At 31.2% G+C, this 72,089-nt stretch overlaps 1 protein-coding gene and 2 long non-coding RNA genes across 5 annotated transcripts; all 3 read right to left on the bottom strand.

Annotated features, from left to right (window-relative positions):
- Positions 1-5,493: 5,493 nt before the first annotated feature.
- Positions 5,494-9,707, bottom strand: LOC130803140 (cytochrome P450 76AD1-like). Its single transcript, XM_057667324.1, has 2 exons — positions 8,291-9,707; positions 5,494-6,284 (listed from the first exon to the last, which is right to left on the bottom strand). Exons 1-2 carry the CDS (start codon positions 9,167-9,169, stop codon positions 5,676-5,678), a joined length of 1,488 nt encoding a protein of 495 aa, XP_057523307.1. The 5' UTR covers positions 9,170-9,707; the 3' UTR covers positions 5,494-5,675.
- An 11,165-nt stretch (positions 9,708-20,872) lies between these two features.
- LOC130803139 (uncharacterized) lies at positions 20,873-45,121 on the bottom strand. 3 transcript variants are annotated; one of them, XR_009039855.1, is made up of 4 exons: positions 45,001-45,121; positions 34,494-34,582; positions 33,094-33,616; positions 20,873-25,978 (listed from the first exon to the last, which is right to left on the bottom strand). It is a non-coding gene; the product is annotated as an uncharacterized LOC130803139 (long non-coding RNA). The 3 variants fall into 3 exon arrangements; XR_009039856.1 differs by lacking the exon at positions 45,001-45,121 and adding an exon at positions 34,663-35,043; XR_009039857.1 differs by lacking the exon at positions 34,494-34,582 and having other exon boundaries at positions 45,001-45,118.
- Positions 27,747-33,084, bottom strand: LOC130803138 (uncharacterized). Its single transcript, XR_009039854.1, has 2 exons — positions 30,197-33,084; positions 27,747-28,334 (listed from the first exon to the last, which is right to left on the bottom strand). It is a non-coding gene; the product is annotated as an uncharacterized LOC130803138 (long non-coding RNA).
- Positions 45,122-72,089: the final 26,968 nt, after the last annotated feature.

Raw genomic sequence — 72,089 nt, 5'->3', positions numbered from 1 at the left:
TACAAGGAGGCTATGGCCTCAAATGACTCAAGCAAGTGGTTGATTGCTATGAAACAAGAGATGGAGTCTCTTGCGAAGAATGGAACTTGGGATATCGTTGTTGCACCAAAGAAAAAGAAGATTGTGGGGTGCAAGTGGATATTCAAGAGGAAGGAGGGTCCTTCAAGTGATATTCCTCCCATCTACAAAGCAAGGGTTGTTGCTAAGGGATATTCTCAAATTGAGGGTATTGATTTTCACGAAGTTTTCTCTCCGGTCGTGAAGCACTCTTCTATTAGAGCATTGCTTGCTTTGGTGGCGATGGAGGATTTGGAGTTACATCAATTGGATGTAAAGACGGCTTTTCTTCACGGTGAGCTTGAAGAAGAAATATTCATGAAGCAACCGGAAGGTTTTGAGGTAGCCGGTAAGGAGAATCATGTGTGTAGATTGAAGAGGTCATTGTATGGGTTGAAGCAATCTCCAAGGCAATGGTACAAAAGGTTTGATTCCTTTATGATTTCACATGATTTTATTAGAAGTTCTTATGATAGCTGTGTGTATCTTAAGAAGTTTGAAGATGGTTCTTTACTATATTTGCTCTTATATGTTGATGATATGCTAGTAGCATGTAGCTCTTTGATTAAGGTGGAGAACTTGAAAGAGTTGCTTTCAAGTGAGTTTGATATGAAAGATCTTGGTGAAGCCAAGAAGATTCTTGGGATGGAGATTTTGAGAGATCGGACTAAGGGTGTCTTATACCTTAGTCAAAGAAAGTACATAGAGAAAGTTGTTCAACGTTTCTCCATGGATGATGCTAAAGGTGTGTCTACTCCTCTTGCTTCTCATTTTAAATTGTCCAAGAATTTGTGTCCACAAACTAAAGAGGAAGAAGAGCAAATGGTAAGAATTCCATATACTAGTGCCGTTGGTAGCGTTATGTATGCTATGGTGTGTTCTAGGCCCGACATTGCTCATGCGGTGAGTTTGGTGAGTAGATATATGTCTAATCCGGGTAAGGGACATTGGGAGGCACTAAAATGGCTTTTGAGGTATTTAAAAGGTACTTCAAATGTTTGTCTCATGTATGGGAAAAATTCAAGTGAGCTAACCGGGTTTTTGTGACTCGGATTATGGTGGTGATCTAGATAATAGAAAGTCCACAAGTGGGTTCGTGTTTACTTTGGGTGGTTCGGCGATTAGTTGGCAATCATCTTTGCAAGATGTGGTTGCTCTTTCTACAACCGAAGCGGAGTACATAGCCGTGGCCGAGTCATTCAAAGAGGCAAAATGGCTTAAAGGTCTTGTTGGTGAAATGTGCAATAAAGTGTGTGAGGTAAGTGTACATTGTGATAGTCAAAGTGCAATTCATTTGGCTAGAAATCAAAATACATTTCATAGAAGGTCCAAGCACATTGATATTAAATATAATTTCATCCGGGATAAAGTTGCGCACAAAAGGGTGTTATTGAAGAAGATTGACACTACGGAAAATCCGGCCGACATGATGACAAAGTCATTACCTACTACCAAGTTTGAATTATGTGTTGACTTGGTAGGTTTAGCTCCTTGCTTGAGGTAATGCCCTCTTGGGCATTTTTGAGGTGTGTATGTTTTTATTATGAAGTGAATTGTTGTTGTGACTTGGGTGAACTCAAGTCAAGGTGGAGATTGTTATGAATGGAGTATACTTATGATCATGAATGGAGTATACTAATGTGTGACTTGAGTGCACTTAATGGGATGAATTCATGAGTGTGACTCTTGATTATTTGATAACTAAATGGGTGCAATTATGTGTGGAGTATTGATGAAGAATTATGGGTGTTAATATGGGTTAATGAAGAATATGTAAGGGTTGATTTATGAGATGCTCGAACAATGTTGCTGACAGAGGTTCTGAAGGGTCGCTCGACCCACTCGCTCGACCGAGCGAGCCAATTTTGGTGGGTCGAGCGGTCAGACAGAATAACCCCAATTTTGCTGCTTCTCGCTCGACCGAGCCGCTCGACCCGAGCGAGCTCTCTGTTCCGGTCGAGCGAAGTCTCTGATGTGCATGGGATGCTTGTTTTTCGACCTTTCAACTCCTTAGACTTAATTCTTAGTATTCATTACTCAATATTAACTATGTAATTATGTGAGCCATTCAACTTCAAGTACCTAGTACTATAAATAGGGCTCTCATACCCACACTTCAAGTATGCAAACACATCAAACACAAACCCCTTAGCCAAACACATAGCCTATTGTTATTATCTCTTTCCAAATTGTAATTCTTCATAGTTTGAAGTGTTGTTTGTATTCATTTGATATAATATAAACATAAACTACACACCACGGAGGACGTAGCCATCATTGGGTGAACCTCCTTAAATCTTTGTGTCCTTGTTTGTTACTTTGTCAATCTTATTTTGTTCATTGTTGTTTGTTCTTATCATCGCAAAGGATTAGGCGATCGTTTTCAATCAATTTTTTATGGGTTGGGGTTTCTTACTGCAAATTCTCTCATTTTCATTCTCTGTAATCATTTTTTCTTCTCTCTGCTATAATTAATTGGGTACAAAACTCATCTAATTAAACAAATTTTTTTATCATAAACTTAAGATTTAATGTTGAGTTTTTTACAGTAAAATTACTTATTTTTTAGGAAATTGTTAATATGAGAGATAAGAAAATGCAAGGAAATGATCAAATCAAAAAACATCTGGTAAACTATCTTTCTTGTATTTTACTGGAAGTGTAAAGTTAATTTTTTTTATTCTTGATTTAACTATTTTTGTAATTTTTTGAGTATTTTTTTTATTTTTATAATTTTTTTGAACTTTTTGGTAATTTACAGAAGATTTTTTATAAAGCTTTTATTAATTTTGGAGTGACCTTTGAAGTTTTCATAAATTTTGGATTAATTTTTTTAGAATTATTATTGAATGTATTTTATGAATTTATTGGGTTGGAAATAGGTCAGAAATAGAAGAATGACACTTGAAAAGAGAGGAGCAAGGTGGAGAGTACAAAATAAGTGAATCCATTCATTGTTATACCAAACACTTAATCAAAAGTAACGGTAACTATTACCATTTCTCCCTTTTATCTGATTCCATTCCAATTCGTTTACGGTGTTGATATCAAACATGCTCTTAATGTTTGCTTAAGTTAATTTTTGTATAAAAATGGACAAAATACCCTTTGCAGATTATTATAAAAAAATTAACTTATGTGACAAACCAAACAATAAGTAAGGGAAACGTAAACAAGTGTTTCCCTTACATTGTTATACCAAACAACATATAACCATAACCCTTACCTTTACCCTTACCCCTCTTTATTAATTCCCTTTCCCTTACATTTTCTCTTTCCATACCAAACACCCCCTAAATGTTAGCAAATACTTCCTCCATTCCATATTAGTTGTAATATTGGCAAAAATAACACTATTCATCTATCACTCTTAATTTGTGATTAGTTTTTAATCTATAGGTTAAAATATAGTCAAGTGAGATTTTATTTGCTTCGTTTCGTTGTCAAGATTATTAATATTAAATTTTTATAATTTTTTATTATATATAATTAGAGACATTAAGAATTAAATTAGTGCATTAGACTGCGTAAAAAACCAAATATTATTATAAGTAAATTAGAACAGAGGAAGTATCATTTACGCAAACTTGTGGCATTTTTCAATCGCTCATTACTGCTGCATCTATCAGGTTTTAGGTGTTGGCCTAAAACCAAGCCCATTATTAGGATAATAAATCAAAAAGCCCAATACCTGGTAGCATTAAGTAGAAAGATCGAAAAAAAAGCTTATTATCAAAAGGAATTTTTAAATTAAGTTTCAGAAAATTTAAATTTTCAAAATAAACATCTTCGTGTCCGAACTTAAGGTCATGTATAATGGCTGTTATTAACAGTGAACAGAGAAACTTGTCAAAAAAGTTAAAATTGTTTGCTCGTTGTTAGTAACAGCGAACAAAAAGAAGACAATGTCATAACGTTAAAATGGAAAAAATTTGAACATGTTTAACAGCGAAATATGTTATACTATTTTTGTCTCTTATAATGCCATGACATTGTCTTCCTTTGTTTCACTGCTATTAACATCGTACAAAATAATTTTTTTTCTCTTGTTCCGCTGTTAGTAACAACGGACAAATCTAACCTTAGATTCGAACACGAAATTGCTTATTTTGGAAATTAAAAATTTCCAATATTTATTTTAGGAATTTCTTTTTTTTTAATAACAAAGCTTATTTATTCAATCTTTCCATTAAGTAATGCTTAGCTTGGATCGTCTAATTGGGCTTGCAAATTTGAAAATTTAGATAACATAAATTTTTATAATTGGAATTCTCATTTAAGATGATTTCATTGTGAGATAGTTTTAAATTATGTTAAATTAAATTAATTAAGATATTTACTTCAGTAATTGGACTTCTTGGATGGACTAGCTTTATCGTGAGAAGATCCTATAATTTTAGAGGCGACAAAAGATTATGGTTGAGCCCAAAAGGCAAATTAGAAGGCCTTTCCATATAAATATGAGTACAAAAACTAATTTTGAGAAATAGGGCGCATTTCATAATTAGACTGTCTTGAACAAGGATTTATATAGAATTATACAGTAAGCTCATAGTGGGCTTGAAGTACTTACGGGCTTTAATGTAAAAGCGAAACTTCAAAATTTAACCCACGGGCTAGTTTGGGTCAAGCTTTTTGATGTAAGAAGTTAACATAAAAAGAGAGGGAGTATTTTCACTTTATCATGACATAAACTCATAAAATTAGTCTATTTTTGATTAGTCATTTTAAAATTATAAGTAAATAATTATGTAGACAAAATGTAGATGGGCCAGTCTCATAGAAAGTCTTACCATATGACAACTTCATTTAAAAATTTGTATTTTAGGTATAACCATCAAGCTACGAGATGGGTAAATCACAAATTGTGATACAAGATAGTTTCACTGTTATGTATGCGTCATATATATATTACAAGGCCTAACTAATAAATATTATGAGGATATAATCGAGTATTCTATAGTTGTCAATTTCTGTCAAATAAGATCTTTTACATATAAAAAAAAGTATTATCAATACATCTTTTGCCTTTTAAATGATTATTACACGGCAAAACAATAGTTTTCTTTTGGATATTCAACTGTATTTTCATTACGTTCAAACTTTTTTTTTTCTGCATTTGACACTTTTGTCTTTTGCAGTAGAGAAAATTGTAAAAAAAATAAATCAACCTAATTTACTCAATCCGCAAAAATTAAACTTAACTATTGTTTATTCCTAATTCTTGACTTACAAAGAAGCTTTGAAGATTCTTATAAATAAAAGGTCGATTCATTTTTAGCAAATATATCTAATTGGTATGTTTATTTAAAATAAATAGTAAATAGATTTATTGGAGTAAATGAGTTTATTTTCAGCTAATCAAACATAAATTTTTTTTAATATTAACAATTTACCTTTACAATTTAATATTGTAAGAAAGCAACACAAAAGTAATTTACTAACAATTGACAATTTTTCATTCAACAATGGATGAATAAAAAACGATACATGAATCTTAATTAAATTAATAAAACAAACCTGAACGAATGTTGAAGTAAAAAAATAACATAAACAAATTACAAAATAAGGTGAGTGAATTAACAAGAAAAAAACATATGAATCCAATAAATTGAAATTCAATGCCTACGGGATGGAATGATTTCAAGAGGCTTGGTCTTTTGTAAAGCAATCCCAAATTTTTCATCCATGTCTAAATCTTGTGGATTCATACCTTCTTCAAGTTTCCAATCAAAAAATTGAAGTAAAGTAGCCAACATCAAAGTCAACATTCTAATAGCCAAATTCATTCCGGGACATATTCTTTTTCCGGCTCCAAAAGGTAAAAGTCCGAAATCTCGTCCTTTTACATCAACATCAGAACCTAAAAATCTCTCGGGTAAAAAAGCATTAGGTTTTTCCCATGCTTGAGGATCTCTTCCAATAGCCCACAAATTAACGAGTATTTGTGCATCTTTAGGCACAACATATCCATATAGTTCAACGTCCATATCAGCTTTACGGGGTAAGAGAAATACAGTTGGTGGATGTAATCGTAATGTTTCTTTAATAAGGGCTTGTAAGTAAGGCAACTTAATAATGTCCGATTCTTGAATTTGTCTATCTTTACCTAATACTTCTTGAATTTCTTGTTGAGCTTTTTCCATCATATTTGGATTTCTAATTAATTCTGTCATAACCCATTCAAAAGTGCTTGAAGTAGTATCTGTTCCAGCATCAAAAATATCCTATCATACAAAGAGTATGATTATTAGTTTCATGCAACTACTATAACTTAGTACAATATAATGTTTGCTAATATTGTTATATATATTGCTTAGAAAATTTTAAAATCTATATTCTCCGTACATTGTGTCATGGTGTACAATATAGCCTTTATATGAGATGTTTTTGAGGGAATTGTAACTTGTTGGATTAATGGTTACAAAAGTTGTTTAATATCCTATCATATAAAGAGTATGATAATGTAGTAGTTGTACTGTGATTTTCTTTCAGGTCAGTGTCTCCTATCGCGTCGTACCAAATCAATAATTTAGTCAAAGGAAAACTATGTTTCCCGCTAGATAAGAAACCTAAGTTTTTATACGTTAATCTGTTTGTTTAGTGGTATTAAATGTTAACGGTAGAAATGATATATGTTGTAAAATTTTATCAAAAGTTTCAGATCATTTCCATGATAATGAAATTTTAATCACAAAAAATTGTTTTGTTTACAGATTTTCATTACCACCTAATACCATCTCTTCTAATGATAGTGTATTGGAATGAATTTTATGAAGAAAATGAGATGACTGAAGTTGGACAAGTATGACCATTAACGTAGCTAAGAGAATTTTCAACCAAAATTACACTAATTTTTCATTTCATTATTACCGTTTTTTACCACCTACAAAACGGACAGTAAATGTCTTAATCCACTTTTTAGCGCATGTAAAATTTTTTGGTGCGAATATCAGGTTTATAAAATTCAACTCAGATTCACATGACAGTCCTGTTTTATACACAAATTTTTATGATAGACGGTTCTTTGAGAGACCATTTTTAATCGGGTCGACCCATTACATATTTTTAAAATATTATAAGTAAGCATTAAGAATGATGTAAGTAGACATTGACGATATTGAAAGTTGGCATTAAGAATACGGTAAGTAATCATTAAGAATAATGTAAGTAGTCATTAAGAATACGATAAGTAAACATTAATCTTTAATGGGTTGGACTTAAAATGCGTTTTTTAAAGAAAAAATCTCTCAAAATACTAACTGTGTTATATAAGTTGTACGTTATTTTGGGATGTCAGGAAAACAAGTCATTAAATTAGTACTCTCTCCGTTCTACTGAAAATGTCTCATTTACTTTTTGACACTATTTACTTATTATTCTTAATTTATATTTTATTATTAATCAATAAATTAAAACATAGTCAAGTGAGATCTTGTTTGATTCATCTCAATACAAAGATTATTAATATTTAATTTTTATATATTTCGTTATGTATAGTAAGAGATATTAAGCATTGAATAAGTACATTAAATAGTATGAAAAAGTAAATGAGACATTTACGGAGGAATGAAAGTAGTATTATATATGATCATTGACGAGATTTTTTATTCAATAAAATTAGTTTAATTTTATAAAAATAAGTTAGAGTACTGTCAACTTAAATCTATGTTGAACTTAACAAGGCCTTGAAGTAAGTACTCATCTATTCCACTTAACTTGCTAAAATTTTATTTGTTGAATATATAAACAAAAATAAGAAAATAAATACATATGAAGCAATAAATAAAATAAAACTATAATGAAATTAAAATAAAATCATTAAAATAATTAAAAATTAAAATTATAATAAATTTAATAAGACCGACTATTATTTCTCTAAAATTAAAGAATGAATTAAAGTGAGGGGAGGGAAATAAATTTTTATATCAACATTACAGAAAAAAAAAAAATTAGCTAAGTAAAATAAGATCGGTATTTGAGCAGTTTCATTATATTGATATGATGTTAGAAAATCCGATAGGTCAAATAACTATCTATTTCGCGCACCAGTAGCTCCGCCCGGCCATTAGGTGAAGGGACTAATGTTAGAAAGTTCGACAAATCCAAGCCCCACATGATCACATCTTATCATTGAAATAGTGAAAATGTTATTTTCAACATTTAAATCTAATGTGTCCAAAATAAATAAAAAATAATAAAATAATTATAAAATAATAATAATTTAACATACCACGAGTAGATGATTAATTTCACCCATACTCAGCTCCTTTTGTTTGTACAATTGCAGCAGAACATCAAGCACATCATTAGTTGCATTTGCGTTTTTATTATTCTCAAGCCTTTCAGATATTATAGTTTGAAAAACAGCAATTAATTTATCAAAATTAGCTGCTAATCTTCTTCTAATCCCTAATGGATCAATACATCCTAATATTGGAAAATAATCTGCATAATTAGGTTTACCAATATCTTCCATTATATTCCAAATTAATTGTTTAAATTCTTGAGATTCATGAGATTTATGGCAAGCTAATTCCTTTGAAAAAAATAGTTTTGATAAAAGATTTAACGATGTTGTAAATGCAGCTTTACCGATATCAATTGATTGTCCTTTTTGAGCACATTCTTGTACGTATTGATAAAGTTGTTGCACCTTGGCTTGTCTAAGAGATTGACATGCATCAAGTCTTAGAGGTGAAAGTAAATGAACGGCTGTGATTTTACGGAAATTTCTCCATTTGGGTGATACGGGTAACCATGACATGGTTAGTTTGTGGTGATCACCAGCAGTGACGGAGTTGGGAACATTACGGTTTGAGAGAGGCTGGTCTTTTTTTAAGAACATTTCTTTGGCAACTTCTGCTGATGATACGACAATTGTTGTAACACTTCCTAAACGTAAGGAAATTAAAGGGCCGTGGATTTTGGCTAGGTTTGCGAATGAACGATGAGGTTTTTTCCCAACTTCGAGAATGTTGCCAATAATTGGTAATGGTTTTGGACCCGGAGGAAGAATAAGTTTTGTGTTTTGGTGAGTAAAAAACATTTTTATGAAATTAATTGAAATGAGCCATATTGTAAGTATCATTGCTAGGGTTGCATTATCCATGAAGAAGTGATTAAACAAACACTTAAAATCTTTTTTTTTTCAAAAATAAATAGTACTACAATTTAAATAAGAAGGAAAAAGTAAAGCATTTAAATAATATATAAGGTAGAAGTTATGAGGCGATATATATAGAAAAAAGAACTGTTGCTGTGTGCTTATTTAGGCTCATCTACTCTTTTTATATAGGAGTAGTGCATGGACAATGTATGACTATGTGTTGATTGTAGAGTGTTAAATGAAGTTAAAAAATTTGGAGCACACTGCAGTGTGTAGATACCGGATATTTTTGATAAGTTGATTATAGAAAATCTATAGTGGGGTCCATCAAAGCTACAAGTCAAGTAAGAGGAAAAAGAGCAAAATGATGAAATGTTACGTCACCATTTTAATCCTGTGATTATGTTAGAACTGTAAAATGTAATTATTTTAAGACAGTAAAAATATATTATGTCAGTTTAAGAGATGGTCTCACAACTATTTTTAAAATATATTCTCTCTTAGCTATATTTAAAACTGTCAAATTATGATCCATTTCAAAATTGTGTTTTAGTGGGTCATAACTAATAAATATTAGAGAAAATTATAATAAACTACCTATTCTATATCCCTCTTTGCAAAAAACTACCTTATCTAAAATTTTTTGCAAAAAACTACCTTATATAATACATTTCTTTGCAAAAGACTACCTATTTTCAGTTCTACATCAAAATTTTCAATTCCACCTTATATTTTTGATTGGAATCCACAATATTATTTAATTTTTTTTATTTTGATTAAACATATATATTTATTGTAGCGCTATAATGTCTTTTTATATTTGAATGATTGTTGGGAATGATGAATAAATTTTTCAAGCTACAAGCATGTGAGAGGTGTTCAAAAGAGATCTTATAATCTGAAATTTACCTAAGCTTGTAATCGGACCTGATTTAACCCGATTTCAAATATGATTCACGATTATATAAAAACAATATAAATATAAAATCCGATTTCAAACTGACTCGAAACATCTAATTCGAAATCAATTTAATGACTCGAATAAACAATTTAACCATGTCACAACTCACAATTACAAATATGAAAAGCAGGTCGATCAAACTCGAAGTTCTTAGACATGACCTGTCAAGCATGCCATTTTCAAGTGATTAAAATTGAAAAATAGAAGGATAATATTCAGTTGCAACCCCAAATATAGCTCGGCTCAAGATGACCTGTTAGTCATGACGCATTGTATCACGTAGCAACACCATTGATTTTGGCCACGTTATTTGCTATTATACATTTTGTCTAATTTTTTCTTTGATAGCCTAAAACAAGCTATTTCCACATTATAATCATTAATCATCAATAGTGTCAATCATTCTTTGTACATAAGTATATAAGTATAGTTCATCCTATTGAATTTGTTCTTTTTTTTATTTTTGCAATGACATACACTTAAAGATGATCATGGGTCTAAGACTCTATTAGACGCCCATCTCTATTTTTAGGCTCTGGGTCTAAGGTCTTCAAACGCAAACCCGCCCCAGACTCTCTGTTGGGTACCATTTAAAATCCAGACCCAAATCTGATCTAGACCCAACTTACACAACCCAAAATCAATTATAAATTCGTTCTTAACCTATTTGAATATTTATTTGGACATAATTTAGGCTTATATACAACCTATTAATTCATTTTAGTGCCAATGAAACCTCTAAAAAAAAAAAGTCTAGTTTGAATAATTAACTTAAGATTATTTGGAACTCTAAATCTAAAAAGGTCTAAATTTGGTCTAAAATTTTATATCCAACGAGTTCGAATCCGAATATGGATCCACTAAAATTCATAGGTCTAGTTAGACTCGACGCAGACTTGATCTATGACGATCACTATCCACACTCTATCTTAACTCACGCTTTCAACTTACATTTTTATTTCATCTTTCTCCCATTTTTAGTAAAATATACATTTATTACTAATACTCACTCTTCTTAGAATTCCCATTTATGTTAAAAATTTGGGCATTGATTCTTCCGAGGAAGATTTACTATTCTTCCACAAAAATAAACATTTAACTGCTAATAAATAAAGTAGATGAGATACTAATTCATCCTCTTAAACTAATAGCAAAGATAAATAAATTGTATTTTTAAATGGATACTTGGTAATAAATAATAAAAAGAGAAAGTAAAATGTGTAGATGAAATTAAAAAAAGATAAAATGTATGAATGAAATTAAAAGAATTTGATATGTCATTGTCAAAATTCAAAAAATAAAAATGATGAAAAATTAGCACGATTGATGAGTTTTGTTTCTATCGTGGAAGTAGTGAAATGTGATTTATATAAGGAAATAGAAATGCCTAGATGAAATGAAGAAATAATTTAAATATATGAATAAGAATTGAAGCGAATGTAGATTATAGTCAAAATTAAAAATGTAGCAAAATGTAAAAGTCTAATTAAAAAGGAAAATGTATGAAAATCGGTGGGATGGAGTAGATTAGTATATGTCTTCATTTGGGTCATCAGTCAGATTTTGTATCAAACGTTCTGAGTCAGTTCAAAATCGACTCTTAGCTTGTATTTATTTGGATTTTACATAATTTTAAACTCATTTTAAAGTCAAAATAAATTTATATTTAGTTACAAGGTTGATTAAATATTAAATCGTTTTTAACATTTTTAGGTGGGAGGGAGAATATAGCATATAGAAAAAGAAGGTGATCATTGCTTGATTTTAAATGAGGTCATTTGGAAAGCTAGTGTTGGGAGTGGACGAGTGGTCTGTACGTTGTTTTTACACATAGGGAAAAAACCTTACAAAATAGCTAGAGTCCATCTATTCTCATCTGGACGTGCTTCACAACAACCAAAAATAGAAATTTCTAAACAGTAATAATTATTTTTAAATAATTACAAAAAGATAAAATATTTCTATAGTATTAAAATAAAAAAAAATTAAGTAAAAGATAAAATAAAAATCACAAAAGACCTCTTATAAAATAAAGACGCATAAGCGTGATTTACTACTTTCTTAAATAACCGTTATTTATCTATATATCCTCCAACCAAAATCAAGTTAGATTTTAAAAAAATAAAAAAAATGAAAGAATAAATTGAAATATGGTGGGTGTTATCATACCAGCACTAATGCATCAAGTTCCATCAGAACTTTCCGATTAAGCTTGTTTGGTCGAGAAAAACAGTAGATTGGATGACCTCCTAGAAGTCCTGGTGTTATTAAAATAATTCACCACTATATATAATACTTTCATATATGTAACAATCAGGTGCGAGTATTTTAGAAATTAGAATTTATAGTAGAATTTAAGAAATGAGTCTTAACAAAATAAATAAGAAGGAGAAATAGGAACCCAATTTGCAATTGTTGCAATAAAAGTTAAGTTTATAAAGTGATATTTCTTTCGTTCTGAAATACTTGCTACAACTATTTATCGTTTAAGTTTATTTTATACGTTATAGCTAATTTGTAAAATAAATATAGTCAAGTGGGATCTGGTTTGAATCGTCTAATCACATACTTTGATATAATTAATTTTTTATAACTTTTAGATGTAATATTTCAATAAATAACGCAAAAAAAGTCAAATATAACAAATATAATGAAACGGAAACGCGACACAAACTCAATGAGTATGATGAATAAATTATATCCATTGTATGAGCTTGAGTCGACCACGTCATTAAAATATGGCAGTTGGGAGATCTTATGATGATTTCAAGCTAATAGTCCCAAATGTGAGTATCAAACAAAAACTGGAAAAAAACAAGAACAAATTGATGATAAGCTATGTCATGGACCAAATACAGTAATCAACACAGTGGCATTTCAAATTTGCTAATTAAAATACACAAATTCGATGCATCGTTAAGTGGTCTTGCTCTTGCCCCACTTATTTTTTTAATATATAAAAGGTCAAAAAACATGTTTTGTTTTATGTGCAACATGAATATTTTTTTTTAAACACGTAACTTTCGCTTCTTGTGATGTACCCTGAATTAAATTACAGACATTTCAACGCTCTCTCCAAAATTTGATTATTTGAGTGTCCACTACGTTACAAATCTAAAATCACATTGAAAATGAACATCCGATTAAATAATTCTTAGTTCTTAATTATCTATGGTTGAATATAACATTAAATCAGGCTCCAATACTTTATATTAGGAGTAGAATTTAAGAAATAAGTATGGACAATTCACACAAGTAAGAGAAAAGAATAGACAATCCAATTACTAGCACGTAAAAATTAATTGGTAATAGTAGAAAATAGAAATTATACTCTTCAAATTTATAAAAGTGATACTCTTTTTTCTTTTTTCTTTTAGTGATGTAGGAAAACTCACCTGTAGAAAACAGTGAATATTTTAACAAATTAAACCTTAAAATAGGTAAAATAAGATCACTCGATGGAAAGTTGACGATAAATGTTAACTAAAATAATCAGGAGATCAAGATAAGGTTCGGATCTGCGTAGGTCATTTTACGAGTTGATTGATCAAAAACGCTATTAATATTAAATTCTAGAACATACAACTCTGAAAATAACAATAAAATTAATTGTATACACATATAGAGATAAGGTTCAATTTATTATATATTAATATTTTGAATTCGCTCTTATGTGAAAATGAAATATTACAATTTATTTATTTATCTTAATTATAACTCGATTCTCTTAGCTTGCAGTCTTTAAATTAACTCACTAGTGATAACATATCAAGAGGTTATCTAGTGGTTACGCAATACTCATAAATTGTACTCACTATATTACATTTAATTTGCATTAAATTATCGCATTTACTCTTTTTTTTATTTCACTTGTTTTATTGTATTTTCTAATAATAAATTAATATTTACACTACAACAGAGTAAAATATTTGATGGTTTGGTAGACAAGAAGTTCTAAATATTTGAGTAATGAAAATACATAAAGAATATTAAATATCCACATAACAAAGGAAATGACTCGCCCTAGGAATGTTTAATGATTGAAGACAAATGAATTCTTTTTGGTAAAAATTAGTATCTAATTCATCTAACATAATTTGATGTTATAAAAGTTCCAAACAAAATAATGGATATATAAATATTTATATAATAAGGTTTCTTAAGTTGTTGAAATACATGAAAAGACAACCAAACACATCATATAATTCATAAAACATAAATTCCTTTAAAAAAATAACCAACCACATTTTATCAGTTACTATATATATAATATTTATAAGAAAATCAAATTTTCATATATTATAATATTTATAAGTGAACCTTTTCCCATAATATTGCCAAAGGAAAAATTATTTCCCACTTTGCATGAAATGGGAAAGTATTTCTCACAATACCGTCCACGTAGGATAGGTGTGAGAAAATTTTTTTTTCTTTTTTTTTTTAATATAACCGCTACATCAATTAGCGGTTTTGTTTAGGAATTTGTACTAAACCGCTATATGAAATGACGGTTTTCATTAGTTTAATTTTTTTTTAAAAAAAAATTAAAGCTGGGTAAACCGCCACTTGAGATGGCGGTTTTATAACTGTACAAAACACACCCAGTTTGCTGTTTTTATCATTTCATTTCACTCCTTGTTCTTCTGCCGCTGCTGCTTCAAAAAAAAATTTCTTCACTCATTTACTTCATATTTACAATTCCTCTCATTCAATTAAACTAATCAACTTCATTCCCATCTTCTCCTTCTTTACTTGTTCATTTTCATCCTCATTTAAGGTATGAATATAACCCTAATTTTTTTCAATTTGTAAATTGTTTTTCTGTTCATTATTGTTGTCATTTGAAGTTATAAATACATTGATTATTTGTTACATTCTCTTGATTTCATGATTTAAGTTTATATTTTACACATTTATAATTGAATTTTATGATTTGGTTTTTATGCATATAAAGTGTTTGATGAAATGCTTCAATGAAAGTTTACTACTTTGTAGGGTTAGTTTAATGGTTTTAGGATATATTCATGGTATTTTTAGCTTTATAAATGAATTGAACATTCTAATAAGTGTTCTAATACCTTAATAATACACATTCTTGTATTCATATTTACACTTCACTTACTCACAATCAACAATAAAGTGTATGTGAAATCACATGAAAAACATGCTTGTGTTTGCAGAATATGGATCATTATCCCGTTATAGCGTATTGGGGTAGGGAAGTAAGTTATACTGGATTCGATGTTGTGTATAGTGATGTTTATCCATCGTCGGAATACTAATTTTGAGGTGTTTCATAGCAAAGTCTGTGATGTAATTGGTTGTGATCTTAACTCTTTTATGTTAAAAATAGAGATGAAATATGCGGTGACAGGGAAAAATGTGTTAGTCCCGATTAAGAATGATGAAAGCATAAGTGCTCTTGCTTATGCGGCATCACAAGCCCCTGGAACGGCAATGGAGGTTTATGTTGAATTGGTTGCAAATTTGGGTAATGCGAGGGAAGTCATGACTAGCATGGAACTTCCAAAATCAGGTCCTAGTGTACGCCATGATACATTCACAAAAATGTACCGTAACCCAAATTACGATATTACGGTGAAGTTGACTTGGCTCAGTGAGCATTTTAGCGCGCTAGAGGATGACGCAAATGATATTACGGTGGATAGACATGTGCGAGCGTACATTTTGTACCTGTTTGGATGCATCTTATTTTCAAACAAGAGCGGTGACTCGGTGCAGTTGATCTATCTCGCTCTACTAGGAGACTTGGAGTGGGTAGATGAGTATAGTTAGGGAAGTGCTACCCTAGCGTATCTGTATCGTAATTTATGTCGAGCATCTCGTAAGGGTGCCAAGGACATTGGAGGCTGCTTGATGTTGTTACGGATATGGTCGTGGGAGCATATTCATATAGAGAGGCCTATAATTCAGACGATTCGACCCGCTGGGCAACATGATCAGGAAAATGACGCGGAGGATTTTGAACCGTTGTTAGGTTCACAGCATCGTCGTGGGATGGATCCTTTAGAAGTAAGGTAGCAACACTCAATTCACTATTTAAATTCAAAATTTCACTATTTTATGATATATGAAAATATTAAACAATGTTCATTTTTTTGCAGCTGGCTTCGTGTATATCTTTCGAGGTCCCACTCCCCACCTACTCTCGTCTACTACAAAGACGCACTTGATCGAAAACGGGACGAACAGATTATTAACATTTACTATTTGTATTAGTTATGAATAAATTGTATATATTACTGAGTATATTGATTTCTATTACAGATGACATGGTAGCCTTACACAGTGGCTAAGATGGACTCTCTGTCACACATATGTACATCGGGCCACGAGATTTGGAGATCGCGTTGTCCACTTATTTGCTTTGACATTGTCGAGCTACATCTCCTGGATCGTGTCATGCGTCAATTCGGTTTGGAGCAGGTTATTCCGCATGCCTGTGACACCCAACCTCAACTACATGCGATTGATCGGAGGACTGGGGACAAGAACTACGTTGTACGACATAGATCACAGGTAGATGCGTGGAATGACCGAGCATCTCGATTGGTTCGAGGAGATAATTACACCGGTCATAGCTCTGGTACGTACATGAATTGGTACAGGCGTATCTTCATATTACGCCTAACAAATTGCGCAGCCAGGATCACATTACCATCCGACATCTACGTTACCGGTACGTCTTCTTTTAACACTCATAACATATAGTAATTGTAACACCCCTGAATTTCCGACCCCTTAACGAAACCAAAACCGTAAAGGACGGGAGGAAATTCGGGTGTTACATAAAAGAAAAAAGGAAAAGAGTTTTTATATAAACGTTAAATATTAATTTTAAAAGGTGAGTGAGTGGAAATTTTGGCAGCATCTGCCTTAAAATTGTGCGTCTTTGTAGAAAACAAAAGTTAATTCAAAAACTAATAAAGTAAAGGCACCAATGGCCTATCAAAGCTATGTCACGGCGGAATAATTCGTCGCCGGCTTCTCAAATCAACATGCCAAGCATGGATCGTGGTTCCAGTGTCGACGTTTGCGTTTTAAAAAGACTTAACTCCTCAAAACCATACAGAGTTATAAACTACGCAGCGGAAATACAAATGCACGTGGGAGGGCACAAGGCCTCATAACAAAACATATACAATCAAAATTTACAAAGGATAACAAGAGATACAAAATCGAAAGATAGGGGTAATGACACAAGTTATGCTTCGCGCTCATCACTCTTCCCAAATGCAATGCAATACATAAAAAGCTCCAGTACCTGCTAAGCCAGTCTATAATCCTCCTGCTGCTCGACATTAGACCAAAGGCCAATGCGTCATAGCAGGACAATCATAGAAAGTCATCAACAATTAAACATAAACACAAACACGTACACGTCAGTATCCAGCAACAAGTTATATATATGCAACCAACAATCAATTCAACAAACGAGGGAAGAAGGACACTCCAATGTATAAAAATCTACTCCAACCATTCCTCATTTCTGTGCACTTCTCAATGCCTTCACCATTTTCTATTCCTTCCTTAATTCCACGTATCTTCTTTTGTGACTAGAGGCCACCATATTGGGGTTTGCAAGACCCACATGGCAACACCTCAGCCAAGGACGGTGACGGCCATGCCGGCGCCCAATGGCAAAGTATGATCATACCCCCGTACAGCGACCATATATAGATGATCCATGCCTCCGGGAACTAAACCAACTGGGGTACCAATCCAGTGGAGTCACAGTAATATCCAACTTAATATCTCATCAATAAGGGACTCATTCCCATTCCATCTCATATAATCCAACATTCTACTCTTGCGATATCAGAACTCAATCTCTACCATCTTTACAACTGATTTTCACTTGTAGCACAAACTTAACAGTATTTAAATAGCAAATCATATTCAACCTAGCTCGCATAATATTATCACGCAAGGAAAATATATTGAAGATGCATGCAAGAATCAGTTACTGCGTGTACTTACTAATACTTCACAGTTTCAAGACAATGCATATTATCAAAATAAACAATAATGTCTTAAAGAAAATTGCATATAAGGGTTATTACTGCGTGTACGTACCTGTAAGCGTCACTGCACGATCAAGAATCACAAAATCACCCAACTAAGACTCTACTTTCTCTTAAGAATGGGCACCTATATAAGTTATGAGTAGAACTAATGAATTCCTTTAACTACTTTGCCATACCAAACTAAATACCAAAATAACCGCTATCACCCATTCAACATGAGTTTTCGATTACTCTAACACGCACACAACTCATTCAATACAAGTCAAAATCATTAACATAACACAACATAAGACTTTCCATCTATTTAAAGTAGAAGTATGTGTGAATAGTTTCTTTACATTAATCAACTTGAGTTATAGCGATCCACGTTACTTTAGGATAACATATCAATTCACACTTAAATCTTGCGATGTTCATGTAGTGCTAATATGACGACAATGACGAATCTTAAGTTTATCACATCGCAATATCATCCATTATTTTCTTCAAGGTTAGGAAGAACTACAATCACGACATCATAACTAGTAACTTTAGCAACTCTCAACAATAAGTTAGACACTATGCTCATGACTTATTGAAATTACGTATTTACAACATCAATAACAACCTAATAAGGTAGTAGTAATTCTTTACAATTTAAATCAATAACAATTAGCAACCATTATTTCCAATTTAACAACCAAAATCACTTCTATAATCAGCTACAATCATCACCATTACTAATTATCACAACAATAACCAATCGACTAAGTCTCAAAACAACTTTTAAGGTTATTAAATCATTCATCACACCACCAAAATATAGCATAAACCCACATTATTAGTAATTTCATCTCTAAATCCAAATCCTAGTCATTTTCTATTCAAAAAATAACACTTTTAACCATCATTCATATCAAGAATCACCAAAACTAATACACCACCAAAATGCACATAAAAGCCTACATCATTTCAAATTTCAAAGATAACACTTTTAATTGTTACTTATAGTAAGATTCAAAGGAACTAACACACAACCCACATACAACTCATAATTTCTAATCATATTTCAAACCCTAAATCATAAATATGTTCCATTCATCAATCACATTTTTACCCACAAAAAGATTTAATGAAAATAATACAAGTTCAACACCTTTCATTCACATTTCAAAATCCCAATTCATAAGTACATTAAATAATCAATCAAATTCTTGCCCATAACAAAATTCAATGACAATCATACAAAAATCAGCACCAAACTCATAAACTTTGTTAAAATTGCAATTAGAAACAAGTAAAAGAAAATCAAAACAATGGAAGAAGAAGTGGCTTACAATGGTGGGACAAGAACAAGAGGTGAAACTACAGTTAATTATCGTTGTGATGGTGTCGTATATGGAGCTCGGTGGCGGTGGGGATTCCGGAACAGGCGCTGCTTCTGTCAGGGGAAGCAATTGCAGCAGCTGCTGCCCTTGGAGGGAGGAATTGAGCCGGCTGCTGGTGGCTGTCGTGGGGAAGAGAAAACGCAGCCGGTTGCTGCTGCTAGGCGGCCTGCTGCGGTGGTTCTTGAGGGCTGCAGATGGGTCGTGAGGGAGAGGGGAGTGCGAGAAGAGAGAAGAGAAAAGAGGGAATGGGAGAAGGAGGAAGTGGACGGCGTGATTGAGTGAGGGAGGGAGTAATACCCCCTTAAACCCTAACTCATCCTATTTATTTAATTTACACACTTATTTATTTATTTGTTTACCTAGGTTCATCTTCTTGCGAGGCCCAACTAAGAAACTCACCTTCGTGTGCTCACACATTTCAATAAAATAATTATTTTGATTCAAACCTCTTTTTTTTAGAAGTCGTAATTGTATTTTTTTTTTTAATATAAATATATGTTAATATTTAAATTCATATACGAAAGAAATTTATTAAAACTACTTCAAAATTAATTTAATATAATTATAAAATACCCAAAAGTCATTAAAATATTAATTAATGACGTCAGAAAATCTCGGGGTGTTACAGACTACCCCCCTTAAAAGGAGTTTCGTCCCCGAAACTATCGCGACCAAGGTACTAATTGTGAAAATTTGTATTTCTAATAACTCGAGGAGGCGTCTTAACGATTTTAAGCCTAGGGAATTAACTCAAAGATCGCGACTTATTGATGCTATTATACTCGCTCTGTCCAAATATTCATAAATATTTCGTTTCGTGCATTCATAATCATTTAAATTAACTCAACACCCAATCAAAACATGTATATATCACACAATTTACCTAACACAATCAATCAAAAGCATGTAAAAATCACAAAATTGACTCAACACGGTCAATCAAAAGCATGCAAATATCACACCAATTGATTCACACAATCAATCAAAGCATGTAGATATCACATAGATAGGTTCAAATAATCAATCCAAAGCATGCAAGTTTGTAGCAGGTTGTTATCATAGAGACAAAAATGCGTGAAAACGCAGGAGAAAATGCGTGTAAACGCACGAAATTCTATCGCATTCTACCCCCCTTAAAACTTAGTTACGACCCCGTAACTCACTAACCTCGAAACATATGCAAGGATAGTGTGGTTAGACCATGAAACTTTAATTATTTCATCTCTTCGATCTCAGTGCTACATACCCTAGTATTTAGTTCTCAATATGTTCTCTTAGTAAGACAACTCTTCTCAATGTTTACAAAAATAACAGAACTAGCAGATGTGGCTTTTTAAAAAAAAAATATCACTTGAGTTCGTAACAACACGAAACGTCCTGTTATCTAATGTAATTCTCAAACAACTTTTTTTTTTTTTTTTTTTTTTTTTTTTTCAATTCTACGTGACCACCTAAGGTCGACTTTGCGATAATCTTGAAATGTACGGAAGGTTTAAATATTATAATTTGAACCATGAATGGGGGTAAAATATCAAAACAACAAAGTCCTAAAAGTAAAGTGCACGAAGTTACTCAACACTTAACTCGTATAACAATTAGACACCCTAGACCTGAGGATACTTGAATCTTACAAAACTGATTGGTTATCACCTCCCAAATCGATTCATCGCTAACTTTACTTATCATAACATAATCCTAACCTTTTACTTAACATGAAATACCCTTTTCATTAATCATATATGATCAAATCATTTTATAACATTTTAATTCATACATCAAGAATCGATTAGTAGATTAATAACTCAAATTAATAACTCATAACATAATACATGTTTCAAGTATATAATCCAATTATATATACCACATTTTTAGCAAGTTACCGTAGTTAATTATACGTTCACAACCATGATACTAATACATATATCGTAATTGTTCAACAATAACGTCCTATATCCATCATAATATCAAATTCTAATGACGACAATGTGAGGATGATTTACAATCATGAAGACATTTTTCAACTATTCACTTACCATACAACTAGGTATGTTGAAAGTATAGAATTTATATCAATTAAGATCATGAACTTATATATGACTAAAGTAATGCATCATGTACGTATATAACGACGGTGCTAATGGTACTAACAGGGTAATAATAATAGTGATGATCAACAAAGATGACATTTTATGTATACATAAAAAAAAAATGCAAGATGAAAAAAAATAACTGATGAACACACCTACATCATCGCAATTTCCAATATCAGTAGCAAAGCAACCATGTATCATACAGTTTGATAAAGTTGTGATATCAACACTAATTTCACAATATCCCACCTACATCACAACATTTCCATCACAATACTACGTCTAACTATAAGACCGTTATCGCAACCATATGACTGCAACATTAACAATCCTAACACTATACTAAATTACAACACAAAGTTAACAAAATAACGCAACGCTTGAGATTATGCATTACAATAATTATTCCTTCGTAACAAGTGGGATTCAATCACCCTTCGACCTAAGATGCGAAACTTAGAACTAACAACTATAACATAATCGTTTGTATTAAAACGCGTCAAAATTTCAAAACTCTTTTCATCGAATGCTTATTCCGATCCAACGATTTAGTAACATCAAATTAAAACTCTTCTTAACACAAATGCGAATATTATTTAACTCTCTTTATCGCATAATAATGATTGTGTATAATAATTGTTTAAGGCATAATTCATTATCTCGATTCATCTCTCAATTGTAATTATTCGCATACTCTTTGTCGTTTCTTCAATGTTTAGGTTTAAAACACCTCTTGACTTTTATTAGGACCACATTATCTTTAGTAACTCTCCAACTTAATTTACCACATATCACATCAATCATTATTAAAACAATAACTTGCGTAAAGTCAGCTTCATTTAGAATCTCATCAAAGTCTTATCATTTCAATACACTGGCAAGACTATTAAATTGGTGATCGATGAGATACTCTAAAATACTTAAAACATTTAACTGTATCTTACGTACACAAAGACGCTTAATCCACCTCATCATCGGGTTATTTTATCCTTATGTCTTATAACTGCCCAGAAGGCCATGAGAAAACAAATTGTAGTATCACTGATTCCTTTTTAATTTTAAATATCATTCTATCCAGCTACGTTTTAAAGCCGTCACGATTCTTCCTTGCAGTATCATCCAATTAAAACATTCATCGCTCTATATAAGCATTTAATGAGACAAAATGTCTTTAACTCAATAGTGCTCCTTCGAATCAATCCTTAGGCCCCTAACATGCAAATTTGTTTACGATGATTATTCTTTAACTATCCACTTTAATACAAAGCTATTAGCTTATGTATGAATGATATATCATGTCTCAACGAAATACAAAACACAAAGGACTTGTGAATGATATTTTTCTCCTTTGATACTCAAACTCATATGTCTTCAAGAAAAAAAAAAAAATCACCCTTATTTTATTCAAAGAACCACTTCAACTTTTTTTTTTTTTTTTTTTTTTTTTTTTTTTTTTTTTTGACAACAAATAGCGATTTAAAGGTCGTTATCACTCGGCAAACATGAAATACTATCTTCATTTTGATGCGAGTTGGATGCTTACAAAAATCAAAATCAATGACAGGGGACCCTTATAGTATATAATTCATCAAAATATATATAAAGTGATTACTAAGGCTAATATGTTAACTATCGTTTTCACTCTCAATTTGATTCTCAAGATCTCACTACAAGCATAGGATGTTGGGTTTAGAACTAACAAATATATATTACATTAACGAATTTAAAGCATCAGTATCAATCACCGTATGAGAGTGAAAACGTTTATTGGTAGACATGATTATACCACACTAAAACTCGACACCAATGTTGCCATAGCTAATTACACGAGTCAAGAGCCTCAACCTAGTAAGAATTATAACTTCAAATGAAAATATTAAGGCAATCCTAGTTTGAACAACAATACTAATGTGATAATTTAGTTCAACTGATATAGCATTATCTTTAAACACTTAGAGACGTTGAAAACAATCTCTGACTTCAACTCATTACTATATGAAGAATATATCAATAATACTCTTATAGATCATGGTTCGAAATTGGGGGTTGAATTTTTTTCAGATATGACTCTTAACATGCTCTTGAACTTCTCCTTAATATTTAGGTTTTAACGCATCTATACTTTAACTATGACCGCATTATTTTCATCAACTGGTGACTAAAACTTTATTTACAAGGTATTGCATACAAGACCCCTTTCTTTCGTTTACAGTATATCGAATTCTTATTACACTCTAGCTCTTATCCTTATTCTAGTTCAAACTACTTACGCTTGTACTTGCACAGTCATTAAACATATTAAAGAGAATTATGATCACCACTTCTATGTTTTGATGAACGAATGCACTTGACAAATGGAATGCTCAAGCAGATAAATAAACAGTGGGTTCATGTATAGAATCAATATCAAAACTCATAAGCTTTATGTTAACAATTAGCATGAACAAATATTCAGACACATAAGACTAAATTTCATAAAATCATCACAAGCAAGAGAAAGTTCCCGATGCAACCAACTTCTCTAGAATTTCATCATTCATACTTCATATCTCCATAATGACTACTTATAATACAACTCGACTTGAACCAAATACTCCAAAAATTTCAGTATTTCTTGATAATACATCATTCAATTCTACTAATTTGTTAAATCATGTCATCATTCAAACCACCATCATAACTTTTAATTATAATAATAACACGCATAAGAATGAATCTCATAACAAGCTAAACAAACTATATATAAATCTATGCACATGCAATGGTAATCATTATGCATGAATATGTAATGTATGCACCTATCCCATATCTACCCAAACTCTCACGAATGACTTCTAACTTCAGGCAATTTCTAAACGATTTTAAGGACACAAAGCGTCGAAAATAGGAACCACTGGCTCTGGTAACACCTGTAACACCCCTGAATTTCCGACCCCTTAACGAAACCAAAACCGTAAAGGACGGGAGGAAATTCGGGTGTTACATAAAAGAAAAAAGGAAAAGAGTTTTTATATAAACGTTAAATATTAATTTTAAAAGGTGAGTGAGTGGAAATTTTGGCAGCATCTGCCTTAAAATTGTGCGTCTTTGTAGAAAACAAAAGTTAATTCAAAAACTAATAAAGTAAAGGCACCAATGGCCTATCAAAGCTATGTCACGGCGGAATAATTCGTCGCCGGCTTCTCAAATCAACATGCCAAGCATGGATCGTGGTTCCAGTGTCGACGTTTGCGTTTTAAAAAGACTTAACTCCTCAAAACCATACAGAGTTATAAACTACGCAGCGGAAATACAAATGCACGTGGGAGGGCACAAGGCCTCATAACAAAACATATACAATCAAAATTTACAAAGGATAACAAGAGATACAAAATCGAAAGATAGGGGTAATGACACAAGTTATGCTTCGCGCTCATCACTCTTCCCAAATGCAATGCAATACATAAAAAGCTCCAGTACCTGCTAAGCCAGTCTATAATCCTCCTGCTGCTCGACATTAGACCAAAGGCCAATGCGTCATAGCAGGACAATCATAGAAAGTCATCAACAATTAAACATAAACACAAACACGTACACGTCAGTATCCAGCAACAAGTTATATATATGCAACCAACAATCAATTCAACAAACGAGGGAAGAAGGACACTCCAATGTATAAAAATCTACTCCAACCATTCCTCATTTCTGTGCACTTCTCAATGCCTTCACCATTTTCTATTCCTTCCTTAATTCCACGTATCTTCTTTTGTGACTAGAGGCCACCATATTGGGGTTTGCAAGACCCACATGGCAACACCTCAGCCAAGGACGGTGACGGCCATGCCGGCGCCCAATGGCAAAGTATGATCATACCCCCGTACAGCGACCATATATAGATGATCCATGCCTCCGGGAACTAAACCAACTGGGGTACCAATCCAGTGGAGTCACAGTAATATCCAACTTAATATCTCATCAATAAGGGACTCATTCCCATTCCATCTCATATAATCCAACATTCTACTCTTGCGATATCAGAACTCAATCTCTACCATCTTTACAACTGATTTTCACTTGTAGCACAAACTTAACAGTATTTAAATAGCAAATCATATTCAACCTAGCTCGCATAATATTATCACGCAAGGAAAATATATTGAAGATGCATGCAAGAATCAGTTACTGCGTGTACTTACTAATACTTCACAGTTTCAAGACAATGCATATTATCAAAATAAACAATAATGTCTTAAAGAAAATTGCATATAAGGGTTATTACTGCGTGTACGTACCTGTAAGCGTCACTGCACGATCAAGAATCACAAAATCACCCAACTAAGACTCTACTTTCTCTTAAGAATGGGCACCTATATAAGTTATGAGTAGAACTAATGAATTCCTTTAACTACTTTGCCATACCAAACTAAATACCAAAATAACCGCTATCACCCATTCAACATGAGTTTTCGATTACTCTAACACGCACACAACTCATTCAATACAAGTCAAAATCATTAACATAACACAACATAAGACTTTCCATCTATTTAAAGTAGAAGTATGTGTGAATAGTTTCTTTACATTAATCAACTTGAGTTATAGCGATCCACGTTACTTTAGGATAACATATCAATTCACACTTAAATCTTGCGATGTTCATGTAGTGCTAATATGACGACAATGACGAATCTTAAGTTTATCACATCGCAATATCATCCATTATTTTCTTCAAGGTTAGGAAGAACTACAATCACGACATCATAACTAGTAACTTTAGCAACTCTCAACAATAAGTTAGACACTATGCTCATGACTTATTGAAATTACGTATTTACAACATCAATAACAACCTAATAAGGTAGTAGTAATTCTTTACAATTTAAATCAATAACAATTAGCAACCATTATTTCCAATTTAACAACCAAAATCACTTCTATAATCAGCTACAATCATCACCATTACTAATTATCACAACAATAACCAATCGACTAAGTCTCAAAACAACTTTTAAGGTTATTAAATCATTCATCACACCACCAAAATATAGCATAAACCCACATTATTAGTAATTTCATCTCTAAATCCAAATCCTAGTCATTTTCTATTCAAAAAATAACACTTTTAACCATCATTCATATCAAGAATCACCAAAACTAATACACCACCAAAATGCACATAAAAGCCTACATCATTTCAAATTTCAAAGATAACACTTTTAATTGTTACTTATAGTAAGATTCAAAGGAACTAACACACAACCCACATACAACTCATAATTTCTAATCATATTTCAAACCCTAAATCATAAATATGTTCCATTCATCAATCACATTTTTACCCACAAAAAGATTTAATGAAAATAATACAAGTTCAACACCTTTCATTCACATTTCAAAATCCCAATTCATAAGTACATTAAATAATCAATCAAATTCTTGCCCATAACAAAATTCAATGACAATCATACAAAAATCAGCACCAAACTCATAAACTTTGTTAAAATTGCAATTAGAAACAAGTAAAAGAAAATCAAAACAATGGAAGAAGAAGTGGCTTACAATGGTGGGACAAGAACAAGAGGTGAAACTACAGTTAATTATCGTTGTGATGGTGTCGTATATGGAGCTCGGTGGCGGTGGGGATTCCGGAACAGGCGCTGCTTCTGTCAGGGGAAGCAATTGCAGCAGCTGCTGCCCTTGGAGGGAGGAATTGAGCCGGCTGCTGGTGGCTGTCGTGGGGAAGAGAAAACGCAGCCGGTTGCTGCTGCTAGGCGGCCTGCTGCGGTGGTTCTTGAGGGCTGCAGATGGGTCGTGAGGGAGAGGGGAGTGCGAGAAGAGAGAAGAGAAAAGAGGGAATGGGAGAAGGAGGAAGTGGACGGCGTGATTGAGTGAGGGAGGGAGTAATACCCCCTTAAACCCTAACTCATCCTATTTATTTAATTTACACACTTATTTATTTATTTGTTTACCTAGGTTCATCTTCTTGCGAGGCCCAACTAAGAAACTCACCTTCGTGTGCTCACACATTTCAATAAAATAATTATTTTGATTCAAACCTCTTTTTTTTAGAAGTCGTAATTGTATTTTTTTTTAATATAAATATATGTTAATATTTAAATTCATATACGAAAGAAATTTATTAAAACTACTTCAAAATTAATTTAATATAATTATAAAATACCCAAAAGTCATTAAAATATTAATTAATGACGTCAGAAAATCTCGGGGTGTTACAGTAATCCTTTTATGTGATTTTTTTAACAATATAATGATAACATACAGGCTGAGCGCATCCGATCGGTGCTCATATAATGCAATGACACGATTCACGGGGCCGCCACATCGCCAGTTGATGTGGGGTATCGGCTATGTTCTCAGACCCTTGGCTCCATTAACGCGTCATTGACCGATGCATTGAGTCAGGCGGGGTATGAGTACCTCATTCCGACTTCACCTATCATTGGCGAGGTAGATGACACATTCCACACTTCTTCTCCACGGATTTCGGCCCACCGAGGTAGCTCTTCCGGAGGATCAAGTACTCGGTCCACAAGAGGTCGCGAGTGTTCATCTACTCGAGGTCGGTCTTCCAGATCCCCATCGACATCCGGTGCTAGGTCGCTATTTGTTCCTCCAGCTTCCATGACCACTCCTCCTCCACATCCATCGCCTCCGCAAAGAATCATCACATATCAGCGTGCTAATCAACGACGAGCTCTTGTTCTTAATGTCATTGCAGAGGTTGACGAGTATACACCATCATCATCCATCGGTACGCACAACAAAAGGGGCCGGGGATTATAGTTTAAGAAACTTTGTATCAAATTATATGATTTGAACTTCTTGTATCACTTTCTATGATTGTAATATATCTTCGCATTATTTTCATAATTAATGTTTTCAAATCAAGCTGGTTCGTAGTTGATTATTATGGAATAGATGGTATTGAATTAGTTTAATGCAGGTTGCACTAACTATATGGGAGGTGAAAGAAAAAAGTAAAACGCTGGACGAGCACAGAGCAAACCGCCACATGAGATGGCGGTTTACCAGGATAAAACCGCCAAATAAGATGGCAGTTTGCCCTAACCAAACTGCTACTGCATGTGGCGGTTTACTGTTAATGCAAACCGCCATCTCATTTGGCAGTTTTGTCTGGAATATTTAAAAAAAAAAAAACAAATTTCCACGTGGATGGTATTGTGTGAAATACTTTTGCATTTCATGCAAAGTGAGAAATATTTTTCATTTTGCAATATTATGGGAAAAGATTCTTTATAAGTTAATGTCACATGTATATACAAAATAAAATATAACATTTGTATATGTCATGCAACAATTAATAATCATCATTATCATACCCATTAAATCTCATTTATAGAAACTATGATCAAATTGATTGCTAATTTAATTTGTTGTAGTGCTGATATTTGTGAATGACTTGTACTTATCAAATTTGTCTCTGTATAGTTTTCTACAAATGATTACACTGAAAAGACACGGTTTCTATGTTTACATTAATTAAATTATTGATTGGATAAACAAAATGATGAATCAATATCTCTTTATTCTATAAATAAGGGCATATAATTTTTTTAATACCATGTTTGGGAACGATAATTTCATTTGGAAATTTAAAATTGGCTCAAATTTATTGTTTGACAAATTAAAAATTTTCAAATTTAGATTTGAATCAAATTACACCATTGCTTTTGAAGTAGTTTAAGTTGAGAATTTGTAAATGACTAACCAAACCTTGTTATTTTCAAATTCTTCATTTATGATTTCATAATTGAAATCCATAATTTGAAATAAAATACTTGTTCCCAAACACTACATAAACTTTTTCTCTACATAAATTACAAACTTCCAAAGCAACATATGTGGGAAATATTATAACAGGAAAAGTTGATAAGATGACTTCAAAGGATATTCAAATAGCTATTGAATCTATTATTGTATTCAACGTCTGGTATCAAGATTCTAACCTTAAATGATACTTATTCACTGAATATTTAAAATTAAGTTTTCATGAAATTTGTGCTTTATATTTTTAATACATGGTATACATGCTATGTTTTTAATTGTAGATCACATCTAACAATCTTTAAAATAATCTAAGATCAAATTATGGAAAGGACGAAGAATTTGATTACAAATTTTCAAAGACAATATTGAAAATAACATTGATGGAAAAACATTGGTATTTTCTAGTTTGATGAACATAAGACAAGGAAATCATGCATGATGTATGTAAGATTTTTTTTTATTTGATTTAAAAAATCGGGCTTATTTTATTAAATAATTTTCTCTATGTGTTCCCGTGTTAATTATATGTTTAAATGTTATCTTTGGATGGATATGATTTTCACGTGAATTAGATTACTTGATAAAAATGCATGAATAAATGTAATAAATCAAGTGTGTAAATTTTCCATCACTTTCTTTCCTTGTTTCTTGTCATCTATGTACGTAGGCATTTAGATACATAAAGCGGACTTGCAAAATTTATTTTTCGTTCTTTAGATCTAAATTAGGATCTCATGTATATAGTAATACGAATAAAGTATATGAAAGAATCATACCCTCATAGCATAATATCCTAAAGGTAAAGATGGCCGATGGCAGATAAGAACATCAAGTGTCGTTCCTTTAGTATTGATCACAATCACCAATTAGATCACCACATATGCTAATACGGAATAAAAAAACTATTTCTCTTACTAATATTTAGGTGGAGAGTGTAGAGAATTAAGCATTTGAGCATGTATCAAATGATGGTAAAGTGTACCTATTTATACACAAGTGCATATTCCTTTTGTTTGCTTTCTACATGTAATAATCACTATGCACCTCATCAAACCATACTATTAATTCTTACGTACACTAAATAGTTTAAAGAGCATTTTAGACAATTGGCATCGTTCTATCCAATCAAATTACTTATATGTATAACTTTATAGGACCTGATTATAGTAGCGATACACTAATTTAATTAGTATACAGATTGAAGTTTGTTTCTAGCAAAAGAACTATAATCACCTAATAAAATGAATGCATTAATCTCTAATTTATCCTATTTATATTTTAGTAGTTACACTTGGTTATTACGACGCCTTTTTCCTTCAATCTCCCACTTGTCAAAAACAAGTGTGTAACTTATATTGCTTAAGTCACTTAATGTCAAAATTTAAAAGCATAATGATGACTCACGTCACATATACTAATGTTCAAATTTATTTCTTAAAATCTGAGTATGAACTATCAAAACAAATGGTTAACTCTTTAATCCATTTGAGCAGAACCGTGCATTTTCAGTTTTTACTCTCCAAGAGGCCATGTATCTCTATAGATCTTAATTCTAAAAATATACTTAGCTTTTCCAAGATCTTTCACCGAAAAACAATTCTTTAGTCATTCATTAATTGAATCAAGCATGGACATGTCGTTTCTTATAAGTAATATGTCATCAACATACAAAACCTAATACTACTCCCATTAAACTTCAATTATAAACATACAGTTCATCTCCATTTTAGAGAAAACCAATAATTTTATATACCTCATCAAAACAAAAATTTTAACTCTGAGATGCTTGTTTCAATCCATAAACAGATTTTTTTAAGCTTGCATACTTTAGTATGATTTTCTGGATCCTAAAACCTTTTAGTTGTGACATATATACGTTCTTTTCTAAGAAACCATTCAAGAAAGTAGCTTTTACATTTATTTGCAAAATCTCTTGATCGTCAGAGTCGACAATTGCTAACAGTATTTGAATGGATTCAAGGAATTCTAGTGGTCAAAAGATATCATCACAGTCTATATGATGAAGTTGTTTGTTATCCTTTGCCAATAACATTGCCTTGAAAACATTAATGTTTCCTTTCTTGTTTGTTCTTAATTTGAAAACATTTGCAACCAATAGTTTTTACCTATTAGACAAATTAATCAAGTCTCATACTTGTTTTCAAATATAGATTTAATTTTAGAATTCATGGCTCCAAGCCATTAATTAGAGTTTTGACTTGCTAAGAAATCTTTATAGCTAGTAGGTTTTTTTATGCTCTAAAAATCAGTATTTTAGAACTTTCAGTCAACAAGAACTATATATACTTCTTTGATGGAATTCTTGGTCTACTAGACCTATGTGAAGATTTTTTTTTCTCAACAATTTGAGATTTTTCGCACGAACTAGGTTCGAGTATAGTAGTAGAAGGTAGTGATTGGACAAAGTCATCAGTGAAAGTTATGAAGTGATTGTAACCAACCCTTTGCTTTTGTAGTCATTGGTCCACATTCATCTGTATGTATTAGACCTAATAGTTTGCTTGTTTTTCACCATTTTTAGTAACGGTCGATCTTGTATTTTTCTAATCAAATATAATTCACATACATCAAATGATTTATAATCAAAAATGGTAGAAATCCTTCTTTAAGTAACTTTTAAATGCGATTTAAGTTGATATGGCCTAAACGACAATGCCATAGTAGGGTTTGATTTGGAGCATTTGTTCGTCGTTTCTTGCTTACTATATTAAGAATGTTAATCTCTTTATTGAGTAAATAAAATCAATTAGAGTTATTAGCAATGGCATAGAACATACCATTCATATAAATAGTGATATGCAAATTTTATTTAACTGCAAGCGCACGGTGTACGTGTAGTCGCAGGTCGAATATAAGGAAGCTAAGACAAGAAACTTTCTAATTTCTATTAATTATATGGCTCAAGTAGAAAAAATATTTGATTGGCTTTTGACTAATAAACTAATAATGCAATGAAAATGTGGGTTTAACTATATGATGAAAAGATCTAGGGTGTGGGGAATCCCCTAAATTCTTGTATGATCAAACTCTTATTAGTATCCATGAAATGTCAGATTAATTATGTGACTAAATATGATCTTGTTAATCTTAAACTCTCGATCTGCTGATTAACAATTAGATTTAGACCCTATTAATTCAATTCTCACACGCTAGTTTTATTGAATGAATTAATAAGAATTTAACTAAAATTTACCCTAAAGCAAAGTTGATCCTAATCTAGCACGCTAGTTCTATTGACTAGTCCAACAAAGCATATTTAATTTAGGGTTAATGGCACAATTCACTCACATTAATCCTAATTTCATAGACACATTTAATAATCAAATCATACTTGAATTATAGGTTCAAACTCTAACCCTAGAAAATCGATTTACTTACTATTCATGGTGGAAAAGATGAAGACAAACCCTAAGATGATACTAAACATGAATGAAAATGATAGTATTGAAATTTGCAAGCAAAAACAATAACTAAACTATGAGACACACAATTAAAGATCCAACATACAAAATAGAATGAATAATTTATTAAATGACAATTTCTAAGAGAATTTAAAGTATGACAAGGAAACATTAAACTAATACAAATTTGATAAAGAAACATTAAACTAATAATGAAAAAGTAAATCAAAGACAAGAAATTAAAAGCTTACAAGAATTAAAATGGTATTCAAATGGAGAGGAAGATGAAGGAGGAAGAAGAAGAAGAGGTTTTTAATCCCTTTCCTTGTGCTCCTCTAAATGAGGCTAAACCTAAATGCTCCTCATTAACCCCTAAATAAACCTCTAAGAAGTTAATTAAAATAAGGATAAAAAATAATACAAAATTAAAGTATTGAAAATAGGCTGCACAGATTCCAGAAGAAAAAGCCTACTCGGTGTCCACTTCCACGACCAGGAAGCCGAGTGAGCTTTTTTGGCTGACAGTTTCGCAAAGGTAGATGTGTGAATGGTTCAAAATTAATAAAAACAAATATGTTGGAGTATATAATATATTTGAGCTAGACAGTAGGATATGTTGTATACTCTAACATAGACATCTCCTTACACGAGAATCCTTTAGATTAAAAGTGTGGATGCAGCACATGATGTCTTGTCATACTTGACGTTGATACCATATCATGTTGACTTTTGATACCTATTATCATGTTGGTTTCTAATACCATGTCAAGAGACCTACCAACCAAAAGTTTAAAATGATGATTGAGACTTCATGATATATTATATACTTTAACATAAATTAATAAGATCACGTATAAATATATTTATCTTTAAATATTTAAAATTTTCTATTTTAAAGTGAAAAAAAAAATCTGAAATAGACCAATAAGGCAATAAAGCAAGTAACAAAATGTCGATCACATGTTACAAAAAAACATACACACAATCTACAAAAATATTGCAAGCAAGCACAACATAGTGATTAATACATATATTAATGGAGACAAAATAAATAATATAAGCATCTTCAAATGACAAAGAAGTATACATAAAATCTCTTAATTCAAAGAATTTTGAATAATTACTACCAAAGATTGAAATGTGTTATCTTCACGATAATTGTTGATATCAATAATGTAATATACGCTTATGTAATCTATTTTCATGTTTTCAAATTTTTATCCCACTAAATAGATTTACGTGTTAAATTTGATCAATAGATATTTTTAATAAAACTTACTAATTATGTAATTTTTAAATCAAAACAAATAATAAATTATTTAATTTGAAAATAGTTTAAACTATTAAAAAATAAATACTATGAAAAATACACTCTAATTACAATTCCATGATTAAGGCTTTAAAATGAGTTATATACTCTGATTTTCTTGACATAATGTTATGAAAAAATAAAAAAAGATAAACATAAAACAATAAATATCAAACACAAATTTAACGTATGTGGTTCACTAACAACGTATCAGCTTCATCAGGCAACATTATGGGAGTTTCGCCTCGACTCCGTAGACTTTAGAAAATCTAAACCTAATTAAATAATTGATTCAAGGTCCAATAACAAACACAATCAACTATATGAAAACTCATGATGTACCAAATTTTCATAGGCAACACCATGGGAGTTTTGCCCCCGATCCGTGGACCCCAATTTGCAAATCGGTAAAAACTTTTTTCTCTGGACATCTGCAAAGTGGGTAATTAAAGATATAACTATTATATTATCAACATATATAAAAAAAATTTTAAATAAATGATTTATTTACCGACAATAACACAACACTTGTGAATTCAATTTTTCCAACTATTTTTCCCTCCCAATCCATGCATGGTTTGGTTAAAAAAACGTCTCTACTGGCATGAAAATAACCCTTGAAATTCAATTTTCACAATCATTGAATTGTACTTATGTGATCCCTCACAATCCAAGACATAAATAGTTTTGGCAGTTGGGTATTGGGAGGGTATCCCAACCTAGCAACTAGCAAGTATTCCTACATACATTTTTTTAGATTAGATTCGGGTGATCCTAACTTCTCTATACAAAAGTATAAAGGACAATATCACTTATTTGTTTTTGTAAATTTTGTTAATGCTTTCCTCATTTTTATACGTTCTTTTTAAATAGAATTTATAAATTTTAGTGCCATACATAGTGGATTTAAGTGACATTTATTAGATCATTTAGTAGCATAATAAAAAATTATACTAAGCTTTTTGCGACATAAGATCTAGTGACATTTCTTATAAATGTCATGTCATTATAGACTATAGTAACAATTACTACGCCACTAAAGACTAAATAAAGTGTCACTAAATCACTTTATGGTGACATTTAAATAAAAAAACAACAATTATTATATTAAAAATATAAATTAGTCGCATTTTTAATGCCACTAAATCTAATGTCACAAAAAGTTAAATTTGTTGTTGCGTTGTCTCAATATATACTTTGTAAATATCAACCTTTTATAATTTTTAAAAACTGACAATTAAAATTATTTAATTTTTAACTTTGCATTGAGAACCGCAAAAAATTAAATGGGAAAAAATAATGAAAACAGAAAGAGTACTATGCACTTTTTTTTTGTACTTTGTGTTTATTTACTATGGCATTGTGTTTTGCGTTTGCCAATTTCTCTTGTATGAAAACGTATTACTATGAGATGAATCCATATAATTAGTTTATTTTTTTAATTGATTACTTTAAGATATTAAAATAATTAATTTAAGGTCATAAATGTTAATTTTAAGACCATAAAAACTAAACACTTCAGATAAGTAATTATTTTAAGGTTATAACTTATAAGTGATCTTTTTAAGTCAGTTAATATACATTAAGTCAGCCTACTAGAAATAGTCTCATCATAAGACAATCCCATTTAAAATTAGTGTTTGCCATATTAGTTTGTCGTGTATGCTGTAATGCCCCTACATTTATTTGTTGATCAGAAACCCCATACTAATAAGAAATGTGGGTTTAAACTATATGATGAAAAAATCTAGGATGCTGGGAATCCCCTAAATTCTTGTGTGATCAAACTCTCATTAGTGTCTATGAAATGTCGGATTAATTGTGTGATTAAATATGATCTTGTTATTCTCAACTCTCGCTCTGTTGATTAACCATTAAATTTAGACCCTATTAATTCGATTCTCACACGCTAGTTTTATTGAACGAATTAATAAGAATTTAACAAAAATTTACCCTAAAGCAAAATTGATCCTAATCTCACACGCTAGTTCTATTGACTAGTTCAACAAAACATATTTAATATGTAGCAACTAGCAATCCAACTGTACTTATGTGATCCCTCACAATCCAAGACATAAATAGTTTTGGCAGTTGGGTATTGGGAGGGTATCCCAACCAAGCAACTAGCAAGTATTTCTACATATAGTAAGTAGTATGTTTTTAGATTAGATTCGAGTGATCCTAATTTCGCTCTACAAAAGTTTAAAGGACAATAAAAAACACTTGTTTTTGGAAATTTCGTCAAGTTTAATTTATATACTTTATTTTTGTACTTGTGTTTTTATTTATCATGGCATTGTATTTTCAACCCGTTTGGTAGGAAGTAATAAACGGTAGTAATAAGAATGAAAAACTAGTTTAATTTTAGTTGAAAATTTTCTTGGCTACCTTGATGGTCATACTTGTTCAATTTCAATCATCTCATTTTCTTCGTATAATTTGTTCTAATGCAATACCATTGTGAGAGGTCGTATTAGGTGGTAATGGAAATTTGTAAACAAAAAAACGTTTTTGTGATCAAAGTTTCATCATCATGGAAATGATATGAAACTTTTGATGAAATTTTATACAATAAATCATTCTCATTACCACCATTTAGTACTAATAATCAAACGGGCCGTTTATGTTTGCCATTTCCTCTTGTATGAGAACGTATTACTATGAGACAAACTCATATAATTAGTTTATTTTTTTAATTGATTATTTTAAGTTGTAAAATTAAAGGTCTTGAATGATCATTTTAAGACTATAAAAAGTAAACACTATTGATAAACAATCATTTTAAAGTTGTAAGAGATTATTTTAAGAATGTAAATATACATTAAATCGGCTTAATATAGATAATCTCACTATAAAACTGTCTCATTTAAAAATTTATGTTTGCCCGTATTACTTGATCATGTAATGCTGTAATGCCCCTACATTATTGATCAGAAACCGCATACCGATATACTTTTATTATTTGTATATACGTGGTCGAAGAACAAACCAATTGCACATGGGATATGAATTACTAGTTTGTTTATTATATTTTTCAACAATTTAAATTTTCAAATTCCATATTTGGTGTTTTCTATTAAAATATTCTCATTTTGTTTATTTCTTAAAAAGTTATATTAAAGTTTAAGAGACTAGTTGGACCTATAAGGCTGTAAATTTCAGAAAAAATATTTCTTTTATCATTTTTTAAAAACTATCATAAATCATGACTTTTGCTTATTTTTATAAGTGTACGTTTTGAATTATTGTCGCATGATTCACTAATCTTTTGAATTACAAATCAAAAAGGCGAATTATAGTTGTTTTGATTTATTTTAGGTTCATTTGAACGGATTGCGTTCAAAAAACAAATTAACTTATGATTTATGTCACATTATTTTAAATACTTTGAGCAAGCAGTTTTTAGGAAAAAGAAAAGGTTATATATTAGGTATGTTTTTTCACAACTTTGTGAAGTTGAAGCAACCTAAATTTTCAACAAAAAAAAAATAAATGTAGTACATTATAAATAGGAAAATAACTTATTTAAGTTTTAACAGGTTTAAATAAGGTCATATTTTTTATTTATTGTAACTGATTGTTAGTTATAAATTATAATAGACTTTTACTGATTAAAATAGATTGCAACTGATTTTTATTAATTGTTATTAATTTTTATTCATTATTTATTTGTTAAGGTGAACTAACCAAACAAGGCCTAAGTCTTACTAAACAAAGCCTAAATTACTCAACAATTCAATTTAACATAAGTTATATACATTACCATATATAAAATATTTTGTTTTGGATTTATCATATGTTATGTTACTATTAGGATCTTTTTACTTCATATAATTTTTTGAAAAATTTAACTCGATTTTCTATTATTTTTTTGATTGAGCTTATCTTTTTATTGATGATCAAATCGAAATTATATTTATTGAATTGGCCTTACTTTCACTTAACTTAACTTTATTTTACTAAATTTTATTGTTTCAAAGTCAATTAAACTAGGTTTAATTAAGAAAAAGCTTATAATAATATTTTTAAATTTAAAAAATCGGAAAATTAATAAAAGTTACTTAAATTTATTTTGATTACAATCTAAAAAGGCCATATAAAATTAAGACCTTCAAAAATATATTAAATTATACTAGGAATATCATTAGCATCTCCATTCCATTTACTGGATGTATAATTCCATTCCATAGAAAAATATATTTTGATGTATAATTCCATTCCATTCCATTCCATTCCATTTACGTTATTTTTACTTTTCTAGGCCTTAATCATAATTTACTATGAACGGGATACATCGGGTATAACGATGATGATGTATACTAGAAATATCAATATGTTTCCTAACTTATAATTTAAAAGTTGTATTTTTAAATTCAAAACTTAAATTATTTTTTGATGTAAAAAACTTAAAATATTGATAATAAAACAACTACCTCTATATATATCAGGGAACCATTACCAAATATTCGACCAAAAGTTTAAATTATTGGTTGAGGCTCTAAAATTTTTCTATGCTATATATTTTATCAAGATCGCCCTCCTCATACCTGGCAAGAAGTATTACTTTTTAAAAGTTGAGTGGGATTCAAACTCGTGACTACTTGTCACATTAACTTTTGATCTCATGTTAAAGAATCAATTCAAATAAAAGATTAAACTAATGCTCCATTTGTAGTTGAATTCAACATATGTTATATACTACTTCCTCTATTTTTTAGAAAAGTTTTCATATGCCAATTTGAGGTGTTTCGTTTGTTGTTCCCATAAACAATTTTTCTTATGGTCCCCATATATTTTCCAGTAACTTCATTTTAACATTTTTATATTTTTTATGATCCCCACATGTTTTTCACTAACTTTATAAAAATATTTTTTTATCAGTTGCGATTTCCATATTTTTTCATTAACTTTCTTTAAAATTTTTAATAATGTTTATGATTCTTTCTTTTTTCTTGATTAATTTTAATTTTTTAATAAAATAATATATTTGCTATCTAAATTTTTTTGTTAATTCTTATAAATATTTATTGTGAGAAATTAATTAATAAAGAGATTGGGAGAATATCAATATTCAATATAAAAAAATAACCACGTGCTACGTCTCCATCATTAAATAAATAATACTAGTAGTCAATAATCATTCATGATGTATCCTATACCCTACACCATCTAATTTTGATTGCATGGGATGATATTGTTGCGGTGTTGTGGAGTATTGTTTTTTTTTAAAAATTGACATTAATGGTATAACTTTTTAATGATCCGCTATAAATGATTTTACTATTGGATTATTTTCTAATAATTCAACCTTTGTGATAAATTTACCCATAATATATCGTATTACTTATAATAGGTAATAATAGGGTATACTGTTAGCAAATTAAAATAAAAATTAAATTATTCATATCGAACTAAAGACAAACGTTAGATTATTAGAAAATAATTAAAAAGTTGGATTATTCACAGTAAATAAACAAAATGTTGGATTATTAATGTAAATTTTTTATTTTTTTTGAAAATAAAGTAAAAACAAATATTTTTAGTGTTTATATACTAGATTGTACTGCAACTTGCATGCTTTTCATCTCTCTCACTCTCCCATTTTTCTTTTGTCGTTTGGGGAAAGCCCAATTACACCAACTGGACAGGATATTTTTTTCCATATACTTAGATTCTTTCTGAAATATTTCAAAATTTATTTTATATATTGTGGCTAATACGTAAGAAAAAATAAAGTTAAATGGAAGCTATTTTGAATCGTCTAATCGCATACTTTTATAATATTAATTTTTTTATAATTTTTAGATGTGTATAGTTCAATGTATAAATAATCAGAATAACACATTAGATTGCGTAAAAAGTCAAATGTAGCAAATATAATGGAACGGATGAAGTATTAATGTATGTCCTAATTAATTAGTTATTTTTCCATATTTATTTGAAAGGAAAAATTATCCAGAATAAACCAACATTTTAACGATTTTCCTGCAATAATCTAAACTTTTGATTAAATATGAATAATCTCTACCATAAGGAGTGCTTGCTAAGAATACATCAAAGTAACTCCTTACCTTTACAAGTCATTTTGCATAATAATAAAAACGTGAATATAAAATTAAATTATAAAAAGTTGAAAAATTTTATAAAATTAAAAAAAAATCAAGTAAGTTTATTTTTTTGATTTTAACTTTTAATTTTTAATATTTTTTATTTTTATTTTATTTTTCTCTTTTATTGTAGTAATTAACCTGCAAAAAGTCAGTCATTATTTGTACAACAATATTCTTAAGTAATTAACCCGAAAATTAAAATTATTAATGATCAATCAAAAATTAATATTAATATGAAAAATCAATAAAATGTTAAGGATTATTCTATATACTCTTTCCTATATAAAAATAGTTAATGACTTTCTTTAAGTTTAATTCTCACATGTTTTCACTTTTAACATCATTTACCAATGTTGGCTCATCATAGGCAACTATGAGTACATACACATAGGGATGGCGATGATCTTGGACCCGGCCCCCAATTCATGAATCCGGATCCTTTTTACGGGTCTGAGTCCTATAATTTTGGACCCGTAGGTTTCGGATCGAGTCTGAATCCGTTTAAAATTGACGAATTTGGATTCTAGTTTCAAAAAAATACCCGGACCCATGGATCCTTAAGACCCGTTTAATCATCAAGTTGGAAAATCAAGCGGTGGTTTCTTAATTAATTACTATAGAGTTTCTGTTTTTTATTGCTTTTTCTAATTACTTGCTTGTCTACTTTCATTATTGATGTTGAGTAGTAAATTTCATTATAATAATAGATTTATTGACTTTGATTTACTACTTTATATTAAACTTTTTTTTCCTTGATCCTTACAGTTGGTCTTCATTTGGAGACTAATTACTGTAAAAATGGATTTTTGCAACTAGATTTGTCTAATTGTTGGTGACTTGTAACATGATTATGTATTTCAAGTAATCTTATTAATAACTGTCGCTTTAAATTACTTTTATTTATTGAATATAATTCTATCGCAATTTCAATACGATCTAATTCAAATCAAGTTGGACCCGTTTTGGACCCGAATCTGATACTGAATCTGCAGTATCATTATCCATGGATTTAGACCCGGGTCCTGAAAATTTAGACCCGCGGATCCGGTTCTGGGTCTTGCCTATGAAAAAGGATCTAGACCGGGTTCAGATACCATCCCTACATACACCTCTCAAATTTTGATCCACCCGAAAACCCCGCCCGATTGAACCCACCAAATTTTTCAATTGTACACATGGCCGGTTCTTAGCATATTCTGGGTAACCAACCGTCTAGGGCTTCCAAATAGGGGCAATAAATATTAAATGATGCTATTTAGATCCAGTTCTAAGCAACACTTTTAAATGATTTTTTTGTTAACTTCATTTTATATTTAAAGTAATTTTAAAATATAATGTTGTAGTACATTTTATCTTGAATTATTTTTTCTTAAATTAGAAAAGATTTTATCTTTTGATATACTAAACCCCATTTTAAAAGACATTGTGAGAATAAATAAAACATTTAAAATCTTTTCTCTGCTCCTGAAACTTGTACATCAACAAATTCAAGTTGTAACGAAACTATTTTTGTGTTCTTTTTTATTTTTTGAGTCGAGATTCTCAACTATATGTAAAGTTGTTTTTGGCTTATAAGCGTAGCCGTCGATTAGTAAGGGTAGTAAAGGGTGTTATTGTTTAGGTCCCAAAATTTTTTAAGGTTCAAAAATATATTTTCAAGTATAAGGTAGATTATTAATTTAAATTAAATTTAGATATAATTTACATTTTTGGCTATATAAATAACTTATTAGTGCTTTACATAAAATAGTTAAAAAAAAAGAAATACCTAATAAAAGGAGTAAGAAGGAAAAAAAAGTTGTTTGGACATGCATATGTGAATGCTTAGCGAAAAGATAAGAATTGATTATCAATAGTTAATTTTTGAGTTTTTAAAGACATATAGATTGTCTTTCTTAATTTTCTCTTTGCATATTTTTTAGTTATAAGATTTTTTAATGGAAGCATTATCATTGATTAAATGGCTTATTATTTGGCTCTCGCTTTGGCTCCGAAAATTTCTAAAATGATACTATCATCTATATAACTAAAATTTTATAAATATATTTCTCAATAAATAGAATTTACTAAGAAAAAGGTATGTGAACAATCATTTGAACTGTTATATTAAAAAATATAAATGATTCTAATTTTTTAGGATTAAGACTCTGTAAATATTGTTATCGTTGTATTTCTCAATAAGTAATTATCTCCTTATAAATATAATTTTGATGTAATATAGCAGATTTACTAGGTGTTTTCATGGCCTCAAAAAAAAGTATTGTGTTTTCATACTTACGCAAGAGTTTCCGCTATAACTACATACTTCTTAATTCCTTTAAATTGCTACTGATAGTAGCACTTCACCTTGCAATATGTTACCAATAGAGGTGTTTTCCGATTGATTGAGTTGATTTTGGTTTAGATCTTTTATGTCTTGTCTTTATATTGATTTTTATATAATTAGAACTCTATTTTTAAAGTCATATCAAATCAAATTCAATTATAAGATCGGATAAATATCGAATCAACTAGTCATCTCTACTTACGAAGGGATTACTCTTACAAGCAATGCAAGGATTAGCAGCCGGGTAAAAATAAACTCCCTTCGTTCCTTAATGAAGTTCTCATAAAGAAAAAATAGGTTTTTTTAGATAGTGGAGATATAATTTTATTGAATAATAAATTTGATTGAAGAAAAGTAGGGACTGTAAAAATTTTAAAAAGAAAGTTAGTAGAAAAAATATAGGACTACAAGCCCACAACTAATAAAAATATTTTTATAAAATTAGTGGGAAACATGTAAATATCATAAATAATATGAAAATGTTAAAATAAAGTTAGTAAAAGGTATATAGGAACAATTTGCATTATTAAAATATTCTTATTAAAACGAGGATAAGTAAAATTATTTTTATTCGAAATATGTTTATAAATGAAAAAATTGTTTATGATAACATGAAATAATACACCTCAAAATTGAAAATAAAACTTCAAACGAAGAGAGTATTAAATTGATGTGATGGCTGCTTTTTGTGACACCCTTGCCGTTTTAGAGACCACTAAAATAAATAACAACGTTCCTATTTTTTGGACCCAAGAAAAGGAAAAGATATGTGACAAAGATACTATGTTATTAACTATCCCTACAAGTACACATAGTTTAAATTGGTCTGATACCCTGATTGTATTTAATAAATAAATAGTAAAACTTTCAAAGTAGATTTTTATAAAAAAAATTTAAATAGTTTTTGACAAAAATATAGGTAGTTGTTACAATTTTTTCTAAATAATTTATTAAAATAAGTTTTTCTTTCTATTATAATTGTAACTTAATTTTTTCTCTGAATCCATCACTGTTTACATTTCACTCGAACTTTGTTAGATAATGGGTGAACAACAAATAACAAATGGATTGAAGCACTTAATTAGGTGCTGAAGTGGCAGTTTTAGTATGTATATAATTAGATAATATTTAGAATTGAGTATTGATGAGATTAAATCATCAGAATCATAAAAGGTAAAGGTAAAGGACATTTTCAGTATTCCATACAAGGTAGGGTCTGAAATCATAAGATTCTACAAATAAATTTAAATACTTTTATATTAATTTTAGTATGAGTTCAATTAAAGTCATATATATATAGTTTTTCTAGCCTATGTACTAGACGTATAGATTTAGACAATCAAATTGAAAAATTTTAAAATGTTAATTTTTTAGAGTTTCTCACAAATAGGAACATGTTATTGACTAGGAAATTTACACATGAAAAGTGCTGACAGATTATAATAGTATTAACTCAGTAAGAATATTCATAAAATTTGAAATTTTAAAAAAGAAAAAGTAGTGTTTTTGATTGCACAATTATTACATAACTAGATGGTGTGCAAATTTTATTTAACCGTAAGTGCACAGTGTACGTATTGTCGCGGGTCGTACACAAGGAAGTTAGGACAAAAAATTTGCTAACCTCTACTTAAAATGTTGCTTGAAGAGAAAAATGGTTGATTGATTTTTTGACTAATAAACTAAGAATGGAATAAGAAATGTGGGTTTAAACTATAAGATGAAAAGATCTAGAATGCCGGGAATCCCCTAAATTCTTGTATGATCAAACTCTCATTAGTGTTTATGAAATGTCGGATTAATTGTGTGATTAAATATGATCTTGTTACTCTCAAACTCTCGCTCTGTTGATTAACCATTAGATTTAGACCCTATTAATTCGATTCTACACGCTAATTTTATTGAACGGATTAATAAGAATTTAACAAAAATTTACCCTAAAGCAAAGTTGATCCTAATCTCACACGCTAGTTCTATTGACTAGTTCAACAAAACATATTTAATTGAGGGTTATTGGCGCAATTTAACCACTTTAATCCTAGTTTCATAGACACTTTCAATCATCATATCATACTTGAATTATAGGTTCAAATCTCAATCCTAGAAAATGGATTTACTTACTATTCATGGTGGAAAAGATGAACTCAAACCCTAAGATGATACTAAACATGAATGAAAATGATAATATTGAAATTTGCAAGGAAAAACAATAACTAAACTATGAGACACACAATTAAAGATCCAAGAGACAAAATAGAACGAATAATTTATTAAATGACAATTTCTAAGAAAACAATTAAAGTATGACAAGGAAACATTAAACTAATACATATTTGATAAAGAAAGATTAAACTAATAATGAGAAAGTAAATCAAAGACAAGAAATTAAAATGACAAGAAATTAAAAGCTTACAAGAATTATAATGGTATTCAAATGGAGAGGAAGATGAAGGAGGAAGAAGAAGAAGAGGTTTTTAATCTCCTTCCTTGTGAAAGTATATAAACATATTTTAGAGCTGGTTCTTTGACACTTACTATTCAAGTGTAATCATTGAAAAACCGAGAAAGTATGCACTAATGTAGCTTATAAATTGTCCTATTTTCTCCTATTTTATTCATACCTCATAGTCCTAAATTAACCACAAGTTTAAGTTAATGTTTGTCATCATCATCATTATCATCATCATCATCATCATTGTCGTACCAAAAACATTCCGCTTATAGGAAACTATGATCAGAGTCTTGGGAGAAAAGTAAAGCGGCAACTCATACCTATAAAGAAGGATGCGGCTAAAAAATCCCTCAACTCGAAAAAGATCCCACAAATTAATAAATAGAAGTATATGAATAATAATTAATAAATAATCATGTATGATAAATTCTTTACCAAACACCTTTAATTTGGATTGCATATGGGACAACAATATTGTTGAAGAATCTTTAACAATTACCAAACTCAATCAACATGGAAAAAGACCATAAAAGGGGACTCCTAATTAGAAAGAAAACAAAAAAGGTTATATTATTGTTTGAAAATTAGAGTAAAACAAATAATTTTGGATCGCATGTTTCTCATCTCATCTCTCAGACTCCCACTTTTCCTTTGCTTGGGAAAAGTTGAATTACACCCACGTAACTGGACAGGTATGTTTGCATGTACATTAATTAATGTCGTAATTAATTTGTTACATTTTCCATATTTAAATATAATTCAACACTTTTTAAATATTTATTTACACATGTCTTCATTTTTAATATATTTACCAAAATGAACCTATTGGAGTCAAATATAAATAAACCTGTCAAATTAGTTATATGTAAAATTGTTTTTACTCAATATAATAATTAAATAAGCTAATTTTTAAATATTAACTTTTTAAATTCGTTAAATGTAAATTCGTTTTTGCTCACTTTTAATTTTTAAATGAGTTACATGTGATTGCTAAAGTGTTTTGGATTTGAGCAAGAATTCAATGTATCACGCTCATACTAAACACATTTATGTTAGATATTATTGGTTCCGAGTTGTGATTGAGGAGAATCAAATGGAGCTAAAGAAAATTTACATGCATAAGAACGGTGCAGATATGTTGACAAAGATTGTTCTTGAAAGAAGGTTGATTTTTGTAGCAAGCTTGTCGTGTTGAGCTCCAATTGATCGTTGAAGAATTGATGTCTCATCCATATGGGGCTTGCGGATGTCCAACCCATTTATAATATTTTTGGGTCACTCATGTTCGGCCCTAATTATGTTTTTGGAATAGCTTATGTTGTAAGCTTAATGTGTATTTTTATCTTACATTAGCTAAGAAAAGAGTTGTTAGAACAGTATTTGTTAATGGCTTCGATGGAGGGGCAAATGTGGTCCAATTTGACTCATTTTTGAGTATGTCGTATGTGACCTGTGGGGCTTCATTCTGATTGATGGTTATTGGATTCGATGGTCCAGTGTGCCAGAAATAGGGGTTGAATAGTGGCCACTCTGTTTTTGACTTTATTATTATTGTTGTTGATGCTTGATGGTGCGTAATGCACTTATTTGGTGATTTGATATTGGTGTTTTTACTCTCATTTTATCATAATAAGAGTGAATTGGATGGACTCCCTTAATTAATCCCGTAGTTTTTTCTTTCACCTCAAAGAGTTTTTCACGTAAAATCCTTGTGATATTGGTTTATTATCCATTGTTGTTTGTTTATTCATGCTCATTGTTGGTTAACTTTGGTGATTATTGTGAGTTAGGTTTTTCTCTTGGTTTGATTGATTGTTCTACTTGAATTAATTTTCGAGAGAGTGTTGCTGATGTTGTAGTCAAACCTTTTTTCCCAACACAGTCAAACATATATGAAAACTAATAATGTACCAAATTTTCAATAAGGCAACATAATGGGAGTTCGCCCCGGCCCCTTGGACCCCTGATTCATTAACTAGTACAAACTCCTACCTCTTGAAATCTACGAAGATGAAGATAAAATAATCTACACTTTGTCCCGCTCATTTTGCATTAATTGTCATTTTAATCCGTTCCACTTATTTTGCATCATTTCTATTTTTCGACAATGGCCTACCACTTTATGTTAATCTCATCTATACATTTCAACTCTCTTTTAATTTCATCCATGCAGTTTATCATTTCTCTTCATCTATTATCAAAATTCACTATATTCTTAAAAATCTCTCATTTTCTCTTTAATAATATAATTCTATCAGGACAAAAATCTATCATTTTCTCTTTAATAATATAATTCTATCAGGACAAACAAGTAGGTTTATAACACTTATTTTAAAAAAATATCTTTCTAAATGATTTATTTACCGAGAATGACACAACACTTGTGAATTCAATTTTTCCAACTATTTTTCCCTCCCAATCCATGCATGGTTTGGTTAAAAAAACGTCTCTACTGGCATGAAAATAACCCTTGAAATTCAATTTTCACAATCATTGAATTGTACTTATGTGATCCCTCACAATCCAAGACATAAATAGTTTTGGCAGTTGGGTATTGGGAGGGTATCCCAACCTAGCAACTAGCAAGTATTCCTACATACATTTTTTTAGATTAGATTCGGGTGATCCTAACTTCTCTATACAAAAGTATAAAGGACAATATCACTTATTTGTTTTTGTAAATTTTGTTAATGCTTTCCTCATTTTTATATCTTCTTTTTAAATAGAATTTATAAATTTTAGTGTCATATTATAATTATGATTTCTCATCAATCTATATGAAAAAATATATTTATGTGAGATCTTAACAGTTTCGCATTATAACATAATTTGCTTTTAGATTGGATATATTTAGCGACATATAATTCAAATATAACTATTTTAAATTTTCAATAGTATATACATAGTGGATTTAAGTGACATTTATTAGATCCTTTAGCAGCATAATAAAAAATTATACTAAGCTTTTTGCGATATAGGATCTAGCGACATTTCTTATAAATGTCATGTCATTATAGACTATAGTAACAATTACTATGCTACTAAAGGCTAGATAAAGTGTCACTAAATCACTTTATGGTGATATTTAAATAAAAAAATAACAATTATTATATTAAAAATATAAATTAGTCGCATTTTTAATGCCACTAAATCTAATGTCACGAAAAGTTAAATTTGTTGTTGCGTAGTCTCAATATATATTTTGTAAATATCAACTTTTTATAAATTTTAAAAACTGACAATTAAAATTATTTAATTTTTAACTTTGCATTGAGATCCGCAAAAAAATTAAATGGGAAAAAATAATAAAAACAGAAAGAGTACTATGTACTTTATTTTTTGTACTTTGTGTTTATTTACTATGGCATTGTATTTTGTGTTTGCCAATTTCTCTTGTATGAAAACGTATTACTATGAGATGAATTCATATAATTAGTTTATTTTTTTAATTGATTACTTTAAGTTATTAAAATAATTAATTTAAGGTCATAAATGATAGTTTTAAGACCATAAAACTAAAACTTCAGATAAGTAATTATTTTAAGGTTATAACTTATAAGTGATCTTTTTAAGTCAGTTAATATACATTAAATCAGCCTACTAGAAATAGTCTCATCATAACACAATCCCATTTAGAATTAGTGTTTGCCATATTAGTTTGTCGTGTATGCTATAATGCCCCTACATTTATTTGTTGATCAGAAACACCATACTAATATACTTCTACTATATATTGTATCTACGTGGTCGAAGGATAAACCAATTGCAAATGGGATATGATTTACTAGTTTTTTCTATTATATATTTTAACAATTTAAAATTTTCAAATTCCATATTTTGGTGTTTTTTTATAAAATATTCGCTTTTTGTTTTTTAAAAAATATATCAATGTTTAAGATACTAGTTGAACCTATATAGTTGTAACTTTCCGAAATATTGTCATTTATATTTTTTGAAAAACTAATTTAAACAATTACTTTTGCTTATTTTAGAAGTGTAAGTTCATATGATTTTGAATCAGTCTTTAAGCAAATTGCAAATTTAAAAATTGAATTTATTTGCTACAATTTTTTGAATACTTTAAGCAAGCAGTTTTTAAGAAAAGAAAAGATTGTATATTAGGTATGTTTTTTCATAACTTTGTGACATCCAAGCAAGCTAATTTTCAACAAAGCATAAATAAATGTAGTATATTGTAAATAGGCATATAATTTATTTATGTTTTAACAAGTCCAAATAAGGTTATGTTGTGTGTAGCTAAGTTTTACATATCTAAATGACCTTTATTGATTGAAATTGATTTTACTAATTGTAATTGATTTTTATTACTGATTGAAATTAATTTTTATTGATTGTAACTAATTACAATTAATTTTTATTGATTGCAATTGATTTTTATTGATTACTTATTGGTTAAGGTGAACTAATTAAACAACGCCTAAGTCTTACTAAAGAAAGCCTCAATTACTCAACAATTCAATTTAACATAAGTTATATTACGACATAAAAAATATTTTCTTTTGGATTTGATCATATATTATGTTATTATTAAGGTCTTATTTACTTCACCTAATTTTTTGAAAAATTTAACATGATTTTACTGAATGAATATATATTTAAATCGATTTTCTATTATTTTCTCATATATATGTACTGAATTTTGATTGAACTTAACATTTTATCGATGTTCAAATCGAAATCATATGTTTTGAATTGGTCGTACATTTTACTAATTTTTATTGTTTTAAGGTCGATTAAACTAGGTTTAATTAAGAAAAAGCTTATAATAAAATTTATTATTATTCAATAAAATAATATATCTACTATTTTAGAGATTTTTTAAAAAATTTCGTGACTTTTTTTAAGAACTTTATTAAGGAACAGAAAGAATCTAAGTTAAGTAATCCAGATTAAAAGAGTCTTAAAAGAGTAAGGGATGAAACTTGCAATATTACTTGTTTTTAATTATAAAATACTCATTGTGGTAAAGACTAAAGCAAACAAAATTACACAATAATTTTTTAAATCTAATTTTTTATATTTAAAAATTTTATAGTCTAAAATGATCGAAGTAATTAAACTAAAATATAAATATAAATCACTCCTAACTTAAAAATGTAAATCACTCATAACTTTTATGGCTATCTCCTCAATTCAAAGAGTCATTAGCAATCAAGCATTTTGCACATATCTAAAGTCATTTTTGAAAGTGGAGTCTGTCAAGAAACCAACTCAATTAAAAGGTTAAGGTTATGTTCGGGGCCTAAGATATGTTATATACTTTAACACGTCCCCTCACTTAAAAATTTTTTGGGCTAGAAGTGTGGATGCAACACAAGCCATCTACATACTTTGCGCGAATATTCCACGTGAATTTGAGGGGTAATTGAAATTCGAACCCGTGACCTTTTTGTCAAGCTGGCTTCTGATACCAAGTCAAGAAAACAATTCAATCAAAAGCTTAAGTTTATAGTTGTGGCCTTAGAATATGTTATATTATCTCACTGAGACCATTAAGAACGTGAATCGGAGACATCGCTCGTAGTTAGGTCACTTGTTAAATTAACCGGTCGGTCATATCGGTTGAGTTTGACCCAACGGGTTTAATTTTTGTTATTATATTATTCTTATTACTATTTGTGTAATATTGTTTGTTAAAATTTTTAAATTAGCTTTTTATTATTATATTGGGCCAAAATAATTGATTGTCAATGTAAAATATTAAATCAAAAAATAAAAATTGACATAAAAATAATTTGTTATAACTCGAAAATTTTCAAAAATTGTTGTGAAACATTGTCTTTTAAAGAGATGCTCAATTGGGCTGGCCTATTAAATTTTAAAAATACAAAAATGAAAAATATAACGTAACTACACACTTACTAATTAAAACATATGATACTTCAAATAGATATTTAGGATACGTCCATAGACGTACTCTGAATTTATTGTTGTACAACTCAAAAGTTCTTAATGGGCCAACTTTGGTAGGGATAGGCATGGCCACGAGGCGGGTTACCCGGAACCGAACCGGTCCCGAACCGCTTGGAACCGGAACCGGAACCGGAACCGTTTGCGACAGGTTCCGAACCGCCCCGAACCGCGAAACCGTGAAACCGCCGGAAAAAACCGTCGTGAACCGGGCCAAAAAACCCGCGGGTTGGAACCGGAACCGGTCCGGGAGAACCGGTCCAACGGTTCCATGGAATCGGTTCTGGAACCGGAACCGGGACCGGTCCGGTTGAACCGGCTCAACGGTTCCATGGAACCGGAACCGGGACCGGTCCGGTTGAACCGGCCCACCGGTTCCATGGAACCGTTGAGCCAAACTAGCCGTTACTAGCCGTTAGAGAGCCGTTGGGATATTTCCTATAAATACTCATCAATTTCAATCATTTTCATTCACAACTCATCTCTTCTCCTACTCTCTCTACTTACTCTCTCTACTTAATTCTTTAATTACGCAATTATTCTCTTAATTACATAATTAGTCTTCTAATTATTTCTTAATTTAGTTAGTTACATAATTAATCATTTATTTATTTCTTAATTCTATATTTCTATTTTTACTTCTATACTATCAATCATGTCTTCATTTTTGAAAAAAGCCACAAAAAAAGTTACTAAAGTGGCAAAATCATTAGGAGGTTCCAGTTCCTCCAAAAGAAAGGCCACTTCTACTCCGTCGGTATCAACAACACCCTCCATTAGTAATTATAATTATGAACCTAATTATCCGGAAGGGTACGACCCGGAGTTACATCAATATGCAGAAGAAGTGGAAAAAGATATACAAATTGAAGAACAAGAAGAACAAGAAGAAGAACCAACGACCCCAATTGGGGTACATATATCTCGACAGTCATCAACAAGATCAGATGAAGAACAAGGAGAACAACAACAACAAAGACAAGCTCGTGGTAAACGAGTCAATTTCCAAACTATCGGTTAGTTTTATAATTTTATTCTTCAAATTAATTAAACTTTAAATTATTTATTTATTTAATTATAGTTTTATAATTTTAAATTATTTATTTAGATGAAGATGAACCAGTAAGACAACATTTTCCGGCAATGCCACCTCCTAGTGGTAGAGCTGTTTCACATGTGTGGTCGTATTTCACAAAAGAACCAACCGAGAATCCAGATATTTTCCTATGCACTTGTCAAATTTGTGAAAGTCAAGGAGTAAAGCCCTTAGTTTCATACAATTTCGCCAGAGGTAAATACTTTTTAAGTTTTTTATACATACATAATACATTCATACATTATATATTCATATTTTATAAACATTTATTTATTGTGTTTTGTGAATACGTGTTAGGTGGTGGAACGGGATCTTTTAACAAACATTTGGCAAAGAAGCATGGAATCACAAAAGAAACTCATGCAGCAAGCAGCAGCGGGACCACAAGTGGAAGCCGACAGACACAATGGGACATTCCCAACACAGGTATGCCTTTTAGATATAATCGTAATGACATGATTGATGAATTTTCTAGGTATGTAATTTGCGATGAATTGCCTTTTAACCACGGTGAAAGTAGGGCATATGAGCGTCTCACTAGACAACAATTGCAACCACAATTTAGAACAATCCCTAGGAGCACTCTTAAAAGACGAACAATTAAATTATACGAATCAATGCGCTATGACCTAGTTGAAATGTTTAAATCGTTTAATGGTAGGGTTAGCATAACAACTGACATATGGTCTGCTCCGCCACATTTAGAATCTTATATGTGTGTAACAGCACACTGGATAGATCGAAATTGGATTATTCAAAAAAGAATAATTGCTTTTGAGACTATGCCGAAAGACATACCGGCGAAAACATAAAATATAGATTAATAGAGATATGTAGGGAATGGAACTTATTAGATAAAATATTTTGTTGTTCAACAGATAATGCAACCGCAAACATAAAATGTATAGAACTTTTATTTAACGAACCCGCCTTTAGTTTAATCCTTGGGGGTAGCTTATTACACATACGTTGTTGTGCGCACATAGTTAACTTATCTTGTCAAGTAGGTATAAAACAATTAAGTGAATTATTAGAACCAATTAGGGATATAGTAAAATGGCTTAGGATCGGAAAGATTAAAAGAAGATATAAACAATTATGTGACCAATACCAACTTAAAAAAGTGTATTGGTCATTAGATACTCTTACACGTTGGGGGTCAACGAACGATTTATTAAGAAAGGCGATTGCTTATCGCCTAGTAATAACACAACTATATAGTGAGTGTACAGATAGTTTCATAGCTGATGAAACTTGGGAATTAGCAATAGGTGTACATAACATATTAGAAGCGTATGACCACGCGACTAAGATTTTTTCTTATGTTTATGAACCGAACGTTCACTTAGTAATAAGTGAATGTATTACTATTTTTTATCACCTGCTTAAACATACACAAGAAGATACTAACCCACAATTAAGGCCGATTCTTGCTGAAATGATGGAAAAATGGAAATCATATTTTACCGATTTTCCTTACATTTATGGAATCGCAACCATTTTGGACCCACGTTTTAAAACCGAGGTCCTAACCAAAGTAATAGGATTTTATTATCAAGCGTTAGATCGCCCGTCTTCCGATGTAGCTTATTATGTCGGAACATGTTAAAAATATTTAGTTGAACTGTATGATTTTTACGCTAGTGTATATAACCCGAAACACGATATGTCTAGGCGTGCTAGCGTTTCGGCTCGTCCCACTTTCTATAATTCAGTAATTGCTAACATAATGACGCAAGATGATAGTTATGTAGGATCTTCTTCTTCCTCGACCACATATTTAGAACTTGATAGTTATCTAAAACACCACTTTGAAATAGACCCAAGTGTCTATAATATTTTGGAGTGGTGGAAAGAAAAATCTTTTAAATTTCCCATTTTATCGAGAATTGCAAAGGATATCCTTGCAATTCCCGCGTCCACTATTGCGTCGGAGTCTGCTTTTAGTGCAGGTAGAAGAGTTCTGGATGAAAAGCGATCTCGTCTTGCTCCACATAGTATTCAAATATGTGTTTGCAAGAAAGATTGGGACCAAGCGGAGATACGAACACAAGGACTAAGGAACGATGATGATCAAGACGACGATGATGATCCATGGATGATGATGGATACAACTTCATCATCGTCAGGAGGAGAGTCAGCGGAAGCATCTAATCAACCACATGATGATGACGAAGACGAATAGGATCAATCCGACAAGCGACAACGATGAATCAACACTCAACAACTATAAATAAAAGGTATGACAAAGAACTACGTGGGCTTTGATTCCTTCGGGATACGTAGGCAGCTTAGTATTCATTTGGGTACTAGGTTCAAGTCCATTTTCTCCCTCTTTTTTTATTAATCATCTTTATCGACATTATCATTGATTCGTTTCTTATTAATTTATTTTTTTCCATTCTTTTTAGTAAATATTTCAATAACGATGACAACTTGACATGCAATGAATTTCGCTAATAATCAAGTAATCATCAAAGGTACGTCCGCGATATTATAGTATTTTTTTATTATACAAAAATTTAAAGAAAAAATTAAAATGGAACCGATGGTCCGACCCGCCCGTCCCGTGAGTTGGAACCGCCGGAACCGCCTCATGAACCGTTTGGAACCGCCCGGAACCGGAACCGAAACCGGAACCGTTCGCGATAGGTTCCAAATGGAACCGGAACCGGGTGGAACCGAAACCGGATGGAACCGGAACGGAACCGGACCAACCCGGACCGTGGCCATGCCTAGGTAGGGATATTAAAAGTTAAAGACATGTGTGAATAATAAAAAGTGTTTTAACTAATTTCAAATATGGAAATATAACTAATCAATTAGGACATTAAAGGAAATAGTGATCTGTCCTTTTTGAATTATATTAAAGAAAAAATAAATTGTATACATAAAATTAAAAGAGAATTAAAATATATGGATGAGATTAAAAAATAATAACTCATTATCCAAAAGTAAAAATAATACAAATTAAGTGAGACAAACCAAACTGAAAAATAATACAAATGCAATAAAAGAGAGTATCCTGTCTAGTTGTTGTAAGTCGGCTTTCCCAAAAAGGAGAAGTGGGAGTGTGACAGATGAGAAACATGCAAGTTGCACTAAAATCTAAGTATTTGTTTATGAGAAGTTGTTAAAGCAATTGCCAATAGTCTTAATAATGACGTTAATTTTGAACATTTAATCGAATATGTTTTGTCTTGTACTTTGGAGAGGGTTAATAAAAATGTGTGTTTAAGGTTTGGAATGTTCGATGTTGGTTGCTTAGTCAAAGCAACAAGAGAGGGGGAGTTAGTAGCTTCACTTGACCGGTCGAGCGAACATGGCGGGGTCGAGCGAGGAGTGAGTGGGTTGAGCAGAATGGTCAGAACAAGTCAGTAGCTTTACGGGAGGCTCGCTCGACCGAGCAAGGTAGTGGCACGATCGAATAAGAGTCGAGCAGTCAGCATTGGATTCTGTTTTGGTCAGAATTTGTAGTAATTGTGCAACAATATGGTGTATTACTCTAGTGTTTATTTAGATGTTCATTGTCATAGTTAATTGGGGTGTTAAATGTGCTTTATAGTGAAGAATGATGCTCACCTTCCACTATAAAAGGGAGTATCATTCATAGAACAAAGACTAGTGCATTGTTAGAAACTTGAGAGTGTTCTTACTTTGTACTAGTATTTTGTGACTTGAGAGAATTGTTCTCAAGATAAGGGGAGGTTTATTACATTGTAATTGTTGAATTTCAATCTAATAAAACCATATTTGAGGGGGAGGTATCCAAGATACCTCATATACACTTGTGTTTATCTTTTGCTTATATTTTTCATTTGTTTTTATTGTTGAACCTCTTTGAGGCTTTCATTTTAGAAGGTCTTAGTAAATAACGATTATTTGTGAAGTTAATAAATCACCCTTATGTGGTAGGATGTGATAGGAGGGTGAGAATTTTGTTATTTTAGTTTATCTTTTTTGGTTTTGTTTATTTTAATATTAATATTCTTTTTGTCTTTTGTGATGATTTACAAATCACGGTTATTGATTAGGAATTTTTTATTTGTATATAGCACCAAATTTATTTGTTTTACTCTATTGTCAAACAATAATATGGCCTTTTTTTTGGTGTTTTTCCTTGTTGATTGAGTATATATGGTAAAGAATACACCACACATTGTCCCATGCAATCCAAAATAAAGGTGTATGGTAAAGAATTCATCATGCATGATTTTTCATTATTATTTATTGCTGGTGAGGTAGCACGTCATTATTTTTTTGCTCGATTGTTGAAATTAGACATGTAATATATTGTCGGAAAGCTCTTTAAGTTTAGTTTTTAGTGCTGCAAACTTTGCCTTAATGTGAATTTTCTATTAAAAGTTATGGCCAAAACAGTAAACATATATCAAATTTTAGTTTTAAATTAATTAGGAGTAATTAATATTAATTAACACAAATTTTTTATTTTTTTATGAATATTCTTGAATTATTTACTTAATAATTTTAGTTTTTAATAAATTAATAAATATTAATTAATTTAATTTTTTAGTTAATTAATAATAGTAATTTAGTTAATTGATAATAATTTTTGTTTAATTATTTTAGTATGCATGAAATAATTTTAGTGTGATTACTAATAATATTAGTATTAATTGCAAAGTCATTCATTTAATAATTAATTAAGTGATCGAATTCATTAACTATATTGTTTAGATGTTTAATTAATAATTAATAATTTTAATATTAGTAGCAAGTCTTATATGAGACGATTTCACTGTGAAATGAGCCCATACAAGCGCCCAAAACATTAAACCTCTGTAATTTTAGAGAAAAAAAATATTGAAACTGAAAAAGTAACCAACACTTTTAGTTTTTGAACCAAATCATATTAAGTCGTCTTATGATGAGACGATCATAATAAACAACTTGTCTAATATTAATTGCGAAATCATTTAATTAATAATTAATAGGAAAAATTATCAAAAATAATCCAACCTTTTATTCATTCGCTACGAATGATCCCACCTTTGGATTATTTTCTAATAATCAATCTTTTGTATGTTTTTTCTCTTACCATACCCAATGACCTAAACCACCATAACCTCACCCCGTAATCCACCATAACACCACCCCATCCCTCATCTATAGAGCATGCTGGGAGCAAATATATATTAAATATAAAATTATTATAAAATAATTAATAAATTAGATTATTCAATGTGGATGATTGAAAGAATAAATTATTTTTGCATTTGGTCAGTGAATGAAGACTATCTATACTTTAAATGGAGCCAAGAAAAGAAAAAGATTGATATCAACTTGATGTGAGTGTGCTTTTTGTGACATCCTTGTCGTTTAGAGACCAATAATAACTATTCTTTGGAGCCAAGAAAAGGAAAAGACATGTGACAAAGATATCATTCTAATTATTACTCGTCTTTCTTTCATTATTTATTACAACATTTGCATAATAATAATAATAATAATACAAGAAAATTTTAATTATTAATGTGATATACAAATCACCAAAAAAAACAACAAAAGACATAAAAATAAAATAAATAATATAAGAAAAATAAAATAAATCACTAAAAATCTCTCAATAAATTAGTTCACATAGTGAAAATTTGTCACTTTTCTAAATAACCGTTGATTTACCTAAACTTCCTCATAATAATACTCTTACTATTCATTTAATATTTTGTTTATGTAATATCTACTTATACATGAAAAATAACATAGTTAATTGGAGTGGTTTGCCTAATTGGGGTTGAAAAATAAAAAGAATTTCATTTTTGGTGTTTCCCAAAACTTAATTCCCAAAATGGTGTTCATATAATTAAATAGTTTTATTAAGCTACAATTTTTTTGGTTTGGTAATTCCAAACCTGCAAGAGGATAATGTTGTTATATCAAGCAAATATATGCGTTAAACAAATTCAAACAAATCTCACAAGTCTTACAAAAAGAGTCGAACGTCCAAAAAATACTTCTACATACAACCTAAAATCTCAATCAAGTCCAAAAGTCAAAATCAATATAGATGTTTGTCAAAACTACTATCCTTGATTTGCAATTTGATGGGAATATAAGCTTTGATCAAGTGCAGTAGAAATTTGATGTGAATGCTATCATCTTCTTCGTTTACTGTCAATCACAATAAACTATGAGTGCATTAACAATGTATTATAAAGTGTAGCAGCAATCATCGTTTACTGACAATTGTTGAATTACTTAACAATGTCATTTGATAAACATCAGTATAACATAGTAGTACTCTTATTGGCAGATTGACTAACAAATTAAACATCAACGTAACATAGTTATATTCTTATTGGCAGAATTGCTAACAAATTAAACATCAACATAGCATATGTTAAATATTCTTATTAACATAGTATAGTAACATCACCCGTTTACCATTGAGCCGATTGACAAATTTGTGATTATACAAGTCACTCAATAACATTCTTATTCATAGAGATCTAAAAATATAAGACAAAAAATACAAGATAAATAACATCATGACTACAATTTATTAAGTTAATTGTTAGGATAGGATTTCCAAACCAAATATTTAGCTTAGTAAAACTCCGTACCTGTGAGAACACTATTATGAGAATTAAGTTTTAGAGAACACCAAATTTGAAATTCTTTTTATTTTCCAACATCCATTAGGCAAATCATTCAGTTAATTGGGATATTGTTTAATTTGTCTTAAAGTCTAGTTTTTAAAACATAGAAGTACGAGTTTCATATTTTTTGTCAAGCGGAAATAAATATGCTTAGTATTAAATTATGCCTTAAATAACATGTAACAAGAAATATTGCATGTAATTTGGAACGAAGAAAGTAATACTTGCTACATCATTTTTATTTTTATTTGTTTCACAATATTTACTACTACATACTTTTTTTTAGATTTTTTCTAACGATAACTCTTAAATTGTATTTTATTTTTAATCTAGACTTCAAAATATAGCCAAATAGATTCTTATTTGATTCGTTTCAATATAAATTTTATTAATATCTAATTTTTATAATTGTTAATTTTATTAATACTCATGCATGATAAATCCTGTACAGAATCACCTTTAATTTTGGATTGCATGGGACAAAAATATTGTTGAGTAGTCTTTATCATACTCAATCAACATGGAAAAAGACCAAACAAGAGGACTTATAATTACCAAGAAAAACCAAAAAAGGTCATATTATTTTTTGATCAAAATTAAAGTAAACTAAATATTTTTGGATTACATGTTTCTCAACTGGACAGGATATTTTTTTTGCATGTATTAATTAATGTCCTAATTAATTAGTTACATTTTCCATACTTGAGTTCATTACTTTTTTTGAATTTTTATTCACACAAATTTTCAGCTTTGTTTACCAAAGCTAGCCTAGAGTCAATTATAACTACACCAGTCAAATTAGTCAAACTTACAGATTTTTTTGCCCAATATAATAATTAAAATGCTAATTTTAAAATTTTAATAACAAATATAAATATGAATAAAAAATAAATAAATATATGACCCGCTGGTTTAGACCCAACTGATATAACCGACGGATTTGATAAGCCAAACTATGAGCGATCTTTCTGTCACATTCTTAATGGCTTCACTATCAAAGTAATTTATATTATTATTTAAGTTTAATTACTTCATTTTAAGGTGGTCTATTATTTTTAAATATAAAATAATTGCATCTGAAAATTATTGTCTGTTTTTAATTTGCAAAATTTTTATCACTATGAGTTTTTTTTTTAATATGAAAAACAAGTATTATTGCAAGTTTCACCCCTTACTCTTTAAAAACCTTCTAATCTATTTTTCCAAATTTACTATTTTTTCGAATGACACTCTTGTATGGTTTTAGTTTTGACAAGTAAAACAACAAAATTTATCATCTATATATAGCTTTACCAAATCATTGTATTGATTTTGGCTAATAAATAATGGTTTTGGGTACAATTATTATAATCCTTTGTGGGTTATTTCATAAAGTTTTTTACTAGTTATGTTTTTTTAAATCAATAGTCCTTTATTCATAAGTTTGTCATTGAAGTGAACAAAAAAAAGTTGTTTGGACATACATATATGTATGCTATGCGAAAACAAAAGAGTTGATAATCAATTACTCTCTCCGTTTCTTTTCTAACGTCTCATTTGCGTTTTAAATACTATTCATCAATCAGTCTTAATTTATAATTTATTTTTTATCTATAAATTAAAACATAATTAAACGAGATTTTTTTGATTCATCTAAACATAATGTGTATTAAGTAAAGTATAATTATATATCATCCTAATCAAATTAAAATATTTTCTTTAAAAATATGTGCAAATTAAATTAAATTTGGTGATTATTTCCGCATAAAAAAAAAATTTAACTTTCAATACTAAATTAGGACACAATCAATATGACAATTTTTTATACCAGTTTAGACTTGTTAGTGGTTTTAAAAAATTGCAATTTTTGGTAAATAACTGAGGTATTAAAATTCAAACTATTTAAAATTCACATGGAATACAAATGCAATAAATTATAGTTTTTGCCATTCATAGGCTTCTTGTAGTGCACTTATTTATATCATTTGATACTCTTTAATGATGGTCGTTGTTAGTAATTCCGTGCTTATTTTGAAGATTTATGCTACTTTACTCGTTTTGGTTATTCATGTTGATTTTGAGTGGTTTTGATCGTTTTAAACATAATTCTTATGGTTTTAATGATCATGGAGTTTACTAAGGGGATTTTAGCTCGGATGAAGATGTTCTACAAAGAAAATGAGCTAAAGAGTAAAAGTGTGTTTATAATGCAAAAGTTTTGAGGTGAAATTTGATACATGTCTACTCTTTTGGTCATAACTTTTGATAGAAAGAATGCAATAATGCAAGGTTTACTGCATTAGAAATTAGACTTCAAGAGCTCTCCAATGGTATATTATTTGCCCAATTCCAATAACCGAGCAAGAAATGACGATCGTTTGAAGTTTGCTGAAATTATTAGCTAAAAAAGCCGACTCGGCTGCGTGGTCGTGGAAGAGGTTGCCGACTACGCTTTTTTTTTGGAATCCGTGCAACCCAATTTTTAATACTTTAATTTTTTATTATTTTCTTTTATCTTTATTTTTAATTAACTTCTTATGGTTTATTTAGTGGTACAATTCGAAAAAGCCTCCTTAGAGGAGCACAAGGAGGGAGACTAAAAATCTCTTTTCCTTCTTCCTCCTTCATCTTCCTCTCCATTTGAACACGATTTTAATTCTTGTAAGCTTTTAATTTCTTGTCATTGATTTACTTTCTCATTATTAGTTTAATCTTTCTTCATCACAAAGTTGTATTAGTTTAATTGTCATACTTTAATTGTTTTCTTAGAAATCACTAGTGGAAAAAACCTCATTTGCTGCGGTTTTGGCCCCAAGCAATAGTGATAGCAGCAAATGGCCTACTTTAAATGCTGCGATTAAAAACCGCAGCAAATAAGTGGTCATTATTTGCTGCGGTCAACACAAAACCGCAGCAAATAAGGAGGAGTATTTGCTGCGGTCGGAGGCAAAACCGCAGCAAATAATGCCCACTTATTTGCTGCGGTTTTGCCTCTGACCGCAGCAAATACTTGCTATTTTTTTTTCTTTTTTCGTTCTATACTAATAATATTTCAATAATAATGTACAATGTAATAACAATGAATAATCCAATAATAATCCAATGATAATCACAAATAATCACCAAAAATCTCTTTGTAATAATAAACTCTCGATCGTATATATACATTAAAGTCCTAAAAAATCTATATACTAATTACAATTTATCAAGGACAAAAATTAGCAAGATACACGGCAATCTTATCTTTTAATTCGCGCATCTCTCCACTTCTCAGAGGCGTGTTTCCCTCGAAATGTCGTATAAAACCTATAATATAATATAAAATTAAAAGATTAATAAACATTAGATTTTACCAATAATAATATTAAGAACGTAACAAATACTAACGGCATTTATATTTTCGACTCCAACCTCCTTTACGGATTTTAAGATATCGTCCATGTATTTGAGAGTGTAGTAGCCGCAATCAACGGAATTAGAAGGTTGTCGAAAGCACTAAGAGAAAATAGATGTCAGTGCCAAAAAAGCATAAAAACGCATAAAATCGCAACTTAATACGTAATTTCTAGCATATGACTGATTTCAATTCTAACCAATTCAACACAATAATATATACCAAATAGTGTTGTGCGCCAAGTTTCGTGCAAAACAAACCAAGTTTGAGCTACTTTATGCGCAAACGTGCCAAAAACGCTTAAAAACGCATAAAATCGCAACTTAACACGTAATTTCTAGCATATGACTACGATTTTCAATTCTAACCACTTCAACACAATAATATATACCAAATAGTGTTGTGTGCCAAGTTTCGTACATAACAAACCAAGTTTGAGCTACTTTACGCGCGAAATTGACAAAAACGCTTAAAAACCCTTAAAATCGCAACTTAACACGTAATTTCTAGCATATAACTATAATTTTCAATTCTATCCACTTCAACACAATAATATATACCAAAGAGTGTTGTGTGCCAAGTTTCGTGCAAAACAAACCAAGTTTGAGCTACTTTATGCGCAAAAGTGCCAAAAACGTTTAAAAACGCATAAAATCAAATTTGTGTACCTTTATTGCTGTCTATTTGTCCACGCACTTTTTTCATTGTGCTGAAACGCATGGGAAAAGTAATACTATTTATATATATATATATAACACTTAATTAAATTAAATTAGTAAAATAATTAATATTACGTACGCATTCAACAACGCTTTGAATTTTGTGTTGCGAGGCGGGCTTTGAGGTTTTTGTAATGAGTCGAAGACGTGCACAGTGTTCGTTAAAGGAAATATGACCAAAAGTATCCAATGCAAACTACAAATGCAAATTTAAAATCAACAAATTAGAGAATAGGTGACTTTAAAAATCAAAAGATAAGTTCAATTTCAAAAATAAAACTTACTCTTCCGTATATGGAGCCAGAATGAACGTGTGTTTAGATGCAAGGGAATTAGTCAAAGCAGTCTCAATGTATGCTCTGATGTCATCTGGATCATTTACACATTTAGTACCCGAAATCGACTCAGGAAAAAACCATCCAATTTTTATTGGAGGTTCGCAAGAATTTAGCTCCTCATAAGCCACACTAAACTCACGAATAAGAAAACTTTGTTAGTAATTCGGTTATTAAAACAATTAAACAACAATGCCTAACTTGTACGATAATGAGCATCACCTCATGTAGACATCGAAAAGAGCTACGTTCAGCATCTTTCCTCTCAAAAATTGCCCAATGTCACTAGAACCAATAATTACAAACGAGCTCTCTAAAAAGCAGTATTGTTCCTTCAGCAGGTGTAGAATGATTGGGTCTTCCTCACGCAGGCGAGATGCACAAGTGTGCAGCCATTTGCAATCTTGAGAGAGATCTTTTAGCTCCGCATCAGTCAAAATTGGAGTGCTTGGCATCGACTTTGACCCAGTTGAGACCTTTGATGAGGAACCGATCTCTCTTAAAGATTCCTTTGGACTCTTTTGCTATTTCAATTTATACAATTAAATTAGTGTAAGCATGCAATTAAAAAAATAAAAATAAATAAGGTACAAATGATTCTTACCATGTTAGTGAATCAGACCCAAGCATATGGCCATGTGACGAAACTACCTAGGGCGTCTGATAGTTTCTCAAGGCTCCATTTTGGCATTGGAACCGGGAGTGAGAAATCTTCAAACCCCTTTACAATAGTTTCCACGGTCACACTGATGTGGCCACTTGTAACAAGCATCGAATGCACTGTTTGGCCCTCTTTGGTTTGCTAGGCCACACCATGTGCAACCTCAGTTAAGTCGCCATCACTAGCAACACCTAACTGAGGCAGCAAAAGAGAACAAGGAGTCGCCTCCTGAAAATTGTGTCGTTTAGTATGATAAGCATCATAATAAAATATTAAAACGCGTTGCAATTTAAATTAATAAGTACTTATATATTTAAAACAAACCAAGTACCTGTAACACTGGCTCCGGAGTTGGCTTCGGATTTTCAGCAACGGAGTTTGTGGTCTCCGGTGTGGGGTTTTCCCCTTCAGGGAAAGTAATGGGCAGGGTGCTACGGGGGTAATGGGCTCGGCTGTTGGCTCGACCAAAGCATTAGGATCCCCATGTTAACTTTCCTGATCCTCGACAATCAGGTTTGCCAAGTCAACAATGGGTGCTTCCATCTTCTGCAACACGGCGGCCAGCTTGGCGAAAACCTCCTTCGTAATCTCTGCTCGGAGGGTTGCTACTTCATCCCGCAGAGCCGTTCGGATTGAGTAGCAACACTCTCTTTGCCGAATGCCTTTTGAAACCCCACGCGGACGCCACCTTTTCCGACTACCCGCCCACTGTGGTCTTTCCCTAAGACCATATGCAATGCGGCAACATTGCCTCTTGGGGTGAACTCCCCCGTAGCTTCTTTTTCCTTCCAGCTCATCTGTTCAAATAAAAAGTGACATATATAGCAATTAGTATAAGTAAATCAAAACCAAAGAATACAAAACAAATCAAGAATATACTTAATAATTTCAAAACTCACCACAGCATCAGCAACCTTCTTCGTTCCCAGAGCATTAATGGTAAATTTACCACTTGCATCTCGGGAATGAAGCCCGCAATACCAATCACGCACCCGATCTCCAGCAGGAGTATTCACGGATGCGAAGGTAGTCGTAGATGAGGGCGTGGATGAACTTTGATTGGGGTATAAACCCGCATCCACCCACTCTTTTCGGACCTCATCGTACGTTTTCTGGCCCAAGCGATGGTAAAACTTCCTTTTGCTTGCAGAATCAGAAGCTTTACCATGCTTTTCCTAATTAATCAATAGAAATCGAATGCCATGTATTAGTTTAATGACTGAATCAAAAGAAGTAAATTCAAATCAAAAACTATAATATAATATGAAATACTTACAACTTTTATGGGAGTTGTGCTTTTGGCAACAAAGGCCTCCCAATCCCTCTTCGATATGTGACCTCATATTTCGTAGGGCATCTTCGAAGGTGCTTGCTCTCCACCTTCGTTTCCCGTTTTGACCTTTTTGGTCGTACGGGCACGCCTCTTCGTAATCCAGCCAGTTACTAGCTTGGATTTGAAATCTCTGAATCTTTCAGCAATAGCTGAAAGAAACACATTCTTCTTGTCCTCATCGCTCTCGATGTGGAAAAGATTCTACAAAAAAATGTTATATTTATTATTGTCAATTAAATTACTTGTAAAATGAAACTAAATGAGTAAAAATAGTAAAGTTGCTTACCACAGTATCATTCCATAGAGAGTTCTTCAAACCCTCTGGAACCTCGTTCCATGCGTGTAATATGGAAATCTTGCGGATACATAGGCCCACTTGTTTTCCATATTGCCTACGCCATTTTCCGCAGGGTTGACCCAATGCATTGTATTCCAAATTCATGGGTTTTGTGACTTTGAGGTTTTACGTAGGACCTCGCCCTTTTCTTTTCTTACTGGTAGTGGAAGCATCCATTGGTGGGGCGTCTTCAGTCTCAAAATCATTGTCAATTGGTGGAGCGTCTTCAGCCATACGCTCGTATCTCACAATTTGGTCCTCTTCACTGTCGTAACTACGATGCTCATTAACCGAGGTCTCAATCTCAGGGACAATTTCGTCTCTGAGTAGATACATTGTATATCAGTACCTGAAAGAATATGAATAGAAATATATTAGAACATAAGCTAAGTAATATTAAAAATATGACTATGATTTACAATCCTAATACGTTCAACACAATAATATATAACAAATAGTGTTCTGTGCAAAGTTTCATGCAAAACAAACCAAGTGCCAAAAAAACTTTAAAAAGCTTTAAATTCATACCTTGTGAATCACTTAATTCAAATGTATTCCTTCCGTGTGATCTACACGCATATAATTAACATCTACATCATCTACATCATCTTGATCCACTGATTTTGGATTGATAAAGGGAGGGGTGTCTTCAAAAGCTTCATATTCTTTCTCATCCTCAACAGCACCTATACCAAGGATGCTTCTTTTTCCCGGTACAACAATAGACCATTTTTTATCAGACGGGTCGACAATGTAGAATACTTGCTTGGCTTGTGTGGCTAGTATGAATAGCTCCTCACTATCACGCAAACGAGCTAAGTCTACAAGAGTGAATCCACAAGGGTCGTCATTTTTTATGCATCGTCGATTATTATCTACCCACTTACATTTGAAAAGACCAATATTGAAAGTAGAGTAGTCAAGCTCCCATATTTCATGTACCCGCACGTAGTATACCAATTTAGCATCAACCGGCGCTCGATCCTTCGCACTCGCGTAAAATGTAGATGACGCCAAAATAGAAACCCCACTATTCTGTAGATAAGATGACTTCTTGTCTTGACCCTCAGTCCAAAATATGAAGCCATTGACATCGTAAACCTCATATTTGTTGACATCATCACGCTGATCAAAAGCTAACCACTTAACAATTTCGGATACACCCTTGAGTTCTTCGCATATTACTCGATTATGAAACCAATTAATAAACGTCTTGTTATGTAACTACATCAATGCCCTATCCCCTTTAGAAGGATGTTTTGCGCGCAATATATCAAAATACTCACTCAAAAAAGGATGAACTTCCGGAATATGATGCAACACATACAATTGTGCTTGTAGAAGGCTGTCTCCAGGAGGTGTGACCGATTCGGAGCCAATTGTTCCTTTTCCCTCAAGCCTTTCTTCATGCCTAGAGGTGGGAAGTCCAATAGGCTTTGCCATGGCCAAATACTCGGCTATAAAGTTACTAATCTCGTCGCTCACAGTGCCTTCAATCATACTCCCCTCGGGTTGTGCTGGATTCCTCACCTTGTTTTGTAAAACACCCATGTGTCTTTCAAAAGGATAACGCCACCTTAAAAAAACTGGACCCAAAAGCTTGATCTCACGAACGAGATGGACAATAAGATGAACATTATGTCAAAGAAAGAAGGTGGAAAATACATCTCAAACTTGCATAAAGTTACAATCACGTCGAGTTAAAGTGCATCAAGTTTAAAGGGATCAAGAACTTTACTACAAATTGTGTTGAAGAACAAACATAGCTCGGTAATAGCATATCTCACATGTTTTGGCAGTATTCCACGGATTGCATTTGGTAAGAACACTTGCATCATTACATGGTAATCGTGAGATTTCATGCTTCCCAACTTCAGCTCACCATTTAGGCTCACAAATCTTTTCATGTTGGATGAGTACCCAGACGGAACCTTAATGCCATACAAACACTCACAAAATGTCCGCTTCTCTGCTTTGGACAATGTGTAGCAAGCTGGAGGCAAATAAACTTTGTCATTATTCATCTTCTTCTTACTGCCACCTACTTCATCAGCTCTATTTCTTTTCTTACTCACCTTAACATGTGCCCACAACTCCGGACGAAAACCCTTACATTCAAACCAATCTCGCACGGCCCTAACATCCTTTTTACCCGGAATGTTCATGAGAGTCCCGAGTATGGCATCGCATACATTTTTCTCTATATGCATAACGTCAAGACAATGCCTAACCTGTAGATCTCTCCAATATGGAAACTTCCAAAAGATTGATTCTTTTTTCCATAATCCGTCTTCACCCCCTTGCACTTGCCCCGTTTTACCAAATACAGTCTCAACTCCCTTAACCTGTTCATAAACCTCATAACCGGCCAACGGTCGACGAGCTACACGGTCCTCAACCTCCCTGTTGAACAACTTCTTCTTCTTACGATATTGGTGGTCTCGTGGGAGGAACTTTTGATGGTGCATGAATACGTGTTTGCACTTAGGAATCCACGTGGATTCCATGTCATCGATATATATTGGGTATGCTTTCTTCCCTACTTATACCCCGATAAGTTGCCATATGCCGGAAAATCATTAACGGTGCATAAAAGCATTGCACGTAAGGTGAACTCCTCATTAGCATATGCATCAAACACTGAAACGCCTTCATCCCACATCTTTCTCAAATCCTCAACGAGAGGAGCAAGATATACATCTATGTCATTAACAGGTTGTTTAGGACCCGAGATAAGAAGCGAAAGCATAATGTACTTACGCTTCATACACAACCAAGGTGGGCAAATTATAGATCACTAAAAGTACCGGCCAAATACTATGTTGAGAACTAAGATTGCCGAATGGGTTCACTCCATCCGTACACAGTCCGAGCCTTAAATTACGAACCTCATCCCTAAAAGTCTTATGCAACCTATCAATACTCTTCCACTCCGAAGAATCAGATGGATGTGTGAGCAAGTGACCTTTCTTCACCCTATCTGCATGCCACCTCAAATTTAACGCATCTTTCTTTATAAAAAACAAGTGCTTGAATCTAGGTATTATTGGAAGATACCACAATACCTTAGCCGGGGGCCCTTTAGCATCCCGAGCCCCTTTACGCTTGTAGCGCGAAAACCCACACCTAGGACACTCTTCTAAGTTCTCGTTTTCATTCCGATACAACACACAATCATTCGGACACGCATGAATCTTCTGGTACTCTAAGCCGAAAGGACACATGAGCTTTTTGGCATAATATGTCGACTTTGGAAGTTCATTTCCCTTAGGAAGCATCTCACCTAACGCTTCTAATAACATTGTGAAACTAGCGTCACTCCAATTGAACTTTGACTTAATGTTGAAATTTGTCAACACTGCTGTTAGTTTGGTGAACTTTGTACATCCAGGGTACAAAGGCTTTTGAGAAGCCTCTGTCAACAAGTCAAAAACACGAGGACGTTTTCCTAACTCATCCTCGACTCCCTCCATCATCTCATCAACACGATCCACATCCTCATCGACATTCTCTTCATCTGTCTCATACCCATCAACATGATCTACTACATCCTCATTGACATCGACCACATTATTGACGTCCTCAACAACACTTTTCTCTTTGTAAACTCCCTCCTCACCATGCCAAACCAAAACATAATATTGAGGCCTAAACCCACGTCGAAGTATGTGCTCCCTAAGGATATCAACACTATTTACCTTTGATACATTGCCACAATTGACACATGGGCAATAAAAACCAACTCCCACCGTCCTAACTTGATGTTCAACCGCAATACTACAAAATTCTAATACGCCATCAATAAATTCCGACGATTCAATGCTTCCATACATCCAAGAACGATCTTTTGTCATCCTAATTAGTGTGATTAATTGATTCAAAACAAAATTAATACACAACTTTTTAACATATATACTTATTTGTAACAAACATATTTAACCCTAAAAAAATATACTCTTATTTATAACAAATCTATTTAACCCTAAATATACATACTTCATATTCTAATTCTATACTTCATACTTCAATATTAAGCACTACATTGTAAATAAAATCATATTCTAATTCTAATAGTTAGAGACATAACTATAACAACAAACCACATTTTTAACAAATTACACAAATATTTAACAAACTAATAACATAAACTTGAATAATGTAAAATTCACAAATAGTAAAATTTTGCTCAAATAGTATCCAGATTTGGCATACTAGCATACAAGCAAAAGCAAAACAGTACATATCATTTGCAAATAACAATTCAAACAAAAATTCACTAAATTACTAAATTACATATTAAACAATAAAGATATGAACTTGCAAATTAAGAAAATAAATATAATTACCTTGATTTCGTGGGTTATGTTATCTACAACGAAAAACAGAGAAACAAAATTAGTATACAAACGGTTGCCATAATTTTCGAGTTTTTTCATGAATATATTGCAAAACTTTAGTGCTTAACAAATTAAAAGGAGAAAAAATACCTTAATATCGTGGGTTATGAAGATGAACAAGACCAAAGTATTAACTTTCGTGGGTTTATGAACCAAGAAGATGAAGAACTTTTAAGAAACTGTTAACACACAGCAATTTGCAGATGAAGATGAAGAGCGACTTTGAAGAAGAAGGTTGTTACGTTTGTGAAGATGAAGAAGAGGTACGAAGCAGATGAAGATGAAGCGTTTTTTCAATGGGTTTGAGAGAACGAAGAAAAGTGTATAGTATACGTTGTAGTAATCGAGTTTTGTGAAAAAAGAAATGGCGGGTTTTAAATTAATACTACTGTACAACGGTATTATTTGCTGCGGGTGGATGAAGAACAGGAGCAATTATTGTCCAAGTGTAATATTTGCTGCGGGTGGATGAAGAACCGGAGCAATTGGAAGACATATTTGCTGCGGGCATGGAAAGAACCGCAGCAATTGAAGCTGCACATGAGTATTTGCTGCGGTCAAGGCCTCAAACCGCAGCAATTAATGGTTTTTTTTTCTTATTCTTTTTCCTATTTATTGCTGCGTATATACAAAAACCGCAGCAAATGATAAGCAACAAATACGTTTTTTTCCACTACCGAATTGTCATTTAATAAAAGTAGTATTGTTCTTCCTATTTTTGTCTCTTGGATCTTTAATTGTGTCTCATAGTTTTGTTATTGTTTTTCCTTGCAAATTTCTATATTATCATTTTCATTCATGTTTAGTATCATCTTAGGGTTTGTGTTCATCTTTTTCACCATGAATAGTAAGTAAATCCATTTTCTAGGATTGAGATTTGAACCTATAATTCAAGTATGATTTGATGATTGAAAGTGTCTATGAAACTAGGATTAAAGTGGTTAAATTGCGCCAATAACCCTCAATTAAATATGCTTTATTGAACTAGTCAATAGAACTAGCGTGTGAGATTAGGATCAACTTTGCTTTAGGGTAAATTTTTGTTAAATTCTTATTAATTCGTTCAATAAAATTAGCGTGTGAGAATCGAATTAATAGGGTCTAAATCTAATGGTTAATCAACAGAGCGAGAGTTGAGAATAACAAGATCATATTTAATCACACAATTAATCCGACATTTCATAGACACTAATGAGAGTTTGATCATACAAGAATTTAGGGGATTCCCAGCATCCTAAATCTTTTCATCATATAGTTTAAACCCACATTTCTTATTAGTATGGAGTTTCTGATCAACAAATAAATGTAGGGGCATTACAGCATACACGACAAACTAATATGGCAAACACTAATTTTAAATGGAATTGTCTTATGATGAGACTATTTCTAGTAGGCTGACTTAATGTATATTAATTGACTTAAAAAGATCACTATAAGTTATAACCTTAAAATAATTACTTAACTGAAGTGTTTAGTTTTTATGATCTTAAAATTAACATTTATGACCTTAAATTAATTATTTTAATATCTTAAAGTAATCAATTAAAAAAATAAACTAATTATATGGGCTCATCTCATAGTAATACATTTTCATACAAGAGAAATTGGCAAACACAAAACACAATGCCATAGTAAATAAACACGAAGTACAAAAAAAAAAGTGCATAGTACTCTTTCTGTTTTCTTTATTTTTTTTCCAATTTAATTTTTTCGCGGTTCTCAATGCAAAGTTAAAAATTAAATAATTTTAATTGTCAGCTTTTAAAAATTATAAAAGGTTGATATTTACAAAATATATATTGAGACTACGCAACAACAAATTTAACTTTTCGCAACATTAGATTAGTGGCATTAAAAATGTGATTGATTTATATTTTTAATGTAATAATTGTTGTTTTTATATTTAAATGTCAGAATAAAGTGTTTTTATATTTAAATGTCAGAATAAATTGTCCCTGAGATTGAGACCTCGGTTAATGAGCATCGTAGTTACGACAGTGAAGAGGACCAAATTGTGAGATACGAGCGTATGGCTGAAGACGCTCCACCAATTGACAATGATTTTGAGACTGAAGACGCCCCACCAATGGATGCTTCCACTACCAGTAAGAAAAGAAAAGGGCGAGGTCCTACGTAAAACCTCAAAGTCACAAAACCCATGAATTTGGAATACAATGCATTGGGTCAACCCTGCGGAAAATGGCGTAGGCAATATGGAAAACAAGTGGGCCTATGTATCCGCAAGATT

The sequence above is a fragment of the Amaranthus tricolor genome, chromosome 16 (assembly GCF_026212465.1).
Source record: "Amaranthus tricolor cultivar Red isolate AtriRed21 chromosome 16, ASM2621246v1, whole genome shotgun sequence".
NCBI lineage: Eukaryota > Viridiplantae > Streptophyta > Magnoliopsida > Caryophyllales > Amaranthaceae > Amaranthus > Amaranthus tricolor.
The sequence above is the reverse complement of the archived record's forward strand: the minus strand, read 5'-3'. Positions and strand labels throughout refer to the sequence as shown.

Bases quoted from the DNA above. Each gene is read 5' to 3' on its own strand.
- LOC130803140 (XM_057667324.1), bottom strand. From the start codon at position 9,169: ATGGATAATGCAACCCTAGCAATGATACTTACAATATGGCTCATTTCA. The intron at 6,285-8,290 runs GTATGTTAAATT...TTTGTATGATAG, and splicing joins AAATTAATCATCTACTCGTG to GATATTTTTGATGCTGGAAC.